Source organism: Arachis hypogaea, chromosome 14 (genome assembly GCF_003086295.3).
Source record: "Arachis hypogaea cultivar Tifrunner chromosome 14, arahy.Tifrunner.gnm2.J5K5, whole genome shotgun sequence".
Classification (NCBI taxonomy): Eukaryota; Viridiplantae; Streptophyta; class Magnoliopsida; order Fabales; family Fabaceae; genus Arachis; species Arachis hypogaea.
The window spans coordinates 22061698-22133786 of NC_092049.1; the positions used below are offsets into that span (position 1 = coordinate 22061698).

Below are 72089 nucleotides of genomic sequence, written 5' to 3' on the forward strand. Positions count from 1 at the left end.
CTTCGACAACGATGACCTAGGCTGGGACTCCCCCTCCTCCACCACCACTTGGTCCACCGGCATCACCAAGGACCACTTCAACGGAGAATCCACCGCCCCTCCCACCACGTCCGTTCCCTCACTCTCCGATGAACAATCAAAAACCCTCTCCGATATGCAGGAAATCGATGACTTTGATAGGGAGCTGGATTCTGAGAACAGGAAAAGCAAGGTTTTCTTGGATGGGTGGAAGGACAGGATGATGGAGACTGCCGCTCTCCTCAAACAGGTCCAGGAGCCTGGTGCCAGGGGATCCTACCTCAAAGATTCCGAGAAGGCTGAAATGTACCGGTTGCATAAGCAAAATCCTGAGGTTTACACTGTAGAGAAGCTTGCTAAAGATTACAGGGTCATGAGGCAGAGGGTCCATGCTATCCTTTGGCTCAAGGAACTTGAGGAGGAGGAGGAGAAGAAGCTTGGCAAGCCCCTTGATGACTCTGTTGAGCAACTGCTCGATTCCTTTCCCGAGTGAGTTCCTGTGTGTTTTACTTGGTTGATATGCTTGTTTGGTGATTTTCATATGCTGTTGATACATTTGATAATGGTATTGTGATGAATAAAGAATGTATGATCAAGAAAGGATGCATTGTGAATGTTAAATGTATTAAATTGATACACTAGAGTGATGCTCAGGTAGCATCTATGTAAAAAAAAAAAAGAATGCATTAAAGATTGTGAAGAAACATCGTTGAGTTCTGCCTTACCCTTAAGCAGATTGATTATTTGGAAAGAAAATATATCTTATGTGGATGTGTTACATTTGTAATTAATAGAAAAAAAAGTGTTCGCACAAAGATTTCTTTGTTCTCAGTCTCCATGGTTTTGCATATTTTGCACTTTCCAATTCAAAGCAACACACAACAGATCAAAGGGTTGCCATTTCAAATATTTAAGCATTAACAACCCTACCATTTCTTTTTGGTTCCACGGTAGGTGGATTTTTCCCTATGAGGAAAATTTTAGTAATCTGAAGGTGGAAGCACAGCGTTTACTTTGTTGTAATGAGTACTGGAATCAGAATCGAAACAAACATTGGGGCTCCCTCTGCGCAACTTGTTTGTAAAGGGGTTGAGGAACCTGTTTTCGATTTTGAAGCTGTGCCCCCTCCTATTTTGATACTTGGCTTTCTGAGGGATCTATCCATTGATTCTGAAACACACATTATGGTTCAAAGGCAATGTTTTAATTTTCAAATATCTAAGCAGTAAGAGCTCTACCATTTTTTTGGTTTGTTGGTTGGTGGATTTTTCCCTGTGAGGATAACTTTAGTAATCCGAAGGAGGAAGCACGGCATAAACTGTTACCTTGTTGTAATGCGTAACAGAATTGTAATAAAAACAAACATGGGGGCTCCCTCTGCACAACTTGTTTGCAATGGGGTTGAGGAACCCTTTTTCGATTTTTGAAGCCGTGCTCCCTCCTATGTTGATACTTGGCTTTCTGAGGGATCTATCGATTGATTTTGAAATCTGCTATTTTGAAATGCACCCTACAATTAGTGATCAATGATCAAGATCCCACCAACAATAATGTCAATTCCCCTTTCCCTTACCACTATGCTCTTGATCATTTCCGCAAGGGTTTGTGATGGGAGAAGAGGGTTGGATGGTGGTTTTGTCTGGTAGTAGAGGAGATGGTGAGAGAGAGGGTGGGGATTATGCCAGGGACATTTTGGTATTCCAGAAAAAAGAGTAAATTATTGAAGGATAGTGCATGTTGGACAACTAGAGGAAGTTCGATGTTAATTTAAACAAACATTAGGAGAAGTGAGTGTAATTTATATTAAAAAATATAGTAGCTCTTTGATCCATGTAGCCAACCATAACTAGTGGAGAAACTATTGGTAATTTGTTTTGTAAAAACTGATCATTTGCTTTGTTGCATTGGAAACCTTAATTTTGTCCTTGGTGGTTTTCAATTTTTGTTTATCATTAGAGAAGTGGCTGATCTAAATTGATAACTGCTGCTTTTAGAATTGTTTGAAAATGGAGTTGTTACAAGATATGATAACTTAAAACTTGTATCAGATTGGTTTCTTTTTGTTCACTGCTTGAAACTTTGTTGTTAAGAATTGTACATGTCTAATGATGTGTCTTCTGATTTACTTTAGTGATGATTTGCTAAACTGTGCGGCTTTCCTTTGCTTCTGTAGCAGTCTAGCTACATTGAGCAGCATTATGGTGGACTATCACTTTTTGGATTGGTTTCAACTTTCAAGTTTTCTTCAATTGGATTTACTTGAGTGAATTACATGATGCTACACATCCTGATGTCAATTTTAGTAGTATTTGATGGCTGTAGGTAGTCTAGGATTGTAAAGCACCACTTTGATATTAGCTTTTATCTTAATTATTCCTGTTCTGGCTTCTATGTGTAGCAGAATATGATTACCTTTTTTATGTTTGAATACATGGTGTGATTTTGAACTTTTAAGTTAAATTTGGAATTAAGGGAGTATTGTGTATTTGTGTTAAGGCAATGTAGTAATTGTAGAAGAACAGTGGAGCTTTTTTCTTAAATCTCGATTATTGTTGATTTGTTTGCTATAATCATTGTTCTTGCAGGTTCTTTAATTCCCATGATAGGGAGTTCCATGTTGCATCCCTTCCTTACAAACCTGACTTCAAGGTCATGCCTGAGGGATGGGATGGCATTACCAAGGATTTGGATGAAGTTCATTATGAAATCTCCAAAAAGGAAGATGAAATGCTCTATCGAGAATTTGTTGAGAAGATGAACTTCAACAAAAAGAAAGTAAGCTCACTTGGCCATTATTTTATGTCCTAATATGATAATCATAAGGGTATATACTTTCCAGATATCAATAGGCCTTATATTGTGGAATAATAGAATCCAGTTTTGTCCTATTTTATTTCTGCTGAATGAATGGCAAAATCTAATATCCACATTGTGACTTTGATGGGACTTGTTTATGACAACCATTTTATTTGCTGTTGATGCTAACTATTGATCAGTTGATCTATAGTAAACTTAGTATTACCTCTATTTTCAAATAACTTTTCACATATGACTTTTTAGGGCATGTTTGGTTTGTGTTTTTATTTTCAAGGTTTTTTATTTTCGGTGTTTTTGTAAAGAGAAAATGAAAACAGAAAACGATATGTTATTGTTTTTATTGTTTTCTCTTTTTTACAAATAATTGTTCTTTTAAGAAATCTAGATTACACTTCCCCCCAATTATACCCGTATTAAATGAGAGTATTAAAGGAGACTGGAGAGGGAGTAAGCGAACAGAGATAGGTCTCGGTGATAGTTATTTGAATTCATATTCCACTTTTTCACTCTTATCAACATTTGTTGTTGTTCTGCGATTACACATGATAAATAATGGGACTACATTTCAATCTTCACTGAATAATGGGATTTTGGTGGTGTTCAGATGGCTGGAGAGGTGAGGTGCCACAGATATAGTCGAAGACGCCCTTCAGATGGATGGACTTTTACTGTAGAGAAAATGGGACCCCGCGGGAAGCGTGGAGGTGGTGGTGGCTGGAAATTTGCTAGCATGCCTGATGGCTCAACTCGGCCACTGAACGAGATGGAGAAGATGTATGTGAAGCGAGAGACTCCACGCAGACGAAAGAGGATCCTTCCTTGATTATTTGATTCTTATGTTTTGAACGACTAGCTGTTAAACCTAGAATTTTGTAATTTGTAGTCCTATGCATCCAATGGCATGGGACATAGGGGATGTATTGTTAGTTGTTGCCAATTCTCTCTTTACATGTGAGTTATTATCATTTTTTAATAAGCTGATTCAAGGGCTTCCTTTTCTTCCTCGCACTATGCTGCTTAATTTCTTTTTAACAATGATGTTGGCATCCTTTTGCTATATATCTATTTTAGAAAGGGTAAATACCAATGGCTGAAAATTAACAAGGTGTATTTACAGTTGTTTGCATATGTTGATTTGCTGGAGAAAGATGGACTATACGATCCCACTCAGATTCGAATTAGGCACTCATGAGGCATACACCAAGTCCATATTATCTGAATCCAGATGATCCCATCACACCTAAAGGTCTCAATTCTCAAGGATACATGTGATGGTAACATTTGTTGTTAGGTTGTCCTTGTCTATAGGCAAAGAACTTTGTGATAGGAATGTAGACATAAAATTGTGATAAGAATGTAGAGACATAAAATTATGCTTTGCAGATGACGTATGAACACAAATATGGAAAAGTTTAGGGAGCAGCAACTTTGTTAAATTCTGGCCAGCATGTAACCAATAAAAAAGAGTGAGCTATTGGATGATATTTTACATCATTAAAACTATCATTGATGGCTATTTGATGGCTACAAATCACAAAAGTTGCTGACTCTCTAGTATTTCTCCCTAAATATTATGTTTTAAGATACTAATTTAATGTATTTTGTATCATTTTTTATAAAAAAGGCACAAAGACTAAAAGTATATAGGGCCCGTTTGGGAAACTCTAGAAGTAGCTTTTTTTAACTTTTGACTTATGAAAAGTAGTAGTATTAATGTCGGGTGCAATTTTCAAAACCAAATTACAACTTTCTAAGAAGTTATTTTAGAGCTTATAGAGAAGTTAAAAAAAATGACTTCTCTCATAATACTTCTACTTTTCATTACATTTCTTAAAATAAGCACTTTTAGAGTTAAAACCAAACACAAAATAACTTATTTATAAGTTACTTTTAACAGAGTCATTTATTGTTTAAGTTATTTTATCAAAAGGAACTTAATTAAGTTAGTTACTCAAACTGGGCCATAGTGTGTTAGAGATATCACTGTTTATGTATTTTTTTTCTAAAGGCACTTGTGAAAAATGTGTTTTATACTTTCTCTAACATATTATATACACATTAAAAATCAATTATAGATTTATCTATATTTATATATGTTATTTTATATATATTTATATGAATAATTAATTAGTAACTAATTTTTAATGTGAGATGACGCAAAAGAGAAAAAATGGTAAATTTTGAACTTCTTTAATATTATAGAAAATTTGGTTCTCTCTCTCTCTCTCTTTAAAAATTACAAAACTTCCACTTTTAAGTTTTAATACCTTAATTAGAATATTTTTTAATTTTTCTTTTCTTTTTTGATGAACACCTTAATTAACTTTTGTTTTTGGCAGCAAAATATAAATATTTTGTCAATAGGTCCTTGGAGGCGTTGATGAATTGATGATCCCAAAAGGAGGAATTGAGAAAGACGCTTCTGCTGCCGCCTTGTTCATCTTTCGTCACGCTCTCTTTTTGTTTCGTTACTCCGAACAAAGATTGAATGCCAACAATGGAAGCTGGTGAAGTTGCTGTGTTTGTGGACACCAATTTCGGCACTCGCATTGCTTTCAATGCCTTTCCACACGTTACAGTCGCATCACTCAAAAGTATCATCCAATCTCTCTTTCTTTTCCGTCATGAGTTCTTTGTTAGTTTTATTATTCCTCAAATTTCAATTTATATCTTTGTTGTAACTTTAATGTACTTATTATTGTGAGAGGGAAACAAGTTTGGTCAATCTTTTATGTTGTGAATCTTTTGCATGTGCCCTGAATGTTCTCCTCATAGATTTTGTACCTTGTTAGAGCCATTTGAATTTTTTATTTTATTAGTTCTAATCTTTGTTTATATCCTCATTCAAGGTTTTATCAGCATTTTGTGTGGACTGTGCTGGAAGGGAAGTTGGTTGAATTGCTTCTTTTAGTTTAGGTTTAGAGACAGTATGTCAAATCAAATTGTTCTTTTAATTGCTTTATTAATTAGTAATATTAACATATACTGGAGGAGTGTATCGTTGGATCCACGAGTCTATGATTATTAAGTTAGATATATTTTGGAGATTAACACTACCACCTGGCAATGTCTTTGCAAAATTTTTAGTGGAAGTTAACCGATGATAATGTCATCACGGTTCTTCGTTTTTCCTGCATTGTTTGGAATTCTTCCTTGGGGATGCAAATTCCGTTTGAAATGGCATGTTCGAAATCTAGTGTTCTTTGAGTATTATAGTCTTTCTTTTATTGATTAAATGCAGTTTAACTAAGAGTTCATTTGTTCTGACATTAGAAACGATTGATGTGACGATTGTTCTTCAGGAGACTTTGCGAGAGTACACCTTGGATGTTTACCAGATACAGGAGAAATCCAAGTTAATGGATTAATGGTAAGTACTTAATGTTTAGGTATCTATGCTTTGTTTATGAACTTGTTCAACAAGCAGTTTGTGCTCAAGAAATTACTGCATATTCTGCTAGGTTAAGCGGAAATCATGCTTCTACTACCTGCCAGATTCCCTGCCTATAAAGCATGTTTTCCCCAAGATGAGGAGAACATGGTTTCTTCACATGGACATTCAGCATTTAACGCGTACGCATATTCCATGTTCACCCTTTGGCATAGCCATTCTTTCCAAACGCCAGGGCCTGACGACCTCAAATGGTGAGAAAAAAGCTATATGCAATAGTGAGGAAAAAAGAGCGGAAGGGTTCCGCAAAAATTACATGCAAAATGCAGCTGGTGGAACTCTAGAAGACGAAAAACCTACCGGCACCACCGAGAAGAGTCAATATTTGAAGGAAGAAAATAAAGTTGAAAATCAGGCTGTGTTGTGTGCAAACTCAATGCAAGGCAGTCTCAGTAAGATGCCAACACAAGTGATATCAGTGTCAGCCATAATCAATAAATACTTTCTGGGATTCAATGGGATTGACAATATTAGCAGTTCTCCAAACGCAGACTTTACGTCCAATGCTGTTCACAGTGATATCGAAGTTCAATCAAAAGCCACACCAAAGAGTTGTTTGAAGAGACGAATCAATATTCCGGCGCCGGCAACTCCCAAAACAGCTCCACCTGTTCTCCATGCTGCATTTCAGGTTGACTCGGTTTCCAAAAAAGCAGGGCCTAAAAGGAGAAGATCCAGAAAACATGCTCCATTTCATGCTGACTTGGTTTCCAAAGAGAGAAAATCCAGAGTTGGGAAGCGTCTTCTTGTCGCTTCTCAAAGTCTTGGGGTTTCTCCCATCAAGGATAGTCCCACACTTTTTTGTAAACTTAAAGATAGAAATCTAATAGAACAGAAATCTCAGATCAATGGTTCAATATTTTCTCTTAGTGATAGTGACAGTGATAGTTGACATTGTAGTGTAAAATAAACTCCCCAAGGGTGTAAATATGATCTGAACTACTGTATTTTGATCTACTTATGCGTGTAGCTTGGTTGTAACAGAATCTTAAGTTCATAACTTCTAGATTAGAAAAAAGCAGGATTGTCAAGTGGAGTGGGAAGGTCATGTAATGAAGCATTAAATGTTGCATCCTGCAGCTGGATATTGTACACAAAACTAAGGGATATGGAGTTCAGAAATAGGATCAATTGTAATGTTGGCTGGTTGGTTGGTTATCTTTTTGTTGCTTCTGTTTGAACTGTGTACCTTTCCTCACTTCCCATTGTGCTTGAACTTCAAGTGAGTTCATTTTATCTAACCAAAAAGAGAAAAATGGTAGGAAAAAGAAAAAGCACAAATCTCTCTAAGAACACCAAACTCAATATCAATACACCTCTCATCTTCTACCCAACAATATCAATATACCTCTTTCTTTAAGATATATGTAAGATTTTAGATTATATTTACCATATATTTAAAAAAAATAATATTTACTCCTATTTCATTTTAGATTTGATTTTTATATACAATTAATATAAACATGTTTTATGTTAAGATAAGTATGTGGATGACCACGTTGGTTTATCTTCTCCATATTGAAGGAACCTCTCTCCAAGACAATTAAAATAAATGAAGGTTGAAATCAAAACCTTCTCATGTGTATAAATAGTAGAAGCAACGTTTGAAATAAAACAAGCAAGTAATAAGAAATCAATTCTCTCTTTATGTTGCAATCAAATACTCTTCTCTTTATATTTCTACTACAATTCTTTCTCTTCTTTTATTTTATAAGTATTTTAAATACTCTTTTCTATTACTCTTTACATATAATATTAATATCAATATTAATCATCTTTATTATATTGAGATAGTAATTGTAGTACTAGAGTCCTCTATTTATACTTATTTACTTTATTTTATAATTACATCTTCCTTATTTATTTAGTTGTTTCACAACACGTTATCAGCATGAAGCTCTAACGAAATTTTAGAAAGACTCCAGGTAACAAATTTTTATTATGTTGAAGGTCTCTCATCTTGAATTTAATACTCTTGATATATCTGGAAATAATTATTTATCATGATGTTAAAATCCATCTTGATTCAATGGATCTTGGAGATACCATTAAAGCTGAAAATAATGCATCCCTGAAGGATAAAGGCAAAGCCATGATTTTTCTTCGTCGTCATCTTGACGAGGGATTGAAAAATGAATATCTCACATTAAAAGATCCTGCAGATCTGTGAAAAGACCTTGAAGAAAGGTACAATCATGTGATACTTTCTCAAACCCGATATGTTAGAAAAACTTTCTCAACCTTCCATGCCTCGAATGTGCTCCTGCAGTAGCAATCGAGAAAAAGGATTTAAAAATATTCTGAGCTAATTTCTTACTTTCTTGTTGCTGAACGCAACAATGAGTTACTCTTAAGAAATCATGAAGCGCGCCCAGTTGGCGCTGCCCCATTTCCTGAAGCAAATGCAGTAACTTATAACTCCAGAAGAGGTAAATGGCAAGATTTCTATAACAAGAAAAGTTATGGAAGGAAAAGAAATTAGAGAAAAGGACAAATAGGTCCCTGACCTTTTGTTCTGCGGACATTTTTGTCCCTGACCATTGAAAAATACTTTTAAGTCCCTGACCTTCACAAAATTTAGACGGATCAGTCCCTCCGTCCAAATGACTCCGTCAGGGACTGATCCGTCTAAATGCCTCTGTCAGGGACTAATCCGTCCAAGTTTTGTGAAGGTCAGGGATTTAAAAGTATTTTTCAATGGTCAGGGATGAAAATGTCCGCGGGACAAAAGGTCAGGGACCTATTTGTCCTTTTCTCAAGAAATTATGTTCATAAGAAAGGATCTCACCAGAAGTGGGATAAAGAAAGAAACAATGGGTAAAGTAAATCAATTGAGGATAAATGCTTCTGTTGTGGTGGAAAGGGCCATTGGTCACGTATCTGTCGTATCCAAGGCACCTAGTTGATCTTTATCAAGTATCCTTGAAAAAGGATGACAAAGGAAAGGAAACAAATTTTGTTTCAAATGATACTGAAAATTCCACCACTCATTATGATGTATCTGATTTCTTTGAGGACCCTGAAAAAAATATTGACCATTTGATCAATGATGGAATAGTTTAATATGTGAGATTGTGAAGTATCTATGTAAATAAATAATGTAAAGAATTTATTGTTAAGTTTTATTTTCTATGTATTTAAGTTTCAAATGTGATGTATATAAATAATGAAATATTAATGTTTATGAATTTTGAAATTATTAAATGTGTCAAATTTTAAAATAAAATTTTAGTATATGATATTATGTGCAGTATTTCTTAGAAAAATAATTCCGATTAAGTATTCAATTTAACTATGCATACTACTCATGTTATTATTATTTGTCTTTGAAGAAAATGGCAAGGATATATAATGAAGATGTATGCCTTGCAGATAGTGCAAGTTCACACACAATTCTCAAAAGTGATATATATTTTACCCATATTGTGCCAAAAGAGGAATATGTTAATACTATCATTGGCTCAGGCAATGTGATAGAAGGCTCCGGAAGAGCTATAATTTTGTTTCCTGGAGGAACAAAATTTGTAATAAATAATGCACTATTATCTACCAAGTCCCTGAGGAACTTGTTGAGTTTCAAAGATATTCGCCGAAATGGATATCATGTTGAGACAATGAATGAGGAAAATCATGAATATTTATGTATCACAACTCATGATTCAAATAAGAAAGTTATATTAGAAAAATTACCCTCACTTTCATCTGGGTTGTATTATACTAAGATTAGTGCAATTGAATCACATGCCATTGTAAACCAGAAGTTTACTAGCCCAAATGAATTCATAACTTGGCATGATAGATTGGGTCATCCGGAAACAACCATGATGAGGAGAATTATTGAAAACTCTCATGGACATTCACTAAAGAACCAGAAGATTCTTAAAACTAGTAAATTTTGTTGTGCTGCATGTTCTCAAGGGAAGTTAATTTTAAGGCCATCACCAGTAAAAATTGGATTTGAGTCCCCTGAATTCCTAGAAAGGATTCAAGGTGATATATGTGGACCTATTCATCCACCATGTGGATCTTTTAGATATTTTATGATCCTAATAGACGCATCTTCAAGATGGTCACATGTGTGCTTATTATCTTCTCGCAACCTGGCGTTTGCGAGATTATTGGCTCAAATTATTCGATTAAAAGCACAATTTTCAGAAAATCCAATTAAAGCAATTCGTCTTGATAATGCTGGTGAATTTACTTCCCAAGCTTTTGATGCTTATTGTATGGCTAATGGAATAAGTGTTGAACATCCAGTAGCTTATGTTCACACACAAAATGGGTTAGCAGAATCGCTTATTAAACGCCTCCAATTAATTGCTAGACCCTTGCTTATGAGAACAAATCTCCCAACCTCGGTTTGGGGGCATGCTATTTTACATGCCGCAGCACTTATTCGTTTGAGGCCAACGAGTTACCATCAGTTCTCTCCTATGCAATTAGCTTTTGGCCAGCAGCCAAATGTTTTCCATTTAAAAATATTTGGGTGTGCGATATATGTTCCCATTGTACCACCTAATCGCACCAAAATGGGACCCCAAAGAAAATTGGGGATATATGTTGGATATGATTCTCCCTCTATAGTGAGGTATCTTGAGATACAAACTGGAGATGTATTTAAAGCCCGGTTTGCGGATTGTCATTTTGATGAATCAAAATTTCCAACATTAGGGGGAGAGAATAAGCTTCCTGAAAAGGAACTTAATTGGAATGCATCATCGTTGATGCATTTAGATCATCGATCAAGGCAATGTGAACTAGAAGTTCAAAAGATTATACATTTGCAAATGAATTGCCTTATGCATTTTCCGATATAAAAGAGGATAACCAAATCTTATATACCAGCAGAAAATGCTCCAATTCGAATTGATGTCCCAGTAGGACAAATAGCCACTGAAGCAAATACACACCAGAAGCGTGACAGGCCTGTTGGTTCCAAAGATAAAAATCCTCGAAAGAGAAAAGAGGTAAATAATATTCCTGTTGAAAAAGACATAGTAGAGACACCTGCAGTTGTCCAAAATTCTGATATAGTGTTAACGCCAGAAGACGTTCAGGTACCTGAAAATTGTGAAAATGATGAGATCTCAATAAATTATGTCTTTACAGGAGAGAAATGGGACCGAAATAAGACAATTGTCAATGAAATATTTGCATATAATGTGGCATTAAATATCATGCATGAGAGTAAGGATCTTGAGCCAAGATCAGTTGAAGAATGTCGACAAAAGAATGATTAGCCAAAATGGAAAGAAGCCATGAAGGCTGAATTAGACTCACTTGCAAAACGTGAAGTCTTTGGACCTGTAGTCCGTACACCAGAAGATGTAAAACCTGTTGGATATAGGTGGGTATTTGTGAGAAAACGAAATGAGAAAAATGAAGTTGTGCGCTATAAAGCCCGACTTGTGGCACAAGGTTTCTCACAAAGGCCTGGTATAGATTATGAAGAAACGTATTCCCCTGTAGTGGATGCGATAACATTGCGTTATTTGGTCAGTTTATCTGCATATCATAAACTGCATATGCATTTAATGGATGTGGTAACAGCCTACTTATACGGCTCATTAGATCGGGATATCTATATGAAAGTCCCTGAAGGACTAAAGATATCTAAACCATCCAATGAATATTCGCAAGGGTTATACTCAGTCAAATTGCAAAGATCTTTATATGGTCTAAAGCAATCTGGATGAATGTGGTATAATCGTCTTACTGAGTATCTGGCCAAAAACGAATTCAAGAATGATGATATCTGCCCCTGTGTTTTCATAAAGAAAACTGCATCTGGATTTATTATTATTGCTGTGTACGTTGATGATTTAAATATCATTGGGACTCCTGAAGATATTCCAACAATTATAAAAACTCTAAAAGAAGAGTTTGAGATGAAAGATCTTAGAAAGACTAAATTTTGTCTCGGCTTGCAGATCGAGCATATAAAAAGTGGGATCTTTATTCATCAAACAACATACATAGAAAAGATCTTGAAGAGATTTTATATGGATAAGTCACATCCCTTGAGTACCCCAATGATCGTAAGATCTTTGGAAGTGAAAAAAGATTAATTCCGTCCTAAGGAAGAAAATGAAGATATCCTTGGTCCTGAAGTACCATATCTTAGTGTCATTGGAGCGCTAATGTATCTTGCTAATAATACACGACCCGATATATCATTTGCTGTGAACTTACTAGCAAGGTATAGTTCCTCTCCAACCAGAAGACATTGGAGCGGAATCAAGTAAATCTTTCGATATCTTCATGGGACGGTTGATATGGGATTGTTTTATCCCTATGGATCCAAGTCACAACTAGTTGGCTATGCAGATGCTGGCTACTTGTCTGATCCACATAAAGGGAGATCTCAAATAGGATACCTGTTTACATATGGTGGAACAGCTATATCATGGAGGTCCACGAAACAGACGATTGCTGCAACATCCTCTAATCATGCCGAAATACTAGCGATTCATGAAGCAAGTCGCGAGTGTTTTTGGCTCCGGAGTTTGATCCAATATATTCTGTCATCATGTGGACTGATTGATCATAAGATAGCTCCAACTGTCCTGTTTGAAGATAATACAGCATGTATTGCTCAACTTAAAGGCGGATACATCAAAGGTGATAGAACAAAGCATATTTCTCCCAAATTCTTCTTCACTCATGATCTTCAAAATCAAGGGACAATTGATGTCAAACAGATCCGCTCAAGTGACAATCTGGCAGACTTATTCACAAAGTCACTCCCAAAATCCTCCTTTGAAAGATTGGTACATGAGATTGGGATACGCCGATTTCGAGACATTAAATGATGTCGACAAGAGGGGGAGACTGTACTCTTTTTTCCTTGGTCAGGTTTTTTTCCCAATGGATTTTTCTTGACAAGGTTTTTAATGAGACAGTCCCCATCACAAAGGATTTTTGTACTCTTTTTCCTTCACTAAAGTTTTTCCCATTGGGTTTTCTTTAGTAAGATTTTAATGAGGCAATGATCCTAAATGGTCATCCAAGGGGGAGTGTTAAGATAAGTATGTGGATGACCACGTTGGTTTATCTTCTCCATATTGAAGGAACCTCTCTCCAAGACAATTAAAATAAATGAAGGTTGAAATCAAAACCTTCTCATGTGTATAAATAGTAGAAGCAACGTTTGAAATAAAACAAGCAAGTAATAAGAAATCAATTCTCTCTTTATATTGCAATCAAATACTCTTCTCTTTATATTTCTACTACAATTCTTTCTCTTCTTTTATTTTATAAGTATTTTAAATACTCTTTTTTATTACTCTTTACATATAATATTAATATCAATATTAATCATCTTTATTATATTGAGATAGTAATTATAGTACTAGAGTTCTCTATTTATACTTATTTACTTTATTTTATAATTACATATTCCTTATTTATTTAGTTGTTTCACAACATTTTACACAAACATAGGATTATATTATAGGAAACATTTCAAGTGTACCGGGAGTACCGGTGCACCAGTTATTTTAACCGTTGATCTGAATTATAAAAAATATATATAATATATATTAATTAAAATCAACGGTTAAAACAACTGGTGCACCGGTACTCCCCAGTGCACTTGAAATGTTTCCTATATTATATATTGTCACAAACTCACAATTGCTTTTTTACGTCAACTACACAAATAGTCGTTGAGTTAAACAAATTTAAACAAAAACTATTTTTAACTTGTACTTTTGAGCTATCTTTCATCTTCACATTTATTTTTGCTGACTCCTATAGTTTTAACAGTAAAAACTTTGCTCATTCTAGTGTCATCATCATCATTGTCACGGTCAACAGAAAGTAATATTCCTAATCATCGAATTTGAGTATTGAGTAAAATTACAGGCTGTATCCTAAACTTCATATTGTTACCCTCACTTCTTTACTCAGAACAATTATTAACCAGAGAGAATAGATTATTATTTCCGATAATGAAAATGTAAACTAACTTTATGGGTAAAAAACAGAAATAAGCCAAGGGAAGCCAGAAATTACGTAAATCCACCAAGTTAAAAATTGCTTCATCAATCAACCAAAGCACTTCTCTATACAATTCGAACCAGCTTAGTTCGACTTGCATTCGTATATAATTCGAACTGAATCAACTCGAATTGTTTAGCGAAATTCAGACTAATTCGAACCAGCTTGGTTCGAACTAGAAACATACATAATTTGAACTAGATGAGTTCGAATTATGTGAGTGGAAGCTTCCCAAAGTAATTCAAACCAGGTTGGTTCGAATTACACAAACCATATTTTGAACTAGGCTGGTTCGAATTAGTGAGCACCAGACCTGTATATATATGGTTGTAAATGTGAGTTGCTCTCATTAGAGGGGGTAAGATGGCTAGTGAGGAGAGTTTTGTAGTGTTGGTTCACCACAGAGGATCGATTAAGAGGAAAACTCGTTCTAGTGTGAAGTTCACCGATAAGGATCCTCTCTATATTATCATGAGGCCTACGACGAGCTATGATGACCTTGTTAGGTCTGTACTGCTGAAACTTGGTCTGGAAGGTGCGAAGCGGGTTAAGAAGTTTTTCTATCGCATTCCAATCACGGTGCTCCAGGAAACCGTGAAGTATGATTGTTTCACGATCAGGAGTGATGAGGACTTGCAGGTCATGTTTCATTGACGCTGACAGTTTCCAGAAGTGAGGACACCAGAACTGTTGGCAAAGTTGGTTGATGTGGTATCCAGCTCAGGGGGTTCGAACCGGAATACCACCACTTTAGCCACGGCAGCCGGTTCTAGCTCCAGACCTGCCGTTGCTTCTTCTTCCGTCCCTGCATACGAGCCACCCGTCCAACCTGTCGCCTCCCCTTCGTTCGCTGTTGATCTCAACGGCAGTGTAGGCAACGAGGTCGGAACAGGGGAATTTCTGCCGACCTCTTTACAGTGTGCTGCACTGCCTGGGGTTGGAGAGGAATTGTTGGGTGATCCAGAGGACGATGATGTCGAGCCGGATATGATTGATGATGACAGTGGCGATGATATTGGAGCGAGTGAGCCTGCCGGGGCGGGAGGTGGTTCTAGCTCTGGCACACAGCAGTATCCACCACATTTTTCCTCTTTGGACTTGGATGCCATGAGGCAGGAGGGGGTTTCTGGGCAGCCTGCTGGATTTGGAGCTAGACATGCGGAAGGGACTGCTGGTCTGACAGAGTTCCAGGTTGGTCAGCAATTTCAGGATAAAGATGAGGCCCTGTTAAGTGTGAAGACTTACAGCATCCGCCGAGGGGTACAGTACAAGGTAGTGGAGTCTGACTATCGCCGGTATGTGGGCAAGTGTTCTGAGTTCGGGAATGGGTGCACATGGTTGATTCGGCTGAGTCTCCGGCAGCGCAAGGGCATTTGGGAAGTCAAACGGTACAATGGACCTCATACCTGTCTTGCCACCTCCATCTCCAGCGACCATAGGAGTTTGGATTATCATGTGATATCGGCATTCATTATGCCAATGGTTAGGGCTGCTGCATCCGTCAGCATCAAGGTGCTCCTAAATGCCACAGCCGCACACTTTGGGTTTAGGCCGACGTACAGGAGAGTCTGGTTGGCGAAGCAGAAGGCTATTGCCCTCATCTATGGTGACTGGGATGAGTCGTACAATGAGCTCCCCAGGTGGGTGTTGGGAGTCCAGTTGACGATGCCTGGTACTGTTGCAGTCCTTAGGACGAGCCCTGTTCGAGTTGGTGGATAGTTGGACAAGTCTCAAGCTTATTTTCACAGACTATTCTGAACGTTTCTACCGTGTATCGAGGCATTCCATCATTGCAAGCCGCTGGTTAGTATTGACGGCACCCATCTGTATGGATAGTATGGGGGAACGTTGCTTGTCGCGATTCCACAAGATGGGAACTCCAACATACTCCCTGTTGCATTCGTCCACCTCCACGTCGACCACCCCCGTCAGCCTCGTCCATAGCCTGGTCCAGCCACCTCCACTCACGCTGGCTCCGTCGTGTCCCCACACGAGCTCTCCTCTCGACCCGATGCCTGTCCGGCACGTCATCAACACGATCCATGTCAGGAACTCGCCCAACACCCCTCTGTGACGCCTCCACAGGAATAGAAACGGCTCTCGCATCTCCTAAGTACATCTCTGAAGACAAGAACCTCTTTCCATGCTGACTCCACCACTCCAGGAACTCATGTGACGGTCCAGGGTCTGCAACAACATCGAACCTGAGCACGTGGTCCGCACGGGTCTCCCAATGAAGATGCCATGACTGCAAAGTGTACGGGAACCAACGATCACCACCTCTGCCGTCCTTCGACATCAGAAAGTCGATGTTCAGGGTGGGATGTAGACGGGGCTGGACTCCGCCGAACTGCGGTAGAACCCTATCTATCTGATGCCACTCTATGACGGCAAAGTATATCAGTGACGTCACAGACCGCCACAACGCCGTATGCCGAGGCTCCAACGCCTCTGGATGCACAACCTGCAGTACATCGGGGAAGCTATACGGCATCCAGATAAACTGCACAAAGAACTAAACATTGTCAGGCCAACTCATGCACCAAATTCATAAAGTTTGGTTTACTAAATAAACTTAGGCAGTAGTTTACTCACATCCCTGTCTTGTAACATGTCTATCCTCAGTCTCTACATCTGCACTCTAGGACCCTTCTCGCTACCGGAAGGGTTGTAACCTGACCACCTACATCTCACATGGGTGTTATGGCTAATTAAATGTGTAACAGATTTGTAATACATTAGAAGCGTACATAGACACAGCTATGTTAAATTGAAATAGAGAAGCTTGACTAAAGTACCTCGAGGTCAATGGCCAGCTGCATGTATCATACCCGGCAGGCCTAAACCTAGGAAAGCGCCAGAAGATCCAAGACTGAAGTAGCTGAAGTGGGCCCCCTAACTTGGCCACATATCTGTTTGCCACTCGGCACATGCACCGGAACAACCATGCCAGTGCTGTAGACCCCCAGCTGTAGGTCCCCATCTCCTCAAGCCTAGCTATGTAGGGAAGCCATCTGATGTGAATGCGGTTGCCGGACTTGTCGGCAAACAGCTGAGTGCCCAACAACATCATGATGTAGGCACGTGCAAAGCGTCGCACAGTCTCCTCATCGGCTCCCTCAGGGCACTCTCCAAAAGTCTCCTGGAACCAGGTGCAGTTTACTGCGAACTTCTGAACCTGGCTCGGAGGAGGAATCACTCCAAGCAACTCCTCGAACCACACCCAAGCTGGACGGCCACCCTGGATGTATATCTGGAAATCTGTAAGGCAACCGCTAACATAACGCCCGTCCACTGGCAACCCCAACTGGTACACCACGTCCTGAAGTGTGATTGTGCACTCTCCGAATGGCATATGGAAGGTGTGCGTCTCCGGACGCCACTGCTCGACAAAGGCACTGACAAGGGGCTCATCTAACCGGAACCATCTATCATTCAGCCTCGCTAGATGGTATAATCCAGCCATCTGCAAGTACGGAACATACCGCTCATCGAGTCGCATGCCCTGCTGCCGCCGCATGCTCCTGATGCATCGCTGTGGCTGCGCATTACATGCACCGCATTATTAGAACCATGTAGAAAACCAGTGACAAAAACAACCAACACCAGAAACCACTAATGGAAACCACTAACAGAATCTACATGCAAAACCAATATAACAAACCAGCTGTAAAACCACATGCTCAAACCGCTAACATAAACCGCATACAAATCCACTTACGAAAACTACATGCAAAACCACTATCATAAACCGCACACAAAATCACATAATAAACCACTTCCAATACCACCAAAATAAACCACCAACATAAACCATCAACAAAACCGCATACAAAACCACTAACATAAAACTACTAATATAAACCACCAACTAAACCACCAACTAAAACCGCATGCTAAACAACTAACAAAAACCACCAACTAAACCGCATGCAAAACCTCTCAAATAAACCACTTGCAATACCACTAGGATAAACCGCTAACATAAACCGCCACTAAAACCGCATGCAAAACCACTAACTTAGATAAACCGCTAGCACAAAGTTTTCTATCAACTAACCTCGTCGTTGATGACCCCGGCTATATGAGCAACTTCGTCCAACCGATATAGCCTTTCCAGATCGTCCCCCATCGGCTGAGTATTCTGTTAGAGTCTTTGTCGGATCAAATCTGGGTCATTTTCTCTGGGATTTGGTGGGGTATGAGAATGGAAACGTAGTTCGAATGAGGCTGATTCGAACTCCTTATATAGCGAAAACCTGTGTAATTCGAATCAGCCCAGTTCGAATTACTATTCGAGGCAAACTTTGACTAATTCGAACCAACTAGGTTCGAATTACTTGGTGAAACGTCCAAATGTGTAATTCGAACTCTCCTAGTTCGAATTATTCTCAATTCTAGTTCGAACCATATAGGTTCGAATTATATTCATCACGTGTTCCATCATTATTCGAGCTACCCTGGTTCGAATTATGTGTTATTGTAGTTCGAACCAAGTTGATTCGAATTATATAGTAATGTGCTTTGACTCATTCGTGAAGCAATTTTTAGTTTGGCTGATTCATGTCATTTCTTTCCACCCTTGGCTTATTTCTGTTTTTTACCCTAACTTTATATTATCAAAAACAACCTTTAATAAAATCAACTATCGATATAAAATAAATATTAAAAAAGTTAAATTATATATATATAAAATAGATAATTTAATGATTGATTTTTAATATACATATAAAACCGTAACACTCCACAATCGTATCCTAATTGATTGCACCGCTCACACACATTCTCAAGCCACCTCACTACACACTTTGTTTCTATTCGAACCTTCTCCACCTAAAACCCTCTTCCATTTCTTCACCGATTCATCAGTCAAAAACCCTTTTCGGTGGTAACTGGTAAGTGACCCTACAACCATTTTCAGCTTCACATTTTCTTCGTATTGCTCTTCCCTTATTTTGTCTCTCTCTTTTGTTTTTGTTTTTTGTTTTTTTTTTCTCTTTTAATTCTTAAGGCCTGTTTGGATGCCCCATTTTTTATGAAAATTGAATTAAATGGAAAAAATTCCGAATAATTATTTTATTAAATAATTTTGTCAAACTAAATTTAGATCAATCTTTTGCAAGTATAAAGTTAGTTGAAATTTTTTACTACTGAAATATTTTGCACCAACAGAAATGATATTTTATTGTAAGTAGAAATTAGCAACCACCATAGAAGCCTCTTTTCGTCTCTTTCCCTGTTTGTTCTGTTCTTTCACCACTTTCCATGTGACTCAACTCTCAAGGAAAGGATCGATTCTATTCAACAATCATTTGGGAAGAAGCCACACGCACTCACTCTCACTCAGAATTCAGAAATAGTAGAGTATGTAGAAGAGTCATTCCAATTTTCAACACACTCACACACACACTTCACCAGTGTCAATGTGAAATCAACACAACCGTATGCGAAACAGTGAGTGATGAGGAAGTTGAGATGGGTAATGGATGGAGGAGGCTTTTGGGACCTTGATGTCTCAACTCCAAAGACCCTCGAGGGTTCGGCCTGCCCTGTTTCTGGGAATCCTCTACCCTTGGGCCTTTCCAGGGGGCCCAGGCTTTCCAGGCCCAAGCAGGTTGACTTCATGCAGCGCTTCATGTTCGCTCCGTTTGTTCCTTCCTTCTCCAAACCAAATGGACTCTCCCTCCAGCGAGTCCTCTCCCTCCCACTCAACGATGACTGGTATCAAAATATTAGCTTGATTTCACATTTTCGTTCATTCCCATAGTTAAAGTTTTGATTTTTATGTGTTTTGTGTATCTGGGTATTCTTGTTTTGGTTCATGTGGTGGGTCAATTGGCGGAATTTGCAGCGGGGTATGTTAAATTTGCTGTTTTTATCTCTTTGTGGCTGCATTTTGGATATGTTTACTTGTTGAGGGTCTTTTCATTTTGTTTATGGCTTGGCTGCCAATGTTCTGAATTTTGATTGCATCAATCAATTCAATAGGAGAAAGTTAAAAGGGGGTGAAATTTGGAATTTTTATAGTTATGTTGCTCTCTTAGATAATGGCATGCTTCTACTGAAGCAGCAGAGTTGGATGTGGTTAGTTTTAATTTGAAGATATGTGACATTGTGGAATTTTTTATTTATTACAATGTGGGTGGATTAATGAGATCATTGAGGGTAGATTTATGTGTAGGACTAGGACAGGATTAAAGTGACCATGTTAGTTATTGTTTGAATTATCCTGTTAAGTTAATTTTTCTTCTTTTCCTAGCTGTGTCTTTGTCATAATTGAACTGTGTCAATTCTCATGGAATTCTGATTTTCAAGTCTGAAAGTTTTGCAGGGTTGTATATCTTCTTGGTCAATTCCATTTGCAAAAATTCATTTCATTTGTTAAAAGAAGTGAGGAAAAGCCATCTCGAGTTTCGTCTTGGTTTAAAACCATTGGGAGACAGCTGCAGCAGAAATCCTTATATGCACTGGGCTTGTTTTCAGAGTTCCAGTTAACATCGGATGATATCTTACATTTGGCCTTAGACTATGATGATAATCCAAGAGGGAAAGCAATTCTTCGTCACAAGGTAAGCATTTGCGTGTATATTCTTTTGAGTTTCTAAAGTTCCTTGCATGGCTCCATTTCTTGATGAATTTTAGTATTCTGTTTTAGAATTCTATGACAAGACATTAGATTGTTAAATGAGCTTTTCTGTTTTCCTATTAGGTACTTTTCATTTTTCCTTGAGGGGTGTTCGGTTATTGTGAATGGCCATATTTCGGGATAAATTTGTCTATGAATGTAACTTCTTCATTTATTAATTGATTATGAATTTTAAGTTACCTAAAAATTTGGACATACACCGTTAATACAAACCACATTAGCTAACTACTTTTATCTATCTTTCTTACTTTACGTTATCATGCTGCGTGTATACTGAGCTAGATTTTGTGTATTTATACTAACTGTGCAATTGGTGAGTGGTTGTAGTTTCCTAGTCATGAACTCACAGCGGAGGCAGTTTTGCCTGGTCTTTTTGTTGACAAGTCTGGTAATTATTGGGATGTTCCATTTTCAATGGCGATCGACTTTGCTTCCCTATCAACCAGCGATTCTTCTATGAGTTATCATTTATCTGCGCACTATAACTCTGGGTCACCTGAGCCCTTTGACAGGATCCAAAATCAAATTGGCGGACCACCACGAAACATACTTCCAGGTTTAGCCCTCAAAAGTTCCATATCTTTCAGGAACAAGGTTGATATTTGGAAAAGTGAAGCTCCTAAGTTGAAATTGGTGCAACCATATGACTTGTTCATTTCTAATCCTAATGTGTCTGCATCATGGAATATCGGTAAGATGGCCACTTCTCTGTGACAGTTTCTCAAATAGTCAAGACGAAGAGATTTAGATAGATTTAAAATGATCATCGTTCTATAACTAAATGATTGCTTTATGTCATGGATTGGATACCATAGGCATTTTTCTTATTTGTTCTTTGAATTCTCTTGTAAGGTGCTGCTGCTACAACTGGTTTTGGAGAGAGTGCAGAAAGAGCACTGGCAAATGAAGATCCCATAGGTTTTTTTATTGATAATCCTGATGGGCTTAATGCTTCGTTTCTAGCAGATACATTTGCATCTGCTTCTCTTACAGCCCAACTTGGAAACTTCCAAAAGCGTTATCTAGATCTTACGCGATTTCAGGCCCAGCTGAATATACCTTCAGGTACCAAATTCTTTTATGGTGCGAGAAATCTAGCACGGGAATATTTCCAATCCAGAAAGCCCAGCTTGGATGATTTTCAGGCAGTTTGCCCCGATGCCACCTTATCTTTTCAACAGCAGGTAGTACCAATTCACTTGTCCGATTTCACATTCTTAGAAGTTTTTTCCTGGCTAGTTCAATTCCATCTTGAAAGGACTGCAAATGGGTAAATTACACTAACCTCCCTTGTGGTGGGAAACAAAAATGCTATGTACCCACCAAAAATGGGTGATTGATTTCTAGTGTACACTTAGCATGGGTGGGTTGGGAATTATTTCTCATGACACCCCTCTATTTGTAGAAGTATATACTAATCTCTCTTAGATTTAGTTTATATGCCACTCAGCACCCTTGCTCATATTTTGTGTATCGTGACACTAATCACCTTTATAAACACGACATAACTTGCATTGACCTCCGCCATAAGGAGGTTCGTGTAGACATGACAAATCTACGGATGTTGTGTGTAAATATCTCCTAACCTCAAAGGAAGTGAATGTAATTTATCTTAAATAAATTTAGAGGCTAGTAGAAAGTCTAAATTCTACAATGCTGCACAAAAATTTGGTTCTTAAAGCTGCTTGCATGTTACCACTTACTAACACATGTTTGTGTGATTTTGCAGATTTTTGGGCCGTTGAGTTTTAGAGTTGATTCAGGAGTAACAATTGATTTGAAGGACCCTAACATTGTAAAAGCAAAGGATTCAGTAATAGCAATTGAGTATGCATTGCAAGTACTTCTTTCAGCAAAAGCAGTTGCATGGTATTGTCCCCAGCGCCAAGAGTTTATGGCAGAACTTCGCTTCTATGAGAAATAAGGAGTTTCATCAACACACATTACTCCATAGCCATTCTTTTAATTTCAACTTATTCTTTTTTTGGTTCTTTAGATTAAATTGCAAGGTTGTTGTATGGTCATGTAAACAAGTGGTTGTTATTTATCAATCTCAATTTCTGTGGAAATAGCTATTTCTATTTTGTTACTTTTTTCTTTCAATATCTTTTGGGATTATAATTGTCGACACGAAAAATAGTGATGAACATGTCAAAGTTGACAGAAAAAGAAGATAATGTGTTGATCCTTTTTTAACCCCCTAACTTATTTTGCAGCTAAATACATTGGTTTTTTAATGTATCAAAAAAGTTAAAGCGACACTTATTTTTAGACGCAGGGAGTGGTATATTTTCTTTTACATAATTAATGTCTGTGTTAGAATAAGATATATAAAATAAAGATTTACTTGGTTCTTAAAATCAAGAATTGAAAAGAAATAACAAGATTTTATAAAGTAAAGAACTTTAAGATTTTAATATATTAGATGAGATATCATACCAAAATTAATACCTTTTATTTTTCTTATTCCTAATCCTTTGACCAACACTCTAAAGTCTAAAACCTCATATAATATAATATATCTTTTTTTTTGTCTCTTAATTACCTCTCTCAAGTTGGTCCCGTTGACCAAAGACTCACTCCATCACATGTTTGAACATTCATTCATGTTCACATTCATATTCAAACATAAATCATTCAAACACAACTTAATAACAAGATTTAACATTCTAGATACAAGAACAGCAATTTAATCAAGAGATAGATTAATATATCAAACGCTTTCATAGTTTCATTACACAATATATATAACTAATAATTAATTACTGATACCACTCACTAATTCTTATTAGTAAGTATCATGATCAGGGAAGGCATTATTATTGACAGCAAGATCATGCCAACTAAAATCATTATCCATGATCATCATCATGCCATGATCATCACTATTATAACTGTTCTTCATAACATACTCATCAAAAGAGTAACCACTCTCTTGCTCTTGCAATTGATGATCCTGTTGCTTCTGCCATGGAAAAAGAGAATTATTATTATTATTATTAGTAGTAGCAGCTAATTGTTGTTGACCCTGATTATGATCATCATAACAATAACCTCTTCCACTTCCCCCACCAACAACAAATGATGATGGAATTATTGTTCTTCTTGCTGATGATGATGATGAACCTTGTTGGAAATTTAAGGTAATAGGACCTTTATTATGGACCCCAATTAGTGATGAACATGACATAATGCTGTTGTTGCTATTAGGACACCCTGTGAATTGTTGCACCAATGCCCTAAAATTGGTGGTGTTTGCATTGAGAAGTGTTGTTGGTGTTTTCTTTGATGCTCTTGATCTTCTTCTAATTGGTTTTGTAACACCACTTCCTTTTGGACTCAAAATACTCTCTGATGATGATGATGCTGCCACCATGGTGGTTGTTGCCGCCGCCGCCGCCGCCGTCATCTGATGAGTTTGGTGCTGATTATTGAATTGCTTCCATTGATTATGATCATTGGTAGCACTAGCAGCCATAATTTAAGTGAATGAACAAAACTATTTGTAATGTAAAGTTAGATAGAAATCATATTATTATGAATTGATAATGAAAGTAAATGAATGAATGAATGAGTGAATGAAGGGTAGGCTTTAATTTATTACATATAGTAGTGGCTTGTGTAATTGTCAAAGTAAAATTTTCAAAATGTGATATATATGTAAGTATCTTTTTGACTAGTCTTTGATTGAGATGGATGAGAAAACTTGAAGCCTAAGAATAATAATAGTATTGGAAGGAGTGTGCTGCTTCCAGGAAGCAACGTGTTGATATAACTGGCCAAAGTGGGAAATAATAAGAGCTAAGCTTGCTCTACTTGCACCATCACGTTTTTGGAGAATTTGAATTTTGAAGTCATTATTGATATCTTTCTTACCTCAACTTGTATTATTTCTAGAGTATATATCCAAATAGTTTTACATCGAAATTTTATAAAAAAAGATATAAATTTCTGTCTTAGTTAGATTTATTATTTTTATTTAGATAAATAAATCTTTAAAAGTGTGATATAAAGATTTATATATTTTATTTTTATAAAATTTAGTAATTTAGATGTAATAAATTTTTTTTAAAAATAAAAGTAATCGACTTAAAAGTTTTTAGAGACCTATTTAAATATATATTCTTATTTCTATATACTTCTGTCTCTAATAACATACACAAATTTGTGTTCAGCAAAATGTGTATCGTACCATAAGGTTGAACTTGAAAATGATAAGGTCTTTATGTGTTCATTGGCCGGATTTATTTACTATCTCAAAATAATAAAAACACATACATAAGGTTACACATATATAGGGACAAAGATACATATAAATTTATATAATTAGAAGACATAAATATATCTGTCAACAAAAATCAATTTTATTTTTGTTATTGTTATTGATAAGGAAGGAGGTAGAATTTTAAAAGTCTTAAAGCAATAATAAATTATAATAAAAATTTGTGTTCAAACTTAGCTTTCTATGATAAGATACTAAATATATAATTTTGTGTGTCATTATATACCAGAATATCTTTTTAAAAATGTTTTACCAAACGAAAAATAGATAGAGAAAATTTAGAAGGCGAGTATTTTTATTAAAATTTGGCGAACACTTAATTATAAAAAGAAAAGTGAATAATCTCATATTATTCATACCATTAAAAATATTAATAATGATTAATTAATAACTATAAATCACAAAATTTATTGACTTCTAGTACTCTACTGTATCACCGAATTTACGTTTCTAATGAACATGCACAGCAACCAAACTCGGCCATATATTGCCATCGAACCTTTGTTCATTTAAGTTTCTTGATTTTCTGCTATTTATTATATATAGGAAAAGTTTAGGGCCAGCAACTTTTTTAAATTCTGATCAGCATATAACTAGCAAAGAAAAGTAAGTTATTTGATGAAATTTTACATCAATTGCACACCATTAAAATTATCATTAATGGCTATTTGATGGTTATAAATCACAAAAATTGCTGGCTTAACATTCCTCTTATATATATACAAAGTAGTAACCGTGTGTGTGAAGATATATCTTGAAATATATATATATATACTCAAAAATTATTAAGCAAAAATACATATTATATAATTTACAATAATTTTAATTTACTAAATTATACTAATACATAAAAAATAGAAAAAGATCCAACAAGTAAATATAATAAAGTAAAAAGTTATCAAGTAGTGGGTACAATATTATTCTATTGTTTAATGTGAATACAATTTAGATATTATTTTTATATATTGAGGAAGACGTTTTTTTTTATTGAGTGATTTTTTCCATCAAATTTTAAAAATTAAGAAAAACAAAAAAGTAAAAGCAAAAACAAAAAATAGATAAATGATTTGAAAGAAGAATTAAATTTACTGAATGGAGTAAATAAAAAAATGTGTATTTATTTTTATTGTACCAACACTTGATAGAGAGAGTATATATTGATCCAATGATAATGTTCATTAGTCAATTTTAATTTAAGATTAAAATGATAATTAGATGCTTGATAGTGAGAGTATATATCTAGAATATTTATTAGATTTTTCACTGTAATAAATGACGGATAACGTGAAATGAAACAAAATTGCTTATGTATTTCATTATTTACTGTGTTTTATTGTTGTAATATGAACATAGAAATTAATAATAAAGTTTTAGATAATAAAATATTTATTATCTTTTGAATTTTACATAATTTTTATTAATTGCTCTCTATTTATCATTATTGGTATAAATTTCGACCCATAAATATTCGATTTATAGGGAGTCAAAATTTAATTAAAATGATTGTCACTTAGTTATGAAAATCCTCTTTCGACTATGGAAACAAAGGACGCTTGAAGTCGAGGGATTAGTTGGTTCAAAGTAAGTCGAGCATGCATCCATCAAGTTTGACACCACGTGATCAAATACAAACACGATGCAAGAACGTAGGATTTGAAAGACAAGGCAAGATAGAACGTGAGGATACCATACGAAGATTCTTTAGGGTCAAGGTAAGATCATGGCCTGAGGAAAAAAAGGAACTAAGGTAGTGGTTAAAAAATTCTTTAGAAGCAGGTCCACCTTTATTGAATATAAATAGAAGGAATCTAGAAGAGAAAATGGGGACTTCAATCAACAACACTAGATCATCACATAAACTCATAAATTTTTTGTCTCAGCAACGCATCAGAAAAACATAGAGAGCAAATGTAGTGGTGTTAGAAGTCATTTTCTAATTTATTTTCTTTTATTTTATGTTTAATCCATTTTCATTCATTCCTTTATGTGTTGTGTTGTTATCTTATTTGCTTTGCAACTAAGATTTTATATTTTCATTTATTTAAAGCTTTTCTTTATTTATTTATCTGTTTATTATAAATTCGCCACTAGTAATTTCGATGCAAGTTGCTTCGACACTATTACTAAGTAATTCCCGGGTCGAGCTCACTCTTTTTCAGAGGAGTCGTATCTGCTTCCTGAACTGAGATCTTAATACAAGCTCGATTCAACACCCTGTCGAAAAGTACCAAAAATCAAGTGAAACATATATGGCACTCCCTGTAGGACTCTGGGTTCATTTTGTGTCAAGCTGTGTATGCGATTACAGAGTGGTAAGTTAATAATGTCTGACAGAGCCTCAACTTCGACAGATATGTCAAATAATCATATTGGAGATTCCACGAGAGACCCTAAAACAGCGGCTGTCCCTTTGACCAGACTCTCGGGTTGACAGTCGACGGAAGGAATTCCAATAGCTATACTTATTACATAGCCTCAATATGGGTACCTCCGAATTATTCTCCACCTTTAGAGAATTCTAATACTGGATATGTTGGAGGTACTAGTAATATAAGGAATAACCCTTTGTATAATCTTGCATCATCTCCTTTAAGTTATTCTTCAATGGGTGTACCAAATCAGTACTACCCTTATATGCCAAATTATGGTACACATCAATATTTGATGAATAATCCTCCTTATTTAGGGTCAGTACCTTTAGTACAAATTACTTCTACAATTCCAAATGTTATTTCCACACAAGGCATGGCGACGAGTTGGTTGCCCACAGGAGGGGTACGTCCTTCTATTTTTTCGGATATGTCGAGACAGATTCCTGTCGAAACCCTAACACAGTCGAGTCGTTGGCTATGTTCAGACAACAAATCGAGGACAATCACCATAATTTAGTAAATATACTTACTCAGCAAATGACTATAGTGCTAAATCCCATGTTAGAAAATAATAATGCTAGAATAGAACAGGTCGCTCGATGAGTCGATGATATTGCAGTAGCAATCAATCGACCATTGATTCCACCTCTAGGAGGATTTCATGCTAATAATCCTCCTTTAATACTGAATAGGGAAGAAGATCCAAATAGAGTATTAAATGAAGTTAGAGCAAATAATGCTGCTCAAGCTTATGGTCAAAACATAACTCAAGCTATCGAGCAAATCCTAAATAGAGCCGGATTGAATATAGAGGTGACAAATCAACCTTATTTTATATCCCCCTTTTTGAATTATATCTTGCAAGCTACACTTTCAAGGGGAGTTAAAACTCCTAAATCTCTTTCAAAGTTTGCTGGAAAAAGTGAAAAAATGTTCGTAGAACACATTGCTTGATATACAGTTGAAATTGGTGAATTGGTTAATAATGAATATTTGAAAATGAGATACTTTCCTTCTTAATTCATAAAAAAATATCATCACATGCTTTTCAAACTTGCAACCTAATTCGATCTATAGTTAGGCTCAATTAGAAAAGGAGTTTTCATGATCAATTCTTTAGGGGAGAAATAAAGATGACTTTGTTTGATTTATTCATCATGAAGAGAAAAAAGGTGAGTCGATCAATGACTATCTTATCCAGTTTAATAATATGAGAAATAAGTGTTTCACTCCTATTCCAGAACCTGAAGTAGTCAAGATAGCAATCAATGGGCTCAATTTCAATATTCAAAAGAAATTAGTAAATCAATAATTTCTCGACCTAGCTCAGTTAGCTGCAGCAAATTAAAAAAAATTGAATAAAGAAAAGGAAGAGATAAAATCAAATAAAAGGAAACATTTCTTTAACAAAAAGGTAAATTCTGTTGATTGTATGAGTGAGGAAGAGTCAAATAATGAATCCGCTTTTGCTGTAGAATTAAAAAATATGCCTCCTTATGTATGCCGATCTCTTAATCCAACAAAAGATAAGGCCTTTTGTTAGGAGAAAAGAATTATTCTTTCGACTTAACAAAGTTGAGCAGATTTTTTATATGTTATTAAAAGATAAGCATCTTGTACTTCTTTAAAGGAAAAGAATGCCATTTGTTTTTGAGATTAGAAATAAAAAGTTTTGTAAATTTTATCTAGCTTTTGGGCACTATACTAATAATTGTATTCATTTCAAGGACTTGCTACAAAAGGCTATTAAAGAAGGTTGATTAAAGTTTGCTGACAAAACTGAGATGCAGGTCAACTCTGATCCTTTCTAGGTCACATCAAACTTTGCTGAAACAGAAAAAATGGCCTTCTCAATCAACATGAATTTTGTTAAACCTGCAAAGAAAGAAGATTAATTCAAATTGGATATGTTCAAATCAGAAAGGTCTATTTATCCAAAAGTAGGAGAGGATTTGTTGGATTTTTTGCTAAGGCAAAGAGAGGACGAAGAATATGTGGCTATATGCCCTCGACGCAGTGCGCTGTTTGATATCTCAGCTGCCAAGGCTTTCAAATCATATAAAAAGAATAGAGAGTATGTTTATCAAGAGGAATTAAGACAAGCTCGATTAACGACCAAAATCCACAAGGGGTGTCAAGTCGGACCAGAGTTCCTCAATCAAATGTGTCGAATAACAGATGGATACAAAACAATGCTCCAAACTACTCCAGGAATTACAATTTTAATGTTCCTAGAGGAGGTTTTGGGAATTGGGCTGGAGGCCAGAAAAGATGTGATTTTCCACGAAGGGCAAGTAAAAAAGGAGGTGGTCGAGCCAGGTCTCGACGCAGATTTTAGGAAAGAGCTCCATTCATTTCAAGAGTTATAGCTCAAGCGCAAAAGGCTTGTGTTGAGACACAAGTGCCATATGCAGAATTGAGCAAGGAAAGTAAGCCGCCTCAAGGACAAGGACAGAAAGGAAAAAAGTATCCTTGGTGGAAGGTCAATAAGTGAAAGGTGAGTCGGAAGAAGCTTCATTAACCAAGTCGATCCTTAAGGGAAAGGAAGAAGAAGAGGCATTGACAGAAGACTTCAATTCTGATTTTGAGGATGATTTGGATGTGATGTTTGGAGAAACTGGTTTTGGGTATATTGCTACTATTTCTATTCTCTCTTACGACTTCCAAGGCAATCCTAAAGGGTCTTGGAATTGTCTCGAAGGAGATTGTGATGTCCTCATCCCAGGAGATGAATGCCGATTTGTTGAAAATGGTATGATTAAGGAAAAATTATTTGAAAGATCTGATGAGATCATTAAGGGTCATCTTTGATGATTGCATATTAAAGTAAAGGTTGAATGATTAGTAATCAATCATATATTAGTTGATGGAAGAGCAGCAATTAATCTATTGCCAGAGAGCATGTTACCTCTGTTCTAAAAAATAGTCAAAGATCTGATTAAAATGAACTTGGTTGTTATTGGATTTAATGGTAAATCAACAATAATCGTTTGAATGATCCCACTAAGGGTTAAGGTAGGAAGTGTCGAAAGACTCACAGTGTTCATTGTGGCGCCTACCAAGGCAACTTTCAACATGTTGCTAGAAAGAGACTGGATCCATGGAGTAGGGGCAATTCCTTCGACATTGCATCAAAAGTTGGTGCTTTAAGATGAGGATAGAAGGATTAAGGAAATTGAAGCTGATGATAGCTCGTGCTATGTCGAACAAACAAATGTCAGCTTCAAAGAATATCATACTAGTGTTCGACCACTAGATATTGATATGATCACCTTTGATCTCTCTTATAAAAAATTTCTATGTCGGGACCCATGGTATGAAGTTGGTCCCTAAGGCCAAGAAAAACTTGGCCACAATATCCACTTATTAGATGGATGCAACGAGCTACTAGGCTCGACTTTCAGCCTATATGGCTGAGAAAAGGAGTGCATAGGAGAATGTACACTGGATTGTATATATGACCTCGACCCTTTAGGGTTTGAAAGGTCAGATTAGTTTATCAAGATTTGCACAATAAAAAAGTTGAAGTACAAAATTCTCTCGACGAGGTCGAGATTGGTGGGAAACGTCGAATAACTTGCATTAGCCAAAGCTTAGATCCTGAATTCATGAAAGAACAAATAAAAGTCTTGAAGAGATTTCAAGATTGTTTCGCTTGGCAATATGAGAAAATGTCTGGTCTGGATAGATCTCTGGTTGAGCATAAACTTTCTCTAATTGAAAACGCTCAACCCATTAAAGCTGGGTTCATCTGCACAGTCAGGTATGCCAAATGAATTGCTAATATTGTTCCTGTTATTAAGAAAAATGGGAAATTAAGAGTATGTATTAATTTAAGGGATTTGAACAAAGCTACACCAAAAGATGAATATCACATGCCAATTGCAGAGATGTTGATCGACTCTACTGCGGGAAGTAAACTTCTGAACTTCATGGATGGATATTCAGGATATAATCATATTTTTATATCCCAAGAAGATGTGTCAAAGACAGCCTTTCGATGTCCTAGAGCCATTGGCACTTATGAATGGCTAGTTATGCCATTTGGGTTTAAAAATACTGGGGCTAACTACCAAAGAGCTATGAACTTGATCTTCCATGATTTTATCGGTAAGTTTATAAAATTTACATTGATGATGTGGTAATTAAATCAGAGTCAAAACAAGCTCATTTATGTAATCTAGAAATGGTTTTTAAGCAAATGAGGCATCATCGACTCAAGATGAACCCACTAAAATGTGCTTTTAGTGTATCTGTACAAAATTTTCTGGGATTCCTTATGCAGAAAAAGGGTGTAGCCATCCACACTAATAAATGTCAGGATATTTTCGAGTCCCCCTCCCAAGAGCAAGAAAGAACTTCAATCTTTTTTAAGTAAAATATTTTTTTTGACACTTCATTTTAAATTTATCTGCAAAAAACAAAGATATTTACTCCTCTATTGAAATTGAAGTAGGGGAAAGAATTCAAATAGGAGAAAGAACATCAGGAAGCTTTCAACCAAATAAAGAAGTATTTGATTTAACCACCAATCTTGGCACCGATCAAACGAGATTGACCACTAAAATTATATATTGCTACATCAGATACAACTTTAGGGAGCATGCTAGCCCAAGAAGACAAAAATGAAAATGAGAAAGTAGTTTACTATCTGAATCGAATGTTAATTGATGTAGAAACTAGATTTAGTGCAGTCAAAAAACTTTGTTTATCCCTTTATTTCTCTTGTACTAAACTTAAAAGTTATTTAATTAGAAGGAATGTTTATGTTATATCAAAATTTGATGTTATCAAATACATATTTTCTTACCCAATACTAAGGGAGAAAATTGGCAAATTGATGTTAGGATTAATCGAATATTTTTTGTTTTATATCCCTTCCAAGATTGTCAAAAGGCAAGTGATTGCTGATTTCTTAGCAGATCATCCTTGTGTCGAGATTGATAAACAAACCAAAATTAGGTATCTTGAGCTCAAACCTTGGAGGTTATTTTTTGATGGGTCGAAACATCAAAACAGAGTAGGAGTAGGAAAAATCTTAATCACCCATGATGATAGTTTGACCAAATTTATATTTCGATTGGAGTCAGGATTATCAAACAATAAAGCAGAGTATGAGACTTTAGTTATTGGCCTAGAGCTTTTAATTGAGAAAGGAGCTAGAACAGTCGAAATACTAGGAGATTCATAATTAGTGATTCAACAATTAGCCAGAAACTATCGAGTTATTAGTAAGAATTTGGCCAAGTATTTTGTAGTAGCCGTTCGACTCTTGGCTGAGTTTGACTCGGTTTTGATTAAGCACATATTTAGAGAGTAGAATCAAGATTCTAAAGTTAGCTCAGATTGCTTCTGGCTATAAAATATCTCCTAAATTGATAAAAGAGTTTAGTGAAATTAAAACCAATTTAACTCCTTTAGAAGTAAGAGGAGTTTGTTGTGCAAACACTCTAGATCCAAATGATTGGAGGTATAAGATTGTCGACTTTCTCAAAATTCCTAATCAAAGAAAAAAAAATAAGTATTAAGCATTATGTTTTGTATTGGTTTGAAGTGAGCTTTTCATGAAAAGTGTCGATGGTTCTTTACTCCAATACTTGAGTATGCAAGATGCATATTAGCTATGGCTGAGGTGCATGAAGGAATTTGTAGCACTCATCAAGCGGGTCGAAAAATACATTGGACCTTGCGTCGACAAGAACTGTATTGGCCTTCAATGATGAAAGATTGTATCGACTTTACTCAACATTGTGATCAATTCCAAATACATGCACAAGTCCAGAGAGTCCCTGCCACCGATTTACATACTATAATTAAATCATGGCGATTTAGAGGATGAGTTCTTGACTTAATAGGAATGATTCATCCCCCTTCGACTAAGGGGCATAAATTCATCTTGGTTGCGGTTGATTACTTTACTAAGTGGGTGGAAGTTGAGCTCATAAAAGAGGTCACACAAGCTAAAATAATTGATTTTATTAAAGAGTTGATTATTCATAGATTTGGCATTCCTTAAACTGTGACTATAGACCAAAGAACTATGTTCACAGGTCGACAAGTCAAAGGATATATTGAGTCGGGAGGAATTAAACTTATATATTTGACTCCGTATTATTGATGCGTGAGCATCTTTTCTATATTTTTCTAGTGAATTTGCATTTGAATTATTAAGTTTAATCAAGATTTAATTACTTTTAGCCACTATGAATACTACTTTGAGTTGTTTACAATTTCTGTTTATTTCAGGTAGCATTCGGATAGATTTGATAGAGTTTGTGTAGAAGAAAAGGAAGAAAGTTGATGATATTGTCAATCCTGACCTCTTTGTACTCCAACGGGTATAACTTGAGCTACAGAGGTCAAATTAATGCGGTTTTAGTGGCATCGAAAATCTAACTTTCAGAGCTTTTCAACAATATATAATAGTATACACTTCTCTCCCAGATTGTACGGCCTTGGTGGCACCAAACTTGGGATTCTCCAAGTTTGGCGCCATGATCATCACAAAGCTTCCCATGCGTACTGCCTTGGTGGCGCCAAACTTGGGATTCTCCCAAGTTTGGCGCTAGGATGAAGAAACAATTGAAAATCGCAAGCGGAAGGAATGGCGCTAAACTTGGCCCAGCCTAAGTTTGGCGCCAGGTTCAGCAATTTGGGGTGGTCCCCACTTCTCCAAGAAGCCAGCACGCAATCTTTTATTAATTTTGATTAAACTTTTATTTTATTTATAAATAGGAAAATATATTTTTTTTTTAGAAAATATATTTTTACATTAATTAGGATTAGATATAAAAGGGAAAAGAATCAGCCCTTCGGGCTTCTCTGATCTCTTCTCTTCTCTTACCTCATTCCGCAATTTACAGTTTTTCTGAATCCTAGTTTTCTCTCTGAACCATGAGCAACTAAACTTTCACTGTTAAGGTTAGGAACTCTATTTATTCTATGGATTAATACTATTACTTTTCTATTTTAATTCATGTATTGATTTCAATTTCAAGAATTGTTTTTGTTCTTTATCTTATGAATCTGGGTGGAATGGAAGTATGATCCTTATTCTATTTGAGTTCTTATATAACTTGGAAAAGCTCTTTACTTGAACAACAAATTGAAAATAATTTCTTCTAAATCTCTAATTATCTGGACTTAACGGGATACATGACATATAATCCTCTTATATTTGGGTAATTAGAATTTATGTGACATATAAACTAGAATTGAACTTAACCCTCTAATTGGAATCAAGTGACCAAGGAATTGACGGTTGATGAATGTTAGAGGAGACTAAAAATATCTAAGAAATTAGGGTTTAATCACATATAGTTTGCCATGAATTGAATCTTGCATGATTAAAATAGTTAGTAAGAAAAGTTAATCCAGAAGATAAATATCTCTGAAACCTTAACTGTTTTTTCCCATATTATTCACACCAATTTACTGCTTATTTTCTGATTTTCTGAATTTATTGTTTGATGCAATTGAACTCTCAACACTCTTTTTTGTTTGTCTAACTAAGTAAATCACACAATCATTGTTGCTTAGTCCATCAATCCTCGTGGGATCGACCCTCATTCACTTGAGGTACTACTTGGTACGAGCGGGTGCACTTGCCGGTTAGTTTGTGGGTTATAAATTCCGCACTAATTATGCATAAGCAAATGGCCAAGTCGAAGTTGTTAATAAAACTTTAATTAGTTTGATTAAGAAACATATAAGAAGATAGCCTCGGAATTGGCATAATACTTTAAGTAAAGTATTATAGGCATATAGGTGTTCCCCTCGAGAGGTCATAGGTTCGACTCCCTATGAGTTGGTATACGGTTACAAGGCAGTATTACCAATTGAAATAAATTTGCAAACAGTCAGAGTGACAAAACAGAATGATTTACCTGTTGAACAATATTGGCCGAGTATGATTGATGAATTAGACCAATTAAACCAATCTCGACTAATGGCTCTTAATCGAATGGTGAGACAAAAAGACAGTATCGATAAGTCATACAATAGAAAAATAAAGAAAAAAGCATTTATGGTCGGTGACTTGGTATTAAAGTTAGTTCTCCCTACTGAGCAAGTTAAAGGAAAATGGCCTCTCTTATGGGAAGGTCCTTTTAGAGTCGAAAAAATATTTAATGGCAACGCTTATGAATTGAGAGATATAACAACTGCTCAACAAATAGGGCATGTAAATGGTAAATATCTTAAGTTATCTTATTGTCATTAAACAAAAGATAGGGAATGTGCATACATAGAAAATTCATAGTCAAAAGTATCAACTAAAATACAATAAATTAAAACAAGGTTCTAAATTTAATCTTAAGGTCCTCCTGCTTTCGACCCAGAGCGGCAGAAGCTTCGACAGTTTTGTCTTTTGCCTTGATGGTCTGATTAACAGTTCCGACAAAAGCAGTGCGACTCGAAGTCTTAGATGCACGGACTTAACCTATTTTCTGAAGTAATTGATTGAGTGTTGTATTTGTCGCCTCGACCTTTGCTTTGCTTGATCTTAGTTCAGCCAACTCCTTTTCTATAATTTCAACTTTAGTGGCCATAATCTTTTCCTTGGATTAACTTTTTGATAGGACTTCTTCAATTTGAGACTTGGCTGTTTCACATTTCTTTAACTGTTTATCATGAATAGTCAAAGTCTCGATTGTTGTGTTAAAGTTCTTCTCAATAGATTCGATTTTGGAGATATGGTAATAAATATCTTCCATAAAGGTCTCCAAAGATGTTAAGGCATTGGTCGAGATTTTCTGATTCTGGAAGTTGAAGGCTGCCAATAATCAAGCCTTCAGGTCAACATTATTGTTAATCTCTTCCAAGGGATGGTTGAGACAATCAAGAACAATGTAGACCCTTTCAACAACCGAATGGTCGGGGCCTGATGGAAGTTGTGGCTCAGGAGAGGTGATTCCTTCTTTGCGAGTCGGAATGATTTTTCCGATTCTTGTATTGAAGGGGCGACTTCAGGTTCTTAACCAGAAGAAGATAAGACTGTTGTTCCTTCGGAGGAGTATACTTGTTGAGCCTCTAAGAGGATGTTGGCAAGGTCAAAATAAAAATTATCAAAATTCAAGTCTTCAGCTTCAGGAGTAGGGACATTGATAAGAGACTCGACATTAGTTGGATTTTGGGTAGAAAAGATGGTCGAAGTTACTGCAACTGAGGTCAAAACAGAAGCAGATTCTTGCTGGGTCTCTGCATTGGTCTAAAGAGGCATATAACTTGCCTAGGGAAAATAACAAAGTATTACGTGAAGTAAGAATATGAATATAATAAAAGAGAAGAGAAAGGCAAGTGTGATTACCATTGGGGAGTCAGTCGAAGCTTGAGAAGCGGTAGTCGACGGTGTAGTTTGAATTGGACTTAAGAAAGGAAGGGAGGTAGTCACTTTTGAAAGAGGTTGAGTAACTTCAGGTTCGACACCTGAGGGGTCGACACCTGGCTCGGAGTAGCTTTGTATTTCAACTTGAGATTTAGAGCTATGCCTTGTAGGATTCGACCGGAAGATAAGGTGAATATATTATTAAAATATGCATAATATATAAGTCAATTATTAAAGATGAAGTGCGCGAAAGATACCTTGACATGAGGAACTGGATCAGATTTTTGTACCTTCTTAGGTTTATTCCCATGAGGATGTTGACAGCTCCGCACTTCTTTGAAGTAACGGTAGCCTCGCTTGACCATCCTCTACCCTGATCCCGTTTGGATTTTGTTTTCTTAGGAATGGTTTCTCATCCGACTCCTTGTTTTCTTCGACTGGTTTAGGGTCAGGAGCAACATCCGCCACTGTTGGTCAAGCAGCTGAAACATAAAAAAAAGTATAAGAGGAGTAAGGACTTAAAAAGTTTTCAAGCATTTAGGAAAACATAGTACCTAGAGGATATCTATCAATCCTTGTCCGACCATGAATTTTATCTCTAGCGCCTGGGTAATAGATGGCACCAGTTGTGTTCATGCATAAGGTACAAGGATCCTTCTTTCGAAGTCGATAATCCACTTCCAAGGCTCCTTTAGGAGGGTCAGGTAGTCGATCAGCAAGGCCAAAAGGGGACATTAGAAAAAAGAAGGAAATTTAAATTTTTTCATAAAGTAATTTTTCTGAATAAAAGGGTCTCGAGATGAGGCTTTAAAGTAACAATCAAGACATCTATGAAAATGTGCTTCTTTTTTCTTTTCCCATTACCTCAGAGGCCTCGATGAACACATACCTTACGTTCCTAAAATTTCATTTTACCTTATAATATTTTTTAAAGGCAATGATTTCGTCGATGTGCTTATCTTTTGTTTTCTTCGACGAAACAACAGTCTGTGCAGAAAGAAGAACCAAGTTAGAAAGTGCTTGCTCAATTGAAGGAAAATGAGAGGGATAATAATTTGACCACTATTTATGGAAATCAGGTGTCAAAAGAAAGCAAAATTTAATGCCATATCTCTAATACTGGGAAGTCACTCTCTGGTAGTTCAGGTCCAAAATTTAGTCGAACTCCTTGAGATCCGACACCTCATAATGAATTATTTGAGCTTCGGCTTCGAGTGAGAGTGGAAAAAGTAGTGCTTGTGCAAGACCAAATTGCCTCGACACAAATTGTGGGGAGTAGGTGACAAGTTTCTTTTTAAGAACTATAGTCAACTCATGAGGAAATCCTATTGGAAATATTTGAGAAGTTAAAGTTGTCGACCACAGTTCATCAAGAACTTCTTGATTTTCGGGTTTGAGACTAGTAAGGGAATGGAGGTAACCCACAATACTTTTTCGACAAGTTAGGGGATTGGGATGATATGAGGAGTCTTCGTTATTCTTGATATTAAGGAAGAGTTTAATGAAATGATAAAAAGCATCAATGGAGGATATACCCTTTGGCTTCGACCATGAAAGAGAAGACAGTCGAATACCTTCAAGTAGAATTTTAGGGAATTCAGAAGGAGCAGTAAACTTAGGCTCAAACAAAGATTTCAGCCACAAGTTGACAATCCAAAGGGGAGCAAAAGGATTGGTCGATGATTTACCCCGTCACATTTCACTAACCACCTAGAAAAGTGTCTCGTATAACTGACCCAAAATAAGAGAGAGAAGGTTGATGTATTTTTTATGATGGAACATGATAGCTAATGGGAGTAATTGCTTTTTTGAATTTGGATCGATTTTGGGAAAAAAAATAAAAGCATTGAACCATAAAAGGAGAAAGGTAACATGCTCACTGTCAATAACAGGATCACCCTCGGAACCCATATTATTCTTAATAAAACCCGACATAGAAGTCGAGTCGAAGTTGATATCGAAGATGTCTTTAAGACATGAAGTTGTCCAGCAGACATCTTCCTCATCAGGAGATAAACCAATTAGGCTAAAATCTCCATTAAGGTCAGACCCATCATTCCATATGAAAAATCAAAGTTATTTGTGGTTGGATGCCAAAAATATAAACTAGCACCAAGAAGTGGGGCAGTGTAAGACAAATCATAAGTAGCCATTCGAAGGGTAGATACTATGCCCAAAGACCTTCGCACAGGTTTGTAGGTTGGAGAAAGTCTCGATAGCCATGTCAAAAATAAGGAACTCAACTCTTTAGGTGGTGTAGTCTTAAAAACTCGACTAGCAAAATATTTGTCTTTAACGTTCTTGCAAAAAATCAAGGGGAGACGAAAAGAAAGAAGAAATTGACTCGACTTGCTCTTGGGTAGAGATAGACCCTAAATATGAATACAAAACGTTGAAGATTTTGAATGGAAGTAGTACCTGACTCTTCCATAGAACGGTGGTCTCTACATAAGGGTTTGGAGCTCTTAGGATTCCATTATCATTATAAAACTGTGATACATTTGTCACCAAAAAAGAAAGATCCAGGACGTGAACATTGTCGTCATCTTCTTCTCGTGAAGAAGAACTAGGGGTGACGGGAGCCCCACCTGGAGAAGTGGCTACAGCAGTGGAGGCAAAGGCAGGAAGAGAAGAAGATATAGTAGCACCTACAGTGGAGGCGGTGACAAGAACGATAGTGATAGTAGTCGCTGCAATGGTGGTGGAAGAAGATGATACAGCCGTAATGGCTGGAGTACTACTGGAGTGAAGATCGGATTGAGAATCCATGAAAGTGAAATTTTCTAATAATGAAAATGTTGCAGAGAAGATGAAAAATTTTGAAACAAGAAGAAAGAAAATGATGAATAAGGATGATTTGAGGAACACGAAGAGGTTTTAAATGATAAAGGCCCATTAAAACCCATTGAGAACGTTGCGTATTCCTAAGAAACGCGCGAACCGTTTCATTCTCGTAACTGACTTTTCAAAAATTTTAAAATTTAAAAAGACACGTGATTGACATAGAATTAGATAAAACTTATCATTTCAAATTTTGAAAAGATAAGTTTTAAGGGGCAATTTGTTGGTATAAATTTCAACCCATAAAGATTCGATTCATAGGGAGTCGAGATTTAACTAAAATGATTGTCACTTACTCACTTAGTTATGAAAATCCTCTTCCGACTACGGAAACAAAGGATGCTTGAGATCGAGGGATTGGTTGGTTCAGAGTAAGTCGAGCATCCATCAGAGTCGACACTACGTAATTAAATACAAACACGATGCAAGAACGTGGGGTTTGAAAGACAAGATAAGATAGACGTAATGATAATATACGAAGAAGATTCTTCAAAATCAAGGTAAGATCATGGCCTGAGAAAAAGAAGGAACCAAGGTAGTGGTAAAAAAATTCTTTAGAAGCAGGTCTACCTTTAAGGTCTATAAATAAAAAAAATCTAGAAGAGAAAAGGGGGACTTCAATCAATAATACTAGATCATCGCATAAACTCATAAATTTTCTCAGGGACGCAATAGAAAAGCATGAAGCACAAGTGCATGTGCATGTAAGTGTCAGAAGTCATTCTCTAATTTATTTTCTTTTGTTTTATGTTTAATCTATTTTCATTATTCCTTTATATGTTGTGTTGTTATGTTATTTGCTTTGCAACTCAAATTTTACATTTTTATTTATTTAAAACTTTTTTTTATTTATTTATGTGTTCATTTTACTTTGTTCATCATAAATTTGTTACTAGTAATTTCGAGGCAAGTTATTTTGACACTATTACTAAGTCATTTTCGGGTTGAGCTCATACTTTTTTTCAGAGGAGTCGTATCTGATCCCCAAATTAAAACCTTGATACAAACTCGATTCGATATCCTGTCGAAAAGTACCAAAAATCGAGTGAAACAATCACAAATTCTACCAAAAATAAGTGAAATTTCACTTTAAAAGTTATTATCTACATGACAATCTTTTATAAATAGATACATTACCGTAGTTAACGGTTTATATAACCACCACCGTTAAATTTTACATAATAAATTAATAGAAGAACATTATATATCTAGTATTTGCTATCATAGAAGTCAAAAATATATATTTTTTTTAAAAAACTAATTAATTTAAGGTCTAAATATTCGACTCACTTTACTCTTTTTTAAATCATAAAGTTGATCATAGCTAAGCAAATTGACTCACTGTGTCATATAAATTAATAACAAATATAAAATTAATTTAGATGATAAATATTTTAAACTTAAACTAAGAGCGTTCAAATTTTAGAAATAGCAATATTATATATATAATGAGGAGTATTCTTTAAAAGAAGGATGAACCAAATTCTTTCTAATTTTAATTATGTACGCTAGTATATCAATATAATGCATCTATTAACTAAACATTTTATTTAATAATAATAATAATAATAATAATAATAATAATAATAATAATAATAATAATAATAATAATATAAGTGATATTAGTCAATATAATAAATATTTTATTTTAAGTTAATTATAACGAAAAATATTTCAAAAAGTAAAACGTGTGTACTAATTTTTTTTTCTCGATATCATTTTATATATAAGTAATAGATAATAGATAATATTTATAGCCAATGAGTTATAACTTAAATGGCATAAACTCCCCATATTCAATTAAGACGCGGGTTCGAGTCACATATTTTTCCAAATTTTTAGTCAATGAGTAATAGCTCAAATGGCATAGTAAAAAAATAGATAATATTTATATAAAATTAAGGACTAAATTTATAAGCTAGTTGTTGACAATTATTTCAATGTCGTTCGATACAACGTCACCTTCCATAAAACATTTTTTGTGTTCCAAAATTAACGTTTTTCATTTTCTAGACATAATTGAGGTGTCAAGAGGTAGGAAGGGAAATTTGACCAGGTGCACTATATATATATATATATATGAAAAATCAACTGTGACTCTTCTCTTTTCGTTTTCTATGTGACGGTGCATTGATAAATATAAAGGGTATATACTTTCATAATAATTTTATTAAAATTAAAAAGAAAATAACTCAAATCATATATATGTGAAAGCTTGTACAAATACTTCTATTTGTGAGAGGAGTGGTTAATTGTATAAGTTTTAGGTCATGAAATCTTATGATTAACATTAGTCAAAATTAAACATAAAATTATATGTAATTTTTTAAATTGATTGTTTGATTTTTAAATATCTTTTAACATTAACCCTACATCTATAAGCATGAGTGAAAATCAAAGAAAATACTCATGCGGCAATCAAGTGTACACATCAAATGAATAAAAAAAATACAGCACAATACATAGTGCCCTCCAATTTAACAAAGCCTATATGTACTAAATATATAGATCAATCAATTTTTTAGTGCAACCTTTTGTGAGAAAGAAAAAACCCTGCTATTAGATTAATAGATTCAAAAAGTATATGTATCATTGATTATCTCTACAAAATTTATGGTAACGGAAAAGCATTTGATATAGTTTTGATATAATTCATAATCAACGCACATAATAAATATTTAAAAAATTCAATTAGAGAATTATTTTTCTCAGCTAATATTTGTTAATTTTTTATATTATTTTTTATTTTAAATTCTAAATTTTAAATTTTATATTTTAAATTCTAATTCTAAATCCTAAACTCTTTTAAAAATAAGAGTTAGAAATTTATTTTACAAAAAAAAAGACTAATATTAACTAATTAAAAGTTAATTTTTTATATTTATATATATTTAAGATGTATATAAATATGCCAATGAACTATAGTTCAAGTGACATAATCTTTTCATTCTCATTTAGAGGTTGCGGGTTTGAGTCTCTCTATTTTTAATAAAAAAGAATGTATATAAATATAAATTGTACATAGATATCATTATAAATGCTGGACTCTTCAGGGAGTTTTGGAATTAAATTTAAATCCAAACATAATAGTTAATAAAAAGTATTAAAGAAAATCATTATAAAAAAAATTTATATAATTATTTAATTATAGTCGAATAAATTAGTTTAATTGGTGCTCCAATAGTTGAATTAATGATTCAATAATAAAGTATTTTGACTAGATGAATTATCGTTTTAATTCTAATAATTATGTTAAGATGATGAAATTATAATTAGAAAATAAAAATAAAGAGTAAAGTGTTGTTTTTTCCCTAACGTTTGAGATAAATCTCAAAGTTATTCTTAATGTTTCAATCGTCTTATTTAAATCTTAACGTTTTAAAATTGGCTCAATGTTGTTCTGCCGTTAACAGATTTCTAACGACAGGTCAATTTTGAAATGGTAGAAACTTAAATAAAACGATTGAAATGTTAGAGACAATTTTAAAATTTATCCCAAACATTAAAGACAAAAACAATACTTTATTCAAAAATAAAATATTGAGGAGGGATTATATTCTTCTGTCAGGAAACATGTGGGGGTTAGGTTTGTAGAGGTCATTAACTCATGCAGGCATGCAGGTTTGAACAAAGACTCCATTCTCTTTATTCAAGAGATTTGGGGGGACAACAAAATAATATCCCAAATTTACTCACTTGCATTTGATAGCTCTTTGTAAAAGAAGCTCCATTTAAGATAGTGAAAGAACCTTTTGTGTTTTTATGTTCAGGTCAAATTCTTTGATTTCGGACTTGTTGATTGTTTTTATTAATTAATTACATGTTTGGCATCTACGGTGTGATTTGGAAGGTTTTTTTTTTTTTTTTTTTTTTCTTAGCAAAAATATTATTTGTACAATAAGTTACTAAAATTAATCATTATGTATATTTATATATAGCCCCTCCTTTACTTGTAGAATTTAACTTTCTAAGACCTTTCGGCCGGCCTTGCACCACCGGGATGAATGAATGGGAAAGCCCGGAGGTGGAAATGATTAAGAATTACTTTGCAAACAATAGACAAACTTTTGATGGGGTCCTAGTTATTTATGTTAAAGTGATAGATCAAAATTGAGAGCTTGATCGAAGTGCTGGCGAACAAGTCCTTCGTACTCTCCCGGCTGATTTTGTGGAGGAAGGTTGTAGAAATCTCGGTTCTCTGAGCGCTTAGTTTATTATCAAAAAGTCGTCGTTGCCACTTTCCGACTCTATCACCTTCCTTCCGAGAAGGAGTCCGCTCATGGTAGAAGTCCTTTCCTTTGTGGCCTCAGGTCACCGAACTAATATAACAGGGGATTGAATACCATTAAAGAACACCACTAGCTTTAGAGCTTTCATTCCCATTGGACCCTTGATAAACCACCTTGAAGAAGCAAAAGCATATATATATATATATATATATATAACTTAATTTATTTTTAATATATATTTTATATTTTAATATACATTATATATTAGTAAGTAATTTTGATGTACACCTAATACTATTAATTCTATAAATTAGACTGGACTGGACAGACCGATCGAACCAGTCCGATCGAGAACGGGAAGTTTTTGCGATTCAGTTCACCAGAAGAAACCGCCATTTCAAAACTGCATAGAAACCGTTGAACCGTCCGGTCGAACCGGGACCCGGACGGTTTATATGAAACGTCGCTGTTTTGTGCTTTCGTTTGAAAAAAAAGAATCTGATTCCTTCCTTGTTCCAGCGACCCAGCCCCTTTCCCTTTTCTTTCCTTCACAATTCAGAACCTTGCACTGCCCTCAACCAAAAAACCCCTAGCCAACTAGCCTCCACTGCCGCCCCAAAGAGTGGGACACTGCTGCCGTCCGTCGCACTCAGGAGCTTCCCTGTTCGCTCTCACCGATCGCAGCTTCTTCCTCGAGGTCAGCTCGGCGTTCGTCGTCTTCCGTCTGCTAAGCCGCGTTCTTCATCTTCGTCTTCTTCCTTTCAATCTCTCTGATATGTTCTACCCAAATAGAGCCTTAATTTGATTGTGTATGATTAAACCTTGTTACTTTATGAAAGAATCAACTACTTAACATTCTGGAGTCTTAATTTTCTTGTACCAGAGACAATTTTTTATATATGCCCAATATAATTTTCTTTGCTTTTGTGATTCTGTTTTCTTCTATGAATCAATGTTTATTTGAAGGTAGCTTGTTAGGTTCTCTATTTTGTTTGATTGTGATGTATTTTACTTGGTGTTAGTATTTTGTGATACTATGGAACAGAACAGAATGTATCAGATTGAGCTGAAAGTAGGGTTATATTTGGAAGATGGAATAATCATTCATGTTTGGATGTTTGTATTAGAGGTAGCCAAAAATTAATTTTGATTTATTGATGCCCACAGGTTTTGAAGTTATCATGTGCTCTGGCACTTGTGTAATTTGATGATTGCCTGTTACTGCTACTTTGAATGTTCATTTCAGCGTGTGATACTTCTATTTGGGTTTAGGGTTGACATTTGAATTAGGTTTTCTTGTCTTTTCTTTTTTAGAAACACAAATGTCAGAAAATGACTGACCTATATGGATTCTACCTATGATTGCTGGAAATTGTTGAAAATAACTGCAATTGAACTTTGTGTTGAAATGATTATATTATATTCTTTTAACTTTTAAGTTTATCTGTCAATTGTGGCGATGGTTAGCCTTTATGTTCGTGAATTTGAACTTGATGGATGATTATATAATGTACTTCTTGGTAGTAACACTTTTGTTTATTGAACAAAATTGAACTGATCACTGATTATCTATATTTCACTCATTTAGTATATATTAGTTGAATGAGTCAGTTTATTTTAGAATTTGAGGGAGCTAAAATTTGATAATGATATATCACAAAATAGAATTCATTTGAGAATTTGAGATATAATAATAACAAAAATTTTGTAACAGTTCTTGTCATGAGTTTCACAAAAAATATTGTTGTATATTGTGCTTTATAAGAATTGTTAGGTTTACTATATGGATTCTCATGAATATCATAGCTAGCTACCCAAAGATTTAGTAATTGCTTATTCATCATCATCTCATACATGATACATGTTCTAATTTTCCCTTCTATAAATGTGTATATGGTTGCTTTCATAAACAGGAAGAGAAAGGTCCCCAAATTTGATATATAAATTTTATTATAAAAGAATTTTTTTGTTAGATTACGGTTGAACCAATTAAACTAATAAATCAATAACTAAAACGGTTCGATGACCGGTCTAATTTTTAGAACCTTACCTAACAGATATTTTTGTAGTGAACAAGTTGGCTTATAAAACGTAAAATCATCGTTTTAAGAATACAACATCACATTTCATTTTCCCAATAAACAAGAAGTTTAACAATGAAAATGAAAAGTTAAAATGAAATTCACTAAATAATTAAAAGAAATAATTATTAAATACTATTCTTATCTATACATTTTTTAATATTAATAAATTTATCTATAAATAAATAAAATTAATTTTATATTCATAAAAAATTGAATAAACTATAATTTTTACTAATAAAAATTAGAATATTGATAAACCAATTCATAAATAAATTAATATCTAGTATTTTTGTCACACGTAAATAATTTTATTTATACACAAATAGATTTATCAGTATTTTAAGTTTTTATATATGAAAATAATGGTTTACTCAATAAATAAACAGTCAATAAATTTTTACTTGCCTAGCTTCAATCCCTTTCTCCTATTGCACGCGGAAATTTGATTATCATTTTCACATTGTTCTAATAAATAATAATGATCCCCACACATATACAAGTCAAAGTTCTGAAAATTCAAATATCTGTCTTTCTCTATTATTGGAACTATGGAATTAAATTATTAAGTTATAACTTGTAACTAGCTACACCTGATTGGAACCTTATTCTAAATTCCTCACTCTTTTTCTTTTAGGTGATTGAAAAATAGTTCATTTTTAGATTCTATTTATTAATTAAAGGATGTCACGTTCTTTATTAATTAAATAAAGAGTTAAGTATGATTTTGGTCCCTAAAGTTTAGCGCCAGAATCGAAACCGTCCCTCATCTAATTTTCAATTTAAAATCGTCTTTAACGTTTTTTTTCGTATTAAAATCGTCATTTTTAATAATTTTTTTATATTATTCCTAAACTACCCACTATTTTAATAAAAAAGTTATAAAAAAAAAAAAAAACGTGTTGTTGGGGGGAGGGGAAATGCGTCGGGGAGGGGGGGGGGGACGGGGGGAGGGGAAGGAAAAGGGTAAGGGGGAGGGGAGGGGGGGAGGGGAGGGGAGGGAAAGGGAAAGGGGAAGCCAGCCCCTCACCGCCGCGCCCAGCGCCTCACCGCCAGCTGCGCCTAGCCCTCACCGCCTCACCGCCCAGCCCTCATCTCTTCGCCCAACCCTCACCGTCGCGCCAGCCACCCACGTCAGAGGAGAGAGATCGGACAGAGAGAGACGCGAAGAGGGAGAAGGACTTGTGCTGCTGCTTCTTGCTACCTCGCCGCTGAGGGAAGCCAGCGACACCGTCGCCGCTGCTCCTCGCCGCCTCGCCACTGCTCCTCACCGCTTCGCCGCTTCAGCTTCTTGCTTCGATCTCTGTTTCTGCTTCGTCTTCTACTTCTTCTGGGTTTGCTTGAGTTTGAGTTTTGTGTTTGTTTTTCTGAGTTTGAATTCTGGATTCTGAGTTATGGGTTCTGATGATGATGATGATTTTCTGAGTTGAGTTCTTATTTTTTTGAGTTTGAATTCTGGGGTTGTTTTTCTAAATTTGAGTTCTAGATATGAGTTCAGATGAGGATGACAATGATGATGTTGATTTTCTGAGTTTTGGTTGGTGTGATGCAGATGGTGATGGAGTAGCAGTGGGTGGAGGGGGGGGATGGTGGTGGGTTTTGGTTCTAAGTTCTTATGATTCCATTATCCATGGTGGTGGTGGTGGTGGTGGTGGTGTTGGTGGTGGTGGAGGAGGTAATTGTGCTATAGTGGTGAGGGTATTTTTGTCCGAAAAAAATTAAAAGGACGATTTTAATACGAAAAAAAACGTTAAGGACGATTTTAAACCGAAAATTAGAAGAGGGACGATTTCGATTCTGGCGAAAAACTTTTGGGACCAAAACCATACTTAACCCTTAAATAAATAACAAAAATTTACTCTAGGATTTTTTTTAAGTTTAATTACCTTATTAGTCCTTATAATTTTATCAAATTTTTAATTAGATCTCTATATTTTTTTCTTTTAATTGAGTCTCTAAATTAATATTTTTTTTAATTAAGTTCCTACAGTAACAAAAACATTTGATTTAACAGAATATTCACGGAATATTTCATTTTCAAATTGAAGATATCCTAACTTTTTCCTGAATTCTTAATTGTCACTCCTCTTTTATTTTCATAAAAACAAAATTAGAGTTAAACTCCAAAATGGTCCCTGAGATTGACGTCGTGCACTAAAATCGTCCCTGAGATTCCAATTGCACCAATTACGTCCCTGAGATTGAGAAAAGTCCACCATATTAGTCCCGGACACATTTTTCCTTAATGATGTGATGACATGGCTGGATGACGTGGACGGTAAGTGACACGTGTCACTCTATAATTTGGCCACGTGTAATGATATGATGATGTGCTGACTAGTGACACGTGGCATGCTAATGTAGATAGTTGTGCCACGTGTCGCAATAGTATTCGTCCACGTGTCATCCATTATGTCATCGTTGTAGATGCACCAAATTAGTCCCTTACTTTGTATTAAATGATTCATTTTAGTCCCTGAAATTGAATGTCGTGCACCAAACTAGTCCCTTCACCAATTTTTTCATTTTTTTTCTATAAATTCAAATTTCTCAATATTTTTGAATGCATTAATTTTAATTCTATTTTTTCACATGTTATTCAAATAAAAGTGCTTTTATAAAATATTTTTTCTCTTGCGAATACCCTAACCGTTGAATTGGAGTTGATGTGAAGGCATTTCAAGCACCTTTACTACTATCTCCGATCTCTTTCAGTGCTTTTATAAAATATTTTTTCTCTTGCGGATATCCCTAACCGACGTCTTGGAGTTGACATGAAGGCATTTCAAACTTCCCTCATTACCATCTCCGAACTCTTTCGTTTAGACTGCAGAGGTCGGAGATGATAGTGAGAGTGCTTGAAGTACCTTCAATCTAGCTTATTTATACATAACAAAAACGTGTATTTCATAAGAATAAAAAAATGTATATTTTAATTATTGATTTCTTGTTAAAAGCACATATTTTTTTATGAAAAAAAAATGTGTCCAATCAATCATATAATTATTTTTTTATAATAACATACTTATATATTACAAAATTTACCAATGTTAAATTATTAAAAAAAATTATATAATTAAAACTAAAATCTTAAAAATTTTTATGAAAGCATTTGTATTTAAACGATATATGAAAAAATAGAATTGAAATTAGTGCATCTAAGATATTGAAAATTTTAAATTTAAAAAAATGAGAAAAAATCGGTGAAGGGACTAATTTGGTGCACGACATTCAATTTCAGGGACTAAAATGAGTCACTTAATGTAAAGTGATGGACTAATTTGGTGCATCTACAACGATGACATAATGGATAACACGTGGCATAAACGGACACGTGGCCAAATAACATTGTGACACGTGGCACAACTATCCACATCAGCATGCCACATGTCACTGGTCACCACATCATCATATCATTACATGTGGCCAAATCATGGATTAACACGTGTCACTTACCGTCCACGTCATTAAGCCATGTCATCACGTCGTTAATGAAAAATGGGTCACGGACTAATATGGTGCACTTTTCTCAATCTCATGGACGATTTTAGTGCACGACGCCAATCTCAGGGACCATTTTGGTATTTAACTCGACAAAACTAGCTTTCTCACACTTAGACTAAAACCTTCTCCTTCACTCCATCCTTCTTCCCTTTGTTGAGCACACCATTGTCAGCCGAGTGTAATTTCACCACTAAAACATTGTTTGAGGGTGTCACTTTTCCGTTGTCATCCCACCATTGAAGGTATTTCTGCTGTTTCTAGGTAAGACAATGCTTATCCTTGTGATTCACTAAAATGTTTTTCTTATTTTTTGCATGTAGGTTTTCGAGAGATTTATCCTTTTCTATTTCATTTGAACTTCTTTTTTTTCTGAAAATGCTTGAATAGAGATTTATATTGTTGCATTTTTTGTTTATTCATATAGTTGTGAGAGATTCAGACTTCACCATTGAGATCCACCACAGTAAAAATTTTGTTGATACCAGACACAGATTAGAGTATTTAGGTCGACTAGTTGTGAACACAACAAGAGACACCGTCCAAATTCTATTGTGACTGGTATTGGTTGCTCATTTAATTTAGTGATGTGTTGAATAAACTATTAGTAATTGTCTTTTATTATTGCAGCTCCTGAAGCCAAAGACACATAAGGATCTAATGCTACTGCTGAAAATAGAGTTGGTGCTGCTGATGCTAATGTTCAATCTGGTGATGCTGCTGCATTGAATGGATCTGATGCTACTCCTACTCCTACACCAAATGAATTTATTGCTACTGAATCTAGGGTGGTTAGAAAAAGAAGCAAAGGAAAAACAATAAGGATGGGTAGAAGAAGGGGTAAAGGGAGGATTGTACCAGCATCTCAGCCAGCTCCCATCCCTGCACCACTATCTTAGTCACCAAACATTCTTGTACCAGCATCTCAGCCAGTTCCCATCACTGCACTACTATCTCAGCTACCAAATATTCATGTACCATTAGCTTAACCAGCTCTAATCACTGCACCACCATTTTAACCACCTATTCCAGCTGCACCAATATCTTAACATTTGCCTAAGGCCAAAGTATTTGGTATGAGAAAGAGTGGAAGACTCAAACTAAGAGTTAGGAAGACAACAAATTAGATACCTGAACAAATAGACCTCGTACTTAGGGGTGGCAACGGGGCGGGTAGGGGCGGGTTTTTGCTCTACCTGACCCCGCCCCGCCGTACAACAACCCGCATAGAACCTGCCCCACTTATACCCGCGGATAGTAAAACATTGAACCCTAACCCGCCCCTACGGGTACCCGCCCCTATAATTATTAAAATTCAATAAATAAAATTAAATTTCAAAATTTATATAACTATAATCACATACATAACATAAATTAAAGTAAAAATTTAACTATGATACAATATTATTAATCATTTACTAATTATTTTACATATATTATACATATTATATATTAAAATTATATATTATATATATAGCGGGACGGGTAGGGGTGGGTATTACCTAAACCCGACCCCGCCCCGCCCCTCCCAAGAACCCGCCCCGCTAAAAACTCACCCCGGTGCAGGGCGGGTAATTACCCGCCCCGAGCGGGTAGGGGCGGAGTGGGTACCCGCGAGTTCGGGTGGTATTGCCATCCTACTCATACTTGATTAAGGCTTCAAACTCTTTAGGTTTTTTTTTTTAAAATATGTAATATTGTTGTGTAAAATTTTTTTATTATATCATGACCTGTGACACTGTTTTGTTTATAATATGGATCACTTTTGATGTTGTGCTGTTATGCGGATGGATCACTATTATTTTGTAACTATCTAGATCTCTTGAAATATATAATGCAAAAATACTTTTTATATACATTGGTCATAATTTAATTTTATTTTTGTTGTGACTATATATTGCTTTGTATCATATTTTTCATACATATTAAATAGCAAAAGAATAATATTTATTGGAAGAAATTAAACAACGAAAAATGTATCTTCATTGCATTCATAATAAACAATACATTTTCAATTTCACGAACTATTACATTCTCGTGATAGCCTAAATTACACAAAAAAATCATAATCTCTACACCCTTTTATATAAGACTACAACAATCAACACACCAAAAAACAATATCAACATAATTTGCATGTTGTTTTACTTTTTCATATTATCTTTTAATCTGCCAAGTTATTTTTGGACAGAATTTATCTCACTACATAACTTCTCCACACAAACATCTATTTGTTCAATCTCCACATTTAATTTCTTTAGGTCCACACTTAATTTATCTATCTTCCTTTCTTGTCTCTCGAATTCTCTAATCCTTTTAAAATCTTGCTATGAACCCATTAATCCATCATCACCAGAAAATTTTTTTTCTTTCTTCTTCAGCCCACTCAAAAAGCTTGCATCTCCTGTTAGGGCAAGAAATGAATCTTCTATTCGAATTTTTTGATATACTTAATTTCTAGAGAATGAGGGTGTCTTCACAAAAGTAAAGAATCTTCATTTCCTTTTGCTTCAATCATCCATTTTTCTATCTTCTTCATCGTCAATTCAATTAAAGAAATTACATTTTGACATTCTCCCACAAGCAACATATTTCTTTCTATGGCTTGTCACTACCAAAGAAGACATAACAACAACTGTCTTGCCATAAAAATAAAAATGTCTTCTCTTGATCAAGCTTTTGAAGCTAGAGATTCTTAAAGATAGTTGACTTAAATCCATGAGTGTTCACAATGTATGAGAAGTAAATAGAAGAAGAGAAAGATTAGGGAGAGGCGAGGAGAGTTAAAATCCTACTGAATATGTGTGATTTGTATAGGATAAATGATGAGTATAATAGTAAATTTACTATTTTTTAACGTTTTTTGTAAAGTTCGCTGTCATGATGAATCTAATTAACAAAAAATATTGTTTAGGAATTCAATTAAAAGAAAAAAAAATGTAAAGACTTAATTAAAAAGTTGACAAAATTATAGACACAAACAAAATTAATTAAATTTTTTTGTTTTTAGAATTTTATAAAAACAGGAGATTAAATTAAAATTAAAAAAAAGACAGCTTCCTTCACTAAGCAATTGAGTTTGTCTTGCCATATATGGTGCTACTTTGTTTTAGGACTTGAGATTGTTGACTCAATTTCTAACAATTGAAGATTATTGTGACAATAGTTCCGGTTTTTTTTTTTCCCCTTAACCTATAAGAATAGAACCACTACTGACACAAACCACAAAGACTAACTTTTTGTGGTGAGGCAAGCAGCTGAAAAATATTTTATTTTATCTTTGGATAAGTAAGCATGACTATTCAAATTCAGAGAGATCAGTAGATTACTCACAAAACAAGTACACATCAAGTTTTTTTTTTTTGGGCACTAAGTGGTAAGTACACAACTACACATCAAGTTTAGAAAGCTTATAGTCCATTCGGTTTCCTATTCATCTAGCCCCAAATCAAAATAACTTTCCCATATAAGATAGCATGCTTTCATTATCTTAGACTATATTAATTTTTAAATTTGATGTTACAACATACAATATTGTATTTTTAAAGTTTAATTATTATGTTAATCTTTGTAATTTTATCAAAATTTTAATTAGATTTTTATAATTTAAAAATGTGTAATTGAATTTCTATATTAAATACAAACTTTTAATTAGGTCTTTTATAAATATATTTTGTTAAATATAATTTTTTAAAAATATTCATTTTTATGTTCGACATCAAGGAATTACAAAATATTCTAAAAATAAATATTTTAGGATCAGTATGTTTTTTTCTGAGAAAAAGCTAGCAAGGATCCTGACAAATCTAACTGACATTTGTGCATGTCCTTTCGGGAGAAGATAATAGTACAGGTACACAACTATAATTGCAGTACAACACATTTAGATTTACAATTACAACTAAATTGGCATCTAGTCATCTACAATTACATTGGCACCCCAGAAAGTTCATGAAATCAAAGGATCAACAACAAAACTGGAATTACAAGTTCCAACCAAACTCATTTCTATCCTTAGATAATTAAACACATTATTATTCTCAGCTATTTTTCCTATTACTCTACAACTATTTCAAGTATTTGAGTAAGTCTGGGTCTTCTATATCTTCTGAGAAGCAAAGAAGAACATACAACACTTACAGAAGATAGAGCCATGCATGCACCAGCAACCCATGGTGGCAGCTTGATCCTCAGTGAAGGATACAAAGCCCCAGCAGCAACTGGTATAGCCACAACATTATACACCATTGCAAATACATAGTTCAACCGAATACGGGAGAAGGTCTTCCGGGAAAGATCGATGGCGGTGATCACGTCTTCCAGGTTGTTTCGCATCAACACGTAATCAGCAGCTTCTATTGCAATATCTGTTCCAGCCCCTATTGCCATACCAACATCAGCAGCAGCTAATGCAGGAGAGTCATTGATACCATCACCAACCATTGCTACTATGCTCCCGTCTTTTTGGAATGATTGAACAACATCAGCTTTTCCAGCAGGCATAACCTCTGCCCTAACATCTTGGATGCCAACCTGTCATACAAGACTTTTGTTATTCAAGGTTTGATTAATACATCAAGTTCTATCTTATATAATTTAAGTTACAAGACAGTTGGGCATGAATACTGGTTTTGCTTCAAACGCATCTTTTTATGATTCACAATGGAGAGCTCAATAATCTTGTACTAATTATTTATAGTTAGAAGTCATACAATTTCCTTCAATTATTACTATCATAGATATGATTTATAAATAAGAAAAATCAACTGTAGGCCTATTGAAACAAGGCCAGAACATAAGTCAAAGTATACTTCCCATTCATCAACTAATTCCAATTATGCTTGTCCACAATTACAGTTAAGTTTGTCCTGCCACACACACCAAAATTACTACGGGGGTGTGTTTCTGATTTTCAAAAAAGTCATTTTACAACTTGGTTTTTTATGGTTGAAAAAGCTTTAGACATATATCTTTAAATTTCAGATTGGTTATTTATACAAATACACTAGAACAATAGCCTTGAAAACACACTAGGAAAGTCGCCAAAATGCCAAGTTTTAAAGCAACATAAATAAAATCATATTAGAAGAGTATATACAGACCTCCTTGGCCACAGCGCGAGCAGTTCTCCGGTTATCTCCTGTAACCATAACAGGTCTGACACCCATTTTCTGGAGTCCTTCTATAACTACAGATGCTTCTCTCTTTAGTGGATCTGAAATCCCCAAGACTCCAATTACTATACCATCATATGCTACTAGTACCCCTGTCCTTGCACTTTCTTCCAGCTCTACCACAAAATTTTCCACTTCATCTGAGATATCTATGCCACTTTCTGCCATGAGCTTCCTGTTACCAACCTGTTGACAACAGACTGCCTCCAATAAGAAACTCTTGGGAAAGATGAAGAAAAGTAAACAATATTTAAAGATATGGACTGCAATGGTTAAAGAAACTACCAAAATAGGTTTCCCATCTATAAGGCATTGAACACCTTTTCCAGGAAGAGCAATGAAATCTGAGACATCAAAAAGCCACCCAGATTTCAACTCCTTGGCACCATTTTGGGCACCATTAGAAGCAGAAGAGTCATCAAAGAAATGAAAATGACGTGCATATTCTACTATTGCTTGTGCCAATGGATGTTCACTGCTAGCCTGAATCATAAAAATGAAATGAATTAATTTGAAATTTCTGGCAATTGAATATATATGAAGAAATGGAAAAGCTAAATAATTGATCTTCAAAAGATATAAGGAAGTGTATAAATATCCCACATAATTATAAGTCCTCCATAACATCACCTGAATCTAGATTCTGAACCATGTGACAATATTATAAAAACACAGAGAATCACAAGAAGTAACAATCATAAAAAGAACTGAAACTCACCTCAGCAGAAGCCACCAATCTGAGAAATTCTCCACGTTGCATTCCTGTGAATGTCTTGGCAGTAGTAACACTAGCTTTTCCTTGTGTCAGAGTTCCTGTTTTATCAAATATCACATACTTCACCATCTGAGCTCTTTCCAAAGCATCTCCTCCTTTAATTAGCACTCCATTGTTAGCCCCAACCCCTGTCGCCACCATGACAGCTGTTGGTGTTGCCAAGCCAAGCGCACAGGGACATGCAATCACTACGACAGCTATTGAGAACATTAGAGCAAAAACAAAGTGATTTCCATTTTCCGGCAGCCATTCCTCAGGATAAGCTCCAACTGACCCAGCACCATACCTACAGATAATGAATCAACATTTTTAGAGAAACAGAGGGATAAGTTACCATACCGCTAAATCAACACTTATTGACATAACAAACTAGTTAACTTGATGACCTTACCAAGAGAAAAATGTCAATAATGCCAAAGAAACAACTGTAGGAACAAATATACTTGCAACCTGCATGCCAAGAGAATAGTACATGAGTTAAAATCTAATATTTCTTCATAGTCTAAGAAATTGGTAATTAAGTAAAAGAAACTCTAATTTTATGGATAACTGCAGAGAAGTCAGGATAGCATTCAAAAGATCGCCTAAACTCTACAGGCTTATCCACCAGTATACCAAAAGAAAGGCAAACAGAGAACTAGTAAAATTCTTACTCCTTGCTACTCAATTTATAATTTTTTGGCTGAGGTTAACTTGACAAAATATACATATAAAAGAAATCGCAATACAATTATCATCCCCCCATCACGAACAAAGCATTGTCATCCCTCCCTTATAAAGCCATGATAACAATGATATGAATAAAGTTTTATCGGGGAAAATCTGACTTAATGCATAAGCATATTGACAAAAAAGAAACAATTTTATTATTATTTGAAAGAGGGGGAAATTTGAATGATGCAGCTCAAGTGCCAGAATACTAACATAATCAGCAAATTTCTGAATTGGAGCTTTGGACATCTGTGCTGTCTCAACTAAACTAATTATCTGACTCAAAACTGTATCAGATCCTACTTTGGTAGCTTGAATGTGAAGGACACCATGCAAATTTATTGTACCACCAATCACCGATGCATTCACCTCCTTCTGAACAGGTACAGCTTCCCCTGTTACCATGCTTTCATTGACATAACTTGATCCCCAAGTAACGATTCCATCAGCAGGAATCTTTGTACCAGGGAGAACTTTTAGCATGTCACCAGGCTGAATGAGCAAGGAATCAATTTCCTTTTCTTCAATAGATCTACCACCTAATCAATACAGTTGATTATCGTCAACTTTTCAGTTTTGATTTTGAAAAGTCATATAACCTCCATCACGAGTTTTCAACGCAAACATAAAGATAATCAAAGCCGAAGATGATTAATGTCATTTCTTTAAGAAAACAGGGGACATACACTGAAGTTGAAAGGTACCTTTATCTTTGATAATCAATAAAGCTGTTGCAGGAGCAAGTTCTACTAACTTCTTGATGGCATCTGATGTCTTCCCCTTGGCAAGGCATTCCAAATACTTGCCCAACAATACAAATGTTATGAGCATGGCACTTGTTTCAAAGTATACTGGAGCCCTAAATCCAGTAAGAGCACCATATAGAAGAGCACAAACAGAATAAGCATAAGATGCAGTAGTTCCTACAGCAACTAGAACATCCATGTTTGTCGAACCGTTTTTAAGAGCTCTGGTAGCAGCAATGTAGAAACGCTTCCCAATCACAAATTGAATGATACTCACCAATCCCCACTTCAACCAATCACCCATAAGGAAAGGCCCGCATCTCCGGAGTAATAAAGAATATATCATTGGTATATGAGGACATACTAGCTTCATGAAGAAGAGAGGAATCTGACATGCAACAAGCCAAAAACGAATGTTAAATAGCAGAGAGACTCAGTTTTTAAGAAAATCTAGCTTTTTCGTTTGAGAAACAATATCAAATCTTGGTTTGAATCTTTATATGTATTTTCACGAAGATAATCTGACTTGTTTTCTTTGAAAAACAAAAAAGAATACAAACGCAGATTTAATCATAGTATTTCTGTGTGAAGATTTTTTTGAAGAGAGAACTGTTTGCACTTAAAATGAGTAGCCATGCAATTAGCACTGCCATGATCTAACAAGTGAATTCACATTGGATTCAAAGAAATAAAGAAAATGGAAGTAGAATGTAACTATTTGAAGCATACACACAGATTATCAAAAGAAGAATTAAAAACACTCACACTAAGAAGCAAACTAGACATGAAGAGCCGAAACATAGTTGAGCTCTCCTCAACATCTTTAGAAGCCATCCTTGTATAAGGGTTTCTAACACGTAATTTAAATTTTCCATTGCTTCCCCCTTCAATTCCATCAACTAAGTATCTAGGACTGAGAACTTCAGGATCAAAGACAATATCCAATTGACCTGATATCTGATCAAAACGAAATTGCCTTACTCCTTTGATGCTGCCAAGCACACCTTCTAAAACTTGAGTGTCAATCAGACTATACACACCAACCACCTCAAAAACTACTTTATCCTGTTCACTGCTCTGTACAAATGAACCTTCAAAACCAGCATCTTCAATTGCATTGACTATATCATCTTTACCTATTACACTCGGATCATATTCAACTTCGCCTAACGAAGTAGCCAAAGCCACTACAGCCCTCTTGATCCCTGGAAGATCTCTCAAAATGCCTTCCACAGAATTTACGCAGGCCGCACATGTCATACCTCCGATTATGAATTGTCCCACAAGTGTTCCATGTGGCATCTTTCCAGTTGTGCTGGGTTCTGGTAATATTTCTGCTTCAAACCCCGCATCTTCAATTGCATTTTTTATGTCTTCATCCTGAAATATGACAAATTTCAAAAATAAACTTCACTGAAAAAAAAAAGAAGAGGGGAGGGAGGGGGGGGGGGGTTGCAAAAAAAAAATATCCCACACTCTCCCCTTTGGTGTCGTTGACATAAATGTATCTGGATATAATTCATCAATGTATCTGGATACAACCAACGGTATACCAAAAAAAGATAGTGACATATAAAAGCGAAAGTAATGAGTAATAATCATACACACTAACTACACTCAGAGTAGAATTGGATAGTGTTTTCCAAGACTGAAAAAGATGAAGCTGAAGAACATATCAAAGTATTATATGTTGCAGGTTTAAATGGATTAGAAGTACAAATGATTGCATATTTTCGGCAGCCAAAGCAATAATAATTTTCAAATACAGACTTTAATTAACTTCCGTGACCCAAACAGTAATAAATCCGGGCAAGAACAACAGGGATCAAATGATCAACCAAAGTTAGTTACTTGTAAGCAACCGATCAAGCTTAAAAAATAAATAAACAAAATGGCTATCAAGTATCAAGACCCATGGACACTGACACTAGTTAAGATTTCTAAAATGGAAATGTGTAATTAAGATAGAAAATTTAAGAAGTGCTTCTAACAAAACCCAAAAAAAAAAAAAACAAGTAAAAACGAAAAAACGAAAAAAAGATAGATTGGAAGATAAATAAGAAGTAGAATAGTAGAAGAACTACTCAAGTCAATACTCAACCACTTGATCAGAATTCAATTCAATTCAATCAAGAAGTCAAGAACTAATCACCACCTCAATTTGATTGGAAAAGTTGAGCAAGCACTTCAAACAATGTTAAACCCCCAAAAAACAAAATTCAGAGAGAGACGTAGAGAGACCAACCTTGACCAGAGCTGGGTTGAAAACTACATCGGCTTTATTCTGAAGAAGAGCAACGGAGGCGGTAATTACACCGTCGACGGCGCAGAGAGCCGATTCGACGGAGGTGGAGCATGCAGCGCAGGTCATCCCGGTAACCCTCACCTGAATCCGCCTCATTCCGCCGTCGTCAATTCCGTCGCGGGAATCGTAGGAGTCCAGTAGCCGCACCTCCTCCAAGTCGCCGGCGTCATCGTCTTCGGCGCCGGCGATCGAAGTGAGCTGCACATCTCTGCTTCTACTCGGCGCCATGAGAGAAAAAGTAGAATTGAAAAGGAAAAAAAAAACTAAGAGAAATGCAATTTAAGAGGAAAAGAAAAAGAGATAGTGGGAATACAATAAAATGAAAATGACTTTTTTTTTAATATATTTTTCCCTTTATTATTATTGTATTAATATTTGTATGAGCTTTGAAGGTAGGAGACTATAGAAATGGACAAATGGTGCTGTTGGGGAAACAGCAAGTTTTGTTTAATTTAACGTAACAGAGAAAACAAAGAAAACAGGGTTGGGTTTTTTCTTGTCAAACTTTCTAGTACATTTTTCTTTTTATTTTTTTCCGGTATTGCCCTCGATGAATTCGTTGTTTCCGAACGCGAACTACGTTGTTAGTTCATAGTTGTACTACTTTGTTTCCATAACGAAATCGAGGAGTTTGTATTTGTACTGCGGTACTGCACAGTGCATACAATGGCATAAATATTTTCAACGTCGACCGTTTCAGTTACGTCCCTCCCCGAGTCCCTCTGCGTGTTTGCATAACCTTTATTATATAGAATTTAGATCCCCCCAAGTAAAAAAATTAGGAAAATGATAAATTTAAAAATTAATTATCATTAATTTTATAATTTTTATAAAATATATATTCTGTTATCTTAATTTGAGAGTAATTTATTTTTATTTTAAAATTTTTTTATTAATATTAGAGTAAAGGACAAATAGATTTCTAATATTTTTTTTTTCTGTGGACATTTTCGTACTCAAGGAATGGAAAATATATTCATATCCCTGACTTCTCTGAGATGTGGACAAATTTACCTCTCTGTTAAATTCATTCCATTGGCCTTGACAGAAATGCTGACGTGGCAATCCTGGCGCTGACCTGGCTGTTACAGGCTGACACGTGGGCTGTGCTTTTGAAAAGAAGATGTATTAGTCCCCAGGCACCAAAACGTCGCCGTTCCTCCCTAACGGGGTGATCAAAAGTATATGTGGAACTCAAGAGTCTGTTGGTTCTTCAATAAGTTCTCTCGCATTGCATTGATCCCTGCATCTCCAGTTAACACGTTCAGCCCAAACTTAATGTCAGCACTTGTCGGATCATACCAGTATACTGCTTTATATGACTGGTATCCCAAACCCTTAAATAACGTTACAAGGTCTTCGAAATTTACAAAGTCTAGGTCCATCTCAGGGAACCTCTCTTCCTTACCATTTTGATAAACCAGGGCACCATCACTTCCTCTCACGAAGTTGCCTCCATGGTGAAAAACTGGCACCACAAAAACATCAACCATCTGAAATTGACCAACGAACAACTATGTGTCAGTATTAGGATAGATTCAAAATTTATGAATGAAACCCCGTTGCCCTAACACAATCCCTCCTACTAGTCCTACACACGACGTTCTAAAAATAATTTTTGCACCTCATTATACCACTGTTACACACACTGTCAACATGCACACATGATGACTTCACCCTTAGTACACACATCAATAACAGAAACTTCATTGATGAGCAAGGCGATCTTACCTTTTCATGAAGACAGCAGCGATGACCTCAATAATGACCTTCTTTCTCGCCTCCAACAGCAACTTCATCCCACACCGATTGCTCTTCTACGTAGTGTAATTTTTGAAGGAAGAAACAGGGAGGAGGGAGTTTGATCGTTTGTCTTCTTAGGATTTTCAGTAATTCAGAAACTGATACATAGGTGTTATGGGTATTGCATATGGGAATTAAGGTGCGTTTCGAGTGGTGGGGAAGGAACGGCGGCGTTTTGGTGCCTGGGGACTAATACGTCCTCTTTTCAAAAGAACAGCCCACGTGTCAGCCCGTAACAGCCAAGTCAACGCCAGGGTTGCCACGTCAGCATTTTTCATCAGGGCCAACGGAGTGAGTTTAACAGAGGGGTAAATTTGTCCACATCTCGGAGGGGTCAGGGACATGAATGTATTTTCTATTCTTTGGTGACGAAAATGTCCGCAGGAAAAAGGTCAGGGACCTATTTGTCCTTTACTCTTAATATTATGATCAAGGTAGTCAGAATCGCATTTTAACTCGTAGAAACGCACGATTTTGTATTTCTGCATCCTTTTTCTGTGTCAATTTTTTTCTCGCTCAAAACCAAACTACATCGTACAAAATCATCGTGCAAAAAACGCAGCGCCGTCAGAATCGTCGCTTTGGCCGCGATGTTGCGTTTCAGGTTGAAGAAGCTCTTTTCTTGACCTTGATTGCAACCCAATCCAATGGCCCAATCTGAATAGATGACCATGGAAGATGGAGGAGCCCTAATAGACTAGTAGTAAATTCTCTAATCTCTTAACCTCCCTCACTTTTACAGTTTATTTTCATGGCCAAAATTTCAAAATTTCACGTCTCTCTCTCTCTCTCTCTCTCTCTCTCTCTCTCTCTCTCTCTCTCTCTCTCTCTCTCTCTCTCTCTCTCTCTCTCTCTCTCTCTCATTTCAATTTTACGTGACCAAAATTTCCAATTCGGGGTGTCACTGACTCGCCGTGAGGTTTGCCGTCGGTGTTGTCGAATCGAACTGGTGGTGGCTGAACTGGATGAATGTCACTTTACGATTGTGACTTGCGAGACTCTCTGTCTCTAGTTTTCTAGCTCTGCCTCTCTAGTTCCAGAATCTGGATTGCTGCTACTCTTTTCCTCCCCTTCGCTGCTTGTTCAGGTGAGTTAAGACCTCTTCTTTATCCTTTATAATGTTCAATCTGTTGTTGTGCTTGTTTATTATTGATTATATTGTAGGTTGAATTGCTATCGCCTATCTTTGTTGGCTTACTGATTATATTATAGGTTGATTATATTGTTCAATCTAGAATATGATTTTATGCAAATTATAATATCTATGTGTGCACGTAATTATAGTTTGTCATTGTTAGATACATAGAATAAATCTTTTCAATTGAAAAGTTTAATTGAACAAAGTGAATATTTCTACTACTAATTTAGCTTTAACATAATATTACTAAAGTATGCAATACAGATTGATATGGTACTGGTGGCATGATGATTCCCATTTTATTTGTTATTTGAATTTATTTTAGTATCGTATAAACTAGTGAATTATGAATTTATGTTTTGATTTGTGAGTTGAGTTGTGAATTTGTGTTATGAGTTGTGATTTTTAACTTGTTATGATATATATTAATTATAGTTTTTTAGGTAATTTGGTTTAGTTGAAATTTATTTTATTATTTATGAAATTAATTTTTACTATTAAATTTTTCATAATTTTTATATTTTACAAGTCACATTTACATTCCATCTTACGATTCAAAATTATGATTCTGAACTAGGTTAGCAAGTCGAAATAATGGACAAAATTAAAAAAAAAAAGTTATATTTCGATCATGTTTTATTTTTATATAATTCGCTGAAAGTTCCAGCGGATTATAAATAATACATAAATTGTTGAACCGTAAAAATAATTTACATATAAATAGGAAAAAACATAAATTAGACTATGAAATGATTTACATAAAATAAAAAATTAAAAAAATAAAATAGTAATTATGTCCAACAGTTTTGAGTAATTTACTTATATAAATCATATCAATTTTAAAAGCTTTAATTATTCTATCGGCCTCTATAGTTTTATTGAATTTTTAATTAAGTTTTTATATTTTTTTTCTTTTTATTTGGATCCCTATACCATATTATATTTTATAATTAAGTCCTTATTAACGATAAATGCTAAAAAAATATTTATAAAGTGTAAGTTTACTAATTTACCCATACCTTTAAGATAGAGAAACCACCACCCTTCTCCATTCAATTCAACTCTCTCAGAGGCATTTCATCAAATACCTTGCCTCCAGCCTCACCTCTTTCCTTATTTCTAACATGGTTAATTACAGATAAACCACATCATCAAAACTCATAATCAAATTTTTTTAGCACAATCTAGACTAATTTTAGCGAACTAAGCTTCACAACTAGATCAATTAGTTCTCCTTGGCATTTAGGTTGCTGGTTAGCTAATCAAATAAAGTCAAATTATATACGAGCGACAACCCAAAACAAGCATAAGCAAAATTAGAGGTATTTAACAATCAAGAAGATTTTTCAACATTGCACCCGAAGCAATAGAATCAGGAGAGGATGCGGTTTGACTACTAGTTGTTTTAAGCATAACATTTCTCTCCGTTCTTAGTGTAGTGGGAGGAAGACATTCTTGGAAAGAATTATTACCCAATACTGACAGAAACCCACATGTTCATTCTACTCCCGATCTTTGCAATTCCAAACAAATGAAAGCCATCTGACTGTTTCTTTCCTACCTGCCACCTGGCCCCTTCATCTCCTCCGATCTAAGAGTTGGAGCTCTCTTGGACACTGTTTCCTTCTTTATCCTCTCTGACAACTCTAAAGTTGAAAAGCGCAACATTCTTGATGGCACCATCATATCTTCCACTGCCTGCACCGGTAGCTACAGAGTTTGCGCTTATCTCGATACCAACAATCCCTCCCACAGCGCACTCAAGAGCTTCTTCATCAGCGTCATCGCCACCAGAAAATAACACTTTCAACCGGTGAATGTGGTAGTGGCGTCCCCTTTCTCTCTTCTTACCTCTTTCTTCTACTGGCAGTGGGGCCCTAATGGTGGAAAATTTTCGCTGTGGGATGGGGATGTGGAGCAAAATTCTCCCAAGACAGGCGTGGGAAACCGAGCGGGGATCCCCGCCCCATCCCTGATAATTCCCCGAATTTTTAAACTTACTTAATAACCCTTACTTTATTTCTAATATAGGGATTTTTTAGTAATTTCACTCATTGAAAAATCCTAACCCTATTGTTCAAGATTTTATTTTATGGATTATGATTTGCTATGTTCTATTTCTGGACTTATAATCTTGGATAACATATGTTTGTGTGTTTGTAATAATATTTTGTAGCTTGTTTTTTTATTTTTTTTATATTTTTTATTATAATTTTCATATGAAGGTTAAATATAGGGAGATGGGAATGGGGCCGCGGGAAATACGGGAAACGCGGATGGGGACAATTATTCCCCCATGGCGGGAAATGGGGCGGGGACGGGGATTAATTTTGGGGGCGGGAACGGGGAGCAGGGAGGCTTCCCCTGCCCCTGCCCCGCCCCATTAACATTCCTAACTGGCACCACCTTGTCCTCCTCTTCTTTTTTCGTCCTTTCTTCCTTCTCTTCTCATCCCTTGTGAGAGTGTGAGGGAATGTCGAGGGTTTTTTTGTAGTTTAAAAAATAAGAGGTGTTGTCCTTTAAATTTTTTTGTTTTATACCTGGTATATTTGCTTTATTTAACAAAATATTCCATTAATATTAACGTTTTTGTCAGAGTAGGAACTTAATTACAAAATTTAATAGGTATAGGGACTCAATTAAAAATAAAAAATATCGAGACCTAATTGAAAATTTGATAAAACTATAACATCAACAGAATAATTAAACCATTTTAAAATGATCAGATTGTCCTAAAAATAAAATAGTTATAATTTTGTCCTCCAATATTTAATATAAATCGCAGGTATTTTAAAAGTTTCTCAATAAGACGTAAAAACTATGGGAGAACTCATGATTTATGGCAAAAATAGTATGGTCCCTGCTGTCAATTGAAATATTTTATTTCGATAAATTCTGAGCTCGAAATGTAATGGACTTCTATTTTCGAAGAATGGAGGACTACATCGAGTCATCAAGAAAGATTTGTCAAAGAATGAGAAATAGGAGCTAGTCGACGCATTTAAAGGAAGGTCATTCGAAAGATGATTTTTACGGTTACATACATTGCATAGAAAGAGCGGGAACGGTTATTCAAAGATTGACGCACGTAGAAGTTATATTTGAATCTGATTAGTCGAAGAGTTCTATAAGTAAATGAAAGTTTGAAGGAACAAGGGTTGAAACTTTACTTCAGAAAAAACACTCAAGCACACTCACATTCCAGAGACTTTCTGAATCTGCATTCGAGTTATTTTTTTGTAGAGTTCCTTCCATGTTTTTAATTTTCCTTTACATTTTCAGTAACCTTTACTTTTCTAGCAAATTTACTTTTCAAGCAATGGTTAATTTCCTTGTTTAATTTAACATTTCAGCACTTTATTTTCAATTGCAAAAGTCTTTCGATTTCATCGAATGCATTTTATTGTTTTATTTCAATTCAATGCAATTTATTCCAAATTCAGTCAATTTATTTTCAAAGTATATTTTGTTTATCTTTCAGATTTTTTTTTTTAGTTTTGTTCAATCAAAAAGGCCCTTTAATGCACTTTATAAAACTGGTACTCACAGAGGAGTAAGTTTCGCTCCCAAACTATTGGATATCGAACCACTCTTAATTTGCTAAAAATTGACAAAACAAATTGGCACACTCGGTAGGACAATTTTAAAGGTTAAATGTGTCAAATGATTTTGTGTTGCCAAAGTGTATGCAATTGAGAAGTGGATGAATTGTACGCATAGCAGACGAAGTTTTAAATGTAAATGGTGGTTCATCTGCAAGTGACAGTGTGCCCGTAGTTTCTCAATCTTTGGCAGATGTAACTTCATGTCCGGAAGAAAGTGTATTGATGAAAGTGTGGTGGTTACTAGTTCCCAAATAGGGAATAATAGGCGTAATACACGCCCACGTGGTAACACATTACAAACTCAACCCCCAGTAACTGCTGCTTGGCCTCTTTATGGCCTTCCTCCAAGTTACACACCACCTATAGGTGGTTTCACTCCTCCAGTTCAATTTGGAGGCACAGTTGGGGTGAATAATGTTCAATCATTACAACAACACCCTGAGTACTCTTGAGATTATTATGTGGGTTTTACATCGAATGCTTCTAATTCGATGACAGCATTTCGACAACATGTCGATGAAAGTCATCATGATTTGGTTAACTTGTTAACCCAACAAATGACTACAATCTTGAACCCTATAATGGCAGATCATGAGACAAAGTTTGAGTGTCTTGCCAAGCAAGTAGAGCGGATTGCTCAAATTGTCGATTATGATGAGGGTGATAGGCAAAATGTGGAAGGAAACTATGAGGGCATGAAAATTTATTTAAAAATAAAAATGATGATGTACTCATGGGCATGGAAAATCCTCGAATGTTTCGTCATGGTCAAAATGCTGATGATGTGTTGGCTCGATTGCGAGTCAATCAAGTTGGTGAATGTTATCAGATCACGAACATTGTCGAGGATGTGCTCAATAGGGTTGGATTCAATGTGGATTTTATGAATCGACCTTATTTTGTCTCTGCTTTTTTTGCTGTTGTTCAAATGGCGGAAGTGCCCCGAGGAGTAAAAAATGCTAAAATAGTCACAAAATTTGCTGGAGAAGTTGGTGAATCAACTACTAAACATATTGCTCGATATTTGGTCGAGATTGGAAATTTAGCCAATAATGAGAATTTGAAAATGAAGTTCTTTCCTTTTTTGTTGACGAAGAATGCATTTACTTGGTTTTCAAATCTTAGGCCTAATTCGATGACAACTTGGGCACAATTAGAGAGTACTTTTCATGTTCAATTTTATAGAGGAGAATTAAATGTAGTAGTTACCGACTTGGTGGCTTTGAAACGTGATGATGGAGAATCGATTGATGATTACATGATTCTTTTCAAAACTGCTCAAAGTCGATGTTATGTGTCACTTCCTAAGAGTGAAGTGCTGAAAATAGAAACTATGGGGCTAGGTTTTTATATGCGTCGGTAATTGCTTAATGTCCATATACCTGATTTGGCCCACTTGGCTGAAAGGATGCGCCAAATTGAAATTATTAAGAAAGAAGAAGAGAAATATAAAAATGAGAGAAAATTGAAAAGTAAAACTCTCTCTCGAAAAGAGAAAGTATCATATGTTGCAATGGAATCCTCAAGTGAGAAATCTGATTTTGAAGCAAAAGTCGATTTGGATGAAATAAAGAAAGGTCTACCTTATGTTATTCTTTACTTAAGAAAATTTTGAGTTTTGATAAATCAAGAAATTTGAAACATAAGAGTGGAAAACAATATAGTTTTGATATTTTAAAATCGGATCAAATATTTGATGTGTTGCTTAAAGATAAATAGTTAATCTTGCTTGAAGGTAGGACTTTGTTTTCGATAAAAAATTTAAAGGGGAAACCCTATTGTAAGTTTCATCAAGCAATAAGCCATTCGACTAATAATTGTGTCCATTTCAGAGACTTGATACAAGAAGCAATCATGGAAGGGAGGTTGAAATTCGATGATGGAAAGAAGGAAATGAAGGTCGATTATGATCCCTTCGACGTGGGAGCTAGTTTTGCTGAACTATATTTTGGAGTTAATATGGTTGGTTTCTTTTATGATTTTGATACCGCTCTAGGAAATTTCGAGTCTAATGTTCGAGCGGTTTATCTTGGGATTGGTGATGGGTTGTTAAAATTTTTAATGCAACAAAAATTAAAAGATCGGGACGTATCTCTGTGTTCTCGATGTAATGCAGTCTTTAATGCTGAGGCTGCAGCAATTTTCGAAAAAGAAAGAATGAAGAAAGAGTTGGCTCATAAAGAAGAGCAGGTGCGTCAAAGGCAATCAACTCAAAGAGTAGAGGGATAGAGCTCTGGTGTCCCTCAACGAAATCTTTCTGCACCATTAAGCCATTCACAGCCTTTAGGTGTACAATGCATACGAAATTCTCAAGAATTTCGTAATAGAGATGCTCAATACAGGCGTAACCCACAATGGGGCCATCGAGGTCCCCCTCGAGGTCGTTATCCTTATTTTCGAGGTCGAGCCAGAGGAAGCCAAAGAGGAAGAGGTAGATGTCAGGTACCAAGGGTATCTCAAGGTGATAGAGCCAAGGGGGCAACCCCTTCTGTTCATTCCCAGGTAGTATTCCCGGTCGACGGGGAAACATACCAGAAAGAGATTCCATCTCCTGCCAAACTCGATAAAGGCAAAGCTGCGATGGTAACCCCAAAAGTCAATAAAGAGAATGATGCTGACCTAGATGAGGAATATTTCGAAGAAGGTGATGACGAGATGGTGAGAACTATTTCGATAATCCCAATTGAGTATTTGGGGAAATATGAAGAAAATCTGTGTGAAGACTATGATATAGAAGATGCGGAGATTTTCTCATTTATTTGATATAAAGATGAACCAGGCTATTTCCAGAGACCGACTGAGAAACAAAAATCTCATCTTCGTCCATTACATATCACAACTTCTATGAGTGGAATCAAAGTGAATAAAGTTTTAATAGATGGGGGAGCGGTAATATGTTTATTGCCAAAGACAATGTTAATGAAAGTGGGGAAGCATTCTGATGATTTAATCCCAACCAACATTTTTGTGACTGACTATAATGGAGTATCTACTCCTGCAAAGGGGTTAATGACCTTTGGGGTACAAGTTGGATCTTCTGATCAAAATACTGTCTTCATGGTGGTGTCATCGAAGGCCAGTTCTAATGCGTTATTAGGACGTGATTGGATCTATGATGTTGAAGCTGTACCATCGATCGTGCATCAAAGTATCCTTTTGTGGATAGACGAAGGGAAACCTGAAGTGATCAAGGCTGATTCGAGTTTATATGTTGAACAGCTGCATGTCGATTTCAAGATGTATAATGATAAACTAAAACCTTTAAATGTCGACAGGGTGCTCAACTCCTTCAACTGTGAAGGCTGCTTCTTGACTTCAGAGGGATTGAACGTAAAGCTCCGTTATCCACAGCTAGATACTCCTTCGGCTGGTTGGGATTGTTCTGCTTAGGTGGTGGTTCGAAGACATCTCTCCATGGCTGATGTACAAGAAGTCTCGAATTACTTGGTAACTTTAAATAATTATATAAGTAGTTTTCCTTCTATTGAAAATAAAAATGATTCTTCTGATGAAGTTGAATCATGTAGGAATTCCATTTCAGTTTTTCCAGTTTGTAGGACAGATTCGATTCCTGTAATCGAATTTAGTCATGGTTTAAATTCATTTTGTTTTCCTATTTCCAATAGTGATATCAATCAGGCTGCTATTGATATAGTTAAAGCCCATTCTACTAAAAATGATTCAATTGTTGATCTGGTTGATAATAAAGTTTGTTTTATTTCAAACGAGCCTATTGATTTATCCTTTGATTACATTTATAATTTGGAGCCTTTGGGTTTTAAGAAATATTCAGTAAAAAATAATGGCATTATAAAAGGTTTCGAATCGCAAGATCCTCTTGAAGAAATTAATTTAGGATCTGGTGATGATGTTTGACTTACTTACATTTGTAAGAACCTTAGTGAACCATTTTGAACAAAGTTGTTAAGTCTTTTACTTAAATATAAATATTGTTTTTCTTGAAATTATTATGAGATATCCGGTCTTGATCGTTCTCTTGTAGAACATCAATTAGCATTGAAACTATTTGCTCGACCAGTAAAGTAAACACCTCGACAACTTGCTCTTGAAATCAATCAAAAAATTAAAGAAGAAATCGAGCGATTGATTAAAGAAAAATTCATTCAAACCCCTCGTTATGTTGAATGGATTTCGAATGTTGTTCCAGTAATGAAAAAGAATGGAAAGCTGCGAGTATGTATTGATTTTTTAGATCAAAACAATGCTACCCCGAAGAATGAATACTTTATACCTATAGCAGATACGCTAATCGATTCTACTGTGGGTAATGAGATTTTGAGTTTTATGGATGGTTACTCAGGGTATAATCAAATTTTTATCACAGAAGATTATGTGTCAAAAACTACCTTTCGATGCCCTGGAGCACTGGGAACATATGAATGGGTAGTGATACCATTTGGTTTGAAAAAAGATACATGTGACTTTATAAAAAGGGATATATCCTAGATTTTGATTATATGAAAATTTACTAAGTAGCTGGAATAGCTCCATATCACGAGCCAACGGATGCTAACAATAGGGATGATCACAAAAATAGCCAAAATAGAAATTTCTCATGTTTTGGACTAGATGGGGACCTATGAAATCCTCACGACCTACCACGCGAAAATAGATGGAGACTAGGGGTGGCAAATGGGCTGAAATTCGTCGGGCAGACCCGCGTAACTCGCCAAAAAAGGTGGAGTGGGCTGAAAATTTAAGACCGCCAAATTTAAAAAGTTCGCCTACCCTGTACCCCCTAATTCATGGGTTTTGGCAGGTTTCAGTGGGGCGAGGCGGGGCAAGCTTCCCTGCCGAGCCAAGCATTTTTTTGTCAAGGCTATTTTTTTACGAATTTCAATGACGTTATTGATCTACAAGAGGATAAAAATGATAATTGAAGATATTCTAATTTATATATATTTTGGATTATGTTTTATGTTTGATTGATTATAAATTTAAAGATGTTTAATTATATGTTTTGGATAATATTTGTTTTGCTTTGGACAATGTTAGTTTTATTATTTTGTTTTAAAAAAATTGATTTATAATTATGTTTATTACATATTTATAATTATAAAGACTTTAATGTTTGTGAATTTATATATTATAATTTTTTTATCTATAGAGTTTATAAATTTATTGAAATGGTTGTGAAATTATGTATATATATTATTTAATATTTAATAGTTTATGAAAAAAAGAGAAATTTGGCGGGTTTCACCCGCCAGCCTACCGTCAGGCGAGGCGGGACAGGAATTCAGGACCGCCTCATTAGGCAGGGCGGGGCAGTTCAATCCGCCAAATGGCAGGCTTTTGGCGGGGCAAAACGAGCTTTCCCATTTGCCACCCTTAATAGAAACACGGACATAAGTATCTGTCCCATGAAACCTATTAAATACACGCAAATATAAAATTATTAATTTATCCTAATTTATATATAAATAAATAAATCAATTTCTTGAATTTAGTAACTCTAATTCCTGCCTCCAATTTAAATTCTTTCTTTTTCTTCCACACACACACTCACTCTCTCTCTCTCTCCCATTACCATACCTAACTAGCAATGGAGATTCAATTTGTGCTAATTTGAGAGGGGTCGTGTGAACTTCATGTGCATTGGACCTTTAAGGTTGATCTTGCTTGCATTGAGGTCTCACTAAACCCAAATATATCTTGGATTAACATTTTGAGTCATTATTATAACAAATACTATACTATTTAATATTATAATACTTAATATACGTAAAAGTTGGATATATCTACAAAATTTTTTTTAATTCAAATTAAAAAAGATAATTATCTTTTTTAAGTTTTAAATATTATTTACTAATATAATGAAAAATAAAAATAACAATAATCACTCACATAATTAAAATAGATAATCCTAATATATATAACATTACATATATCAAGGATTATTATATATGATAAATAATTTTTTTTCTTTTCTATAATGATTGTTTATATAATTTATTGAATAATTTTTCTCATCTTAATATTTAATAAATTTAACAAAATATTATTTAACATACAAAATAAGTAACTTAAGTCATTATCTAAGATAATAAGTATAGCAGTACAAATACCTATTTATTTATTAACAATAAAAAATATGTAAATAGTATAAATTGATACTATTTTAGTATAAAAGCAATAATAAAGGTTATTAATTAAGTTAATTACATAATTAAAAAATTATGAATAATTTTTTAAATAATAATAAAAAATGAGATCATTATTTTCACATATTACAAAATTTATGAAA

The 72089-nt window shown here is 35.2% G+C and overlaps 5 protein-coding genes across 6 annotated transcripts in view; 3 read left to right on the forward strand and 2 right to left on the reverse strand.

Annotated features, from left to right (window-relative positions):
* The window catches only part of LOC112741819 (protein GAMETE CELL DEFECTIVE 1, mitochondrial), a 4095-nt gene extending 252 nt beyond the window's left edge, over positions 1-3843 (forward strand). Inside the window, exons 1-3 of the mRNA XM_025790935.3 lie at positions 1-507; positions 2604-2793; positions 3440-3843. The exon at positions 1-507 is cut by the window's left edge and continues 252 nt beyond it. Of these exons, the coding sequence (XP_025646720.1) occupies positions 1-507; positions 2604-2793; positions 3440-3658 (916 nt within the window). The 3' untranslated portion in view covers positions 3659-3843. The remainder of the gene's footprint in view (positions 508-2603; positions 2794-3439) is intronic.
* A 221-nt stretch (positions 3844-4064) lies between these two features.
* On the forward strand, positions 4065-7444 carry LOC112741818 (uncharacterized). Of its 2 annotated transcripts, XM_025790933.3 has the most exons (4): positions 4065-4081; positions 5175-5429; positions 6138-6205; positions 6297-7444. In XM_025790933.3, the coding sequence occupies exons 2-4, from the start codon at positions 5324-5326 to the stop codon at positions 7176-7178; spliced, it is 1056 nt and encodes a 351-aa protein (XP_025646718.1). In that variant the 5' UTR covers positions 4065-4081; positions 5175-5323; the 3' UTR covers positions 7179-7444. The 2 variants fall into 2 exon arrangements, with proteins under 2 accessions (XP_025646718.1, XP_072070028.1); XM_072213927.1 differs by lacking the exon at positions 4065-4081 and having other exon boundaries at positions 4143-5429.
* An 11597-nt stretch (positions 7445-19041) lies between these two features.
* On the forward strand, positions 19042-23002 carry LOC112741820 (protein TRIGALACTOSYLDIACYLGLYCEROL 4, chloroplastic). The gene is made up of 6 exons (XM_025790936.3): positions 19042-19182; positions 19572-20008; positions 20619-20856; positions 21261-21624; positions 21786-22117; positions 22663-23002. Exons 2-6 carry the CDS (start codon positions 19749-19751, stop codon positions 22855-22857), a joined length of 1389 nt encoding a protein of 462 aa, XP_025646721.1. The 5' UTR covers positions 19042-19182; positions 19572-19748; the 3' UTR covers positions 22858-23002.
* A 619-nt stretch (positions 23003-23621) lies between these two features.
* LOC112741821 (uncharacterized) lies at positions 23622-24665 on the reverse strand. Its single transcript, XM_025790937.3, has one exon. The coding sequence runs from the start codon at positions 24409-24411 to the stop codon at positions 23722-23724; it is 690 nt and encodes a 229-aa protein (XP_025646722.1). The 5' UTR covers positions 24412-24665; the 3' UTR covers positions 23622-23721.
* Positions 24666-53431: 28766 nt separating this feature from the next.
* Positions 53432-59996, reverse strand: LOC112741822 (copper-transporting ATPase RAN1). The gene is made up of 9 exons (XM_025790938.3): positions 59216-59996; positions 57736-58350; positions 56929-57358; positions 56438-56763; positions 55905-55963; positions 55457-55799; positions 55024-55221; positions 54667-54924; positions 53432-54097 (listed from the first exon to the last, which is right to left on the reverse strand). Exons 1-9 carry the CDS (start codon positions 59501-59503, stop codon positions 53621-53623), a joined length of 2994 nt encoding a protein of 997 aa, XP_025646723.1. The 5' UTR covers positions 59504-59996; the 3' UTR covers positions 53432-53620.
* Between the last annotated feature and the right edge of the window lie 12093 nt (positions 59997-72089).

What these genes read in the sequence shown, in the direction of transcription:
- LOC112741818 (XM_025790933.3), top strand. Translation starts at nt 5,324, where the DNA reads ATGCCAACAATGGAAGCTGGTGAAGTTGCTGTGTTTGTGGACACCAAT. An exon ending in TACAGTCGCATCACTCAAAA is followed by an intron (nt 5,430 to 6,137) that starts GTATCATCCAAT and finishes ATTGTTCTTCAG; the next exon opens with GAGACTTTGCGAGAGTACAC. An exon ending in TCCAAGTTAATGGATTAATG is followed by an intron (nt 6,206 to 6,296) that starts GTAAGTACTTAA and finishes ATATTCTGCTAG; the next exon opens with GTTAAGCGGAAATCATGCTT.
- LOC112741820 (XM_025790936.3), top strand. Translation starts at nt 19,749, where the DNA reads ATGAGGAAGTTGAGATGGGTAATGGATGGAGGAGGCTTTTGGGACCTT. An exon ending in GTCTGCATCATGGAATATCG is followed by an intron (nt 21,625 to 21,785) that starts GTAAGATGGCCA and finishes TTCTCTTGTAAG; the next exon opens with GTGCTGCTGCTACAACTGGT. An exon ending in CCTTATCTTTTCAACAGCAG is followed by an intron (nt 22,118 to 22,662) that starts GTAGTACCAATT and finishes GTGATTTTGCAG; the next exon opens with ATTTTTGGGCCGTTGAGTTT.
- LOC112741821 (XM_025790937.3), bottom strand. Translation starts at nt 24,411, where the DNA reads ATGGCTGCTAGTGCTACCAATGATCATAATCAATGGAAGCAATTCAAT.
- LOC112741822 (XM_025790938.3), bottom strand. Translation starts at nt 59,503, where the DNA reads ATGGCGCCGAGTAGAAGCAGAGATGTGCAGCTCACTTCGATCGCCGGC. An exon ending in TTATTGACATTTTTCTCTTG is followed by an intron (nt 55,800 to 55,904) that starts GTAAGGTCATCA and finishes CATTATCTGTAG; the next exon opens with GTATGGTGCTGGGTCAGTTG. An exon ending in CTCGCGCTGTGGCCAAGGAG is followed by an intron (nt 54,098 to 54,666) that starts GTCTGTATATAC and finishes CTTGTATGACAG; the next exon opens with GTTGGCATCCAAGATGTTAG.